Source organism: Neodiprion pinetum, chromosome 3 (genome assembly GCF_021155775.2).
Source record: "Neodiprion pinetum isolate iyNeoPine1 chromosome 3, iyNeoPine1.2, whole genome shotgun sequence".
In the NCBI taxonomy this organism is placed as follows: Eukaryota; Metazoa; Arthropoda; class Insecta; order Hymenoptera; family Diprionidae; genus Neodiprion; species Neodiprion pinetum.
Window position 1 is genome coordinate 7,404,722 of NC_060234.1, and position 72,089 is coordinate 7,476,810.

The window sequence follows — 72,089 nt, forward strand, 5'->3', positions numbered from 1 at the left end:
CGGGTTATAACTGTTAAAACCCAGGTATACATGTTATACCTATCCGACGATCGTACATAGCGAAACCGTTTTGCCTTTACTGCGTCGTAAAATTTAACGTTCAAAAGTTTGATAGCTCGCTGGGCACTTGAATTGATGACAATATCTATTGTGTTCTTCGGTCGAAAGTTATCCCGGAGTTTGTATACTCGAAGAAGAAAGAACCTTCGCAAGTACTGGTTCAAAGAATTCGGAGATTAGATGCTTCTAAGAAAGCGTCGTTTGCAGCTGTGCTCTTGAGAAAGAGAGCTTGCGCAGCCTCTGGGGTGGTGATATTAACCCGTTCATATAACCGTACGTGGATAAGATCAGAAACATCGCTGACTATCACCATCCAAATCCAAGTCCCAAGGAAGAGACCGAAACGTCTCAAATCTCTTTCATACCTAAACTCGTCGTCGTTGACTGACGGAGGTGCCTTTTGCCTGAGGATGAAACCGACCCAGTAAAGAAGAAATGTGACGAATTCATGCAACGTCTTTGACAATGAAATATATTCAGTACACTGTGAAAGAACTTGGAAAAAAACTCAAATGAACTCGATTTTAACCAATGTGAACCGTTTTCAACTCTTTGTTCTCTCACTTTCAGGAAATCCCGCCGTTGTCATAGTGGATGGATTTCGAAAGGCTGTTGCAACATGCAAACTATCAGTCTGATTTAAACGAAAAAATATGAAATATACTTTAAACATTCTGTAATAAGAATCTATTGTTATTATTTCAAAAATAAAATGTCGACACGGTTAAAAAAAGAGACAATCGAAGTTGGTCACACTGCTTCGCGAACAGCCGTCACCCTGACACTGACGGTTCTAGTCATTCATGTGTCTACCAACTAGGGATAGTCCAAACTACTGGTAGATGACAGAAGAAGACCCATTCGTACCCTTTCAGTTACAGATATTTAGCTCTAAAGTCAGATCATGGTTCCATTTGACCCAGTCTGGCAGCGGAGGTTTAACGCGAAAGAGTTTTAACCCACGCGTAGCATTGGTGTCATAAGTGGGATCTCAGAAATTCAAAACCGATGTTTAAATTTAGCCACTAGATTGCACAACATGATGAATTATGAAAGCGATAATCAGCATCTTTTATCAAATTCAGTAACACCTGCAGCATGAATAATAACAACGATTATATTAAAAGGAAAGAAATTGAGCTTTGAATGTATGTAAAATTTAGAGCTGTGGGATCAATTTATTAATTTGAAACTTCGATTGATCGCTTCTCCAACCAACGGAATAATCGATTTATTGACAAAATCGATTAAATCAAATGATCGGTGAAACGATCAACCGGAAAAATGATTGCTTCAGGCTTACGATCAATCGACTGATCACGCAGCCCCAATTTTATTATCATTCTACTCTTGTCGCAAGCTTTTGGCTGCTAATCGATAGTTGTAAAAACGTAAGTTTCCGTACGAGTTTATTTCATGATTACAGTGTGTAATGGTTAGCGATTATTGCGACATCGGGTAAGACGTTACAGGATACTTGTCTGGAAACAATTAGTTTTTCCCATTTCCTGTTAAAGTACCCGACTCCAACAGAAGCAGCACAAAGCGTCAGAGTAACCTCGTTATAAAACTACAAATGCCCAGGGTACCAACATCGGTGTAGGTATCGAATTGCCATCTGTAGAATGTCGCAATTACTGGCTTTAATTGCTGTCGAATAAAATCGGAGTGGCATTTTGAGAAACGAAAAAAATAACTACCGAAGTGAAAGGAAAACAGTTGAGTGTCTCCGGCATCGAAGGGAGTGAAACAATCGTAGCAAGAAGCAACAACTTATTAGAATGATCAATCTGCTGCCCATCCTCTGGCAGACTGCTGGATTATGATACACAAGCCGTAGGATGTAAATGCATTTCGTTCGAATAAAAATATGCAAGCCCCGCTCCTCGTCACGTCTCGTCTCTCATCTCGTACCACTTTTAATGGGCACTCATATTGGATTGGAGATTAAGATGCCGTGAGACGCCCCGAAGACGCGGGTAATGCATACTATGAACATGACGTAAAGTTTAATCCAATGAATTAATTATAAACTACGGTTGGCGGGCCGCGCCGCGTCTCGGGGGTGGCAAATCACCATGAATATGAATTACGCGTTCCTCGTTGCTGAAGAGAAGGCTCACTTTACCGGCACCATAATATTTGTAATTTAATTTTCGCCCAGACTGCAGTTCCCTGCAGAAACACCGTTCAGATTATTGCCCGCATCGGAGTTAGTAAACCAAATTCCGTCATGCATTGCTTTAGTTGGAACCGAATCCACCATTCGCGAATATACATGTACCATATATAATATACATATAATATATATGCATGTCTCCTTCTGTTTCTGCTGCTGCACACGCATCGCATCCTCAATTAGAAGAGCGACGGTTCACAGGAACGGGTGAAACTTTAGTGCATGCAGTCAAGGTAGGTACACATAACAAGCAGAAACCCGTGACAGGCATTCGATTTTCAAATTGGCTATGAGAATTCTGATATTCCCGCAATATCCATAAACTATACACCGTAAACATTATTAATTTATCTGTGAAAAATTTTTGGGCAACTTTTGATACTTGACTATTTTTCATTTTTATTCATTTATAATTACCAAAAGTTTTGTTTGCCATAGTTGGAGTATTATTGCTGTCGTTAATCGAATATTTTCAATTTTAATGATTCAAATATAACCGCGCAATGAGCACGACATGAGCGGATGAGATTAGATCCACGGAGTGGTACACCTGGTCAAAAATTTGAAATTTAAGACGAAGAAGGAGAGCTCTTGGTCAACGTCTTTCTAGGAGAAAGGAGGTGCGGAAGTTTCCAACTTTGAAATTGTGTATTAAAAAACCGAAAATCGACGAACTTATGATAAAAGTAAATTTTACCACGACGAAGAACATTTAAAACTGATTAGTATAAACTCCGAAAGTTAAATAAAATTCAAAGAGAGACGATTTAAAACGAAGTAACAATTAAAACACTGTGCGATCCACGAATATAGTGCCTCAACGAAAGACAATTATTTAGACTTATTTGTAATTTTAACAATATACACACGGAATGGATGAATAAATGAATTTTAAACCAAATGGCGGCTCGTGTTTTGATATATCAAGAAATGAATTAAATTTTACTCCGCTATTCGTACCTTACAAAATACACGCAATATTTAGTAATTATAATTACACATAATTGTCAAATTTCAATATAATCCTATAGAATGTTGTTAAATCAACTGGAAAGTGTAGCATGGTTAACTATTTATTGCGATTATCATTTCAAATACCACATCTTCTGATTACTGCGACTTTAATTTTATTCTCCTTAGTTTTGTTGGAAATACCGTTGCCGACAGAGCAATCTTTTGAAAACATAGCCACAACAGTTAGACGTAGAGATGCCGCAGTTGTAAGACATGACTTGTATGTCACATGTCGTTTTAGTCTATGATCTTCATTTTTTTTTTATAGCGCCTTTTATTATTCGCAGTATGAAGCCTGGCCAAGTTTCTTCCTTCGTTACAATAAACAAAAATTAACCTCAAATGAATACGTGAGAGTTTCTTCCCTACTCCCAATCTCTCTGGCAAGTTCACTGTGTTTTCTCAGTCAAATGAAATCCTGACCTGAATTTATTTCCGCACCACCGGTATCAAATTATTGCAACAGCGTCAAAAAAAAAAAAAAAAAAATGGTAAGAGTGATCACAATGAGAAAGAATATCGACCGCAAATGATGAACTCTGTATTCACGGCTACAAAACTTGTTTTTATTTTCAAATCCGGAACGATATTTTTTCGGTTATGACATAAAACAAGAAATAGTTAGCCGTATAAAAAAACCGGCATCACTGGAACTCACTTAACTTCGAGAAATGAAATTTCTTTTCAGTATATCCAGTGTGTCGTATCGATGTTTGAAAAGAGTGATCGATTAACTCGTTTTTCCCCCACCTTACGCAGCGAACTTTCTGCCGGTTAAGAGTAATTTCATCGCCTGTTTCAGACCATTAGCCAATTATCCGTATACCGTTTACGTACGTGTGCATGCACCCACGAATGTGGAATATTATACACACCTACGCGCACAGACACTCATCCGTTGAAGGTAAGCCTAACTTTGGCGAATTTAGTCAACCAGGCGTGCCACGTGTTGCGACAACTTCCGCTGCAATTAACATTATTAACGGCCGTACCACAATACGTAAAATGTTAATTCTCTCCGCCGTATACTCTGCAGCCTCATACTGGTAATCCGAAAATAACATTGTTACGGTATCTATTGGCTGCGGAATTAGGCGTACAAACAGCTTATAGCAAACACAGAGCCGAGCATATACCTACACCGAAAGGACGTGTTGCCTCGGCTCGCATGCTGATAATGTAATCTAGTTAATTTGAATATTAATCCGTGCGTAACCGAAACGCTGCACTCGCGAATGACGCGTAATTGTTGCTGATCCGGACGGTTTTACTAGGTCCGATGAATTAAGAGCCGCTTCTCATTCAAAAACAAGAATAAATATCTACGTCTACTTATTTGAGGGGAGGGGGGTGTAAGGGTTTGCACTTTTGAAAAATCGAATTTTTTTTTTGCCTTATCTTATTGTTAAACCTTTCAAGAATATATTCCCAAAATTTTAAGTCGATCTGAGCAAACCTCTCGAAGTTATTGTCTAGTTAGTCTCCTGCCCTTTAACACTATAACTCTGACAGCATCGTATTCACTTCTATCGTTCTGGTCCATTATCCTGTTTCGAGAATATTTTATTTAGTAAAGACAAGTAAGTAAAGCCATAAAGACGTATTTCACATTTGTATGTATGTATACTGTACAATGTACAATATTTTAAAATGAGAGACGAGCGACGGTTTGTCGTTGTACGTTCGATCGTGCGCTTGTGATTTTTTCTCAAAACTACTTTTTCAAAGTCCGTGTTCACTGCCATTTAAAAACTACTCGACCGATTCATTTCAAACTTGGTACACATTTTCTAAATATAAAATACCTTCCCCCAACGTTTGGTTGGAATTTTTTTTTTTTTACATTAAGGGGGTTTCCCACCCACAAAATGGCGGAATTTTTCGTAGAAAATAGCAGTTTACACTTTAGATGGCCACCAAAAATTTTTAAATGAACAAAAAAAAAAAATATTCATGGAACGTTGGGGGGTGGATTTGATGATACTTTGACTAAATTTCAATGGTTTTTGATTTCAGATAATTTCCGACCGAGGTATAGTGAACACCGCAAATTTTTTTTTTTTCTAAGTCGTTCTGGGGCAAGCTCTGTCACCGGCTTGTTTTCCAATATTTTTGCATGAAAAAATTACAGATTATTGTTAAAAGTATACTTAATAATGTACAAAAGGTTTGGATAAATTTGCTCAATCCATACCTTAAAAAAAAATTCACAAAAAAGTGTTTTTTTTTTACGCTGAAACCCTTACCCCTCCCCCTTAAGGGATCCGGAAAATTTTTTTACGAAAATCGGCCCAACTTCACACGTTCCGCCAATTTCTTAGAAATGCATGTATTATATTATGATGATACTTAAGTAGGTTACTCGAAATTCGGTTGCTCAAGATTTTAACCCATTTGCTCTTAAATGTTAAGCTTAATCCGACATGGACATAAAATACGGAGTGAACGGAGAAAATAAAGCAACCAAAACTCGTTTGGGAAAAAAACCGAAGAGCCAGACAAAGTTTGTTATACGATTTACGAAAAGCAAATGCTTTTTTATTAACCTTACTTCGTCATTTTCTAGTAATTTCTATTTTCGATACTTATTGGACAATTTATCAGGGGATAATTTTAACGTAATTGTCCGAATGAATTTTCTTGGTCTGTTTCTTACCTCATTTTTTATCACGGCACTGACCAAAGTCGCACTGAGTTTAATAAAAGGGAATTTTTCGTCCGACAGATGCATTACGATTTTCTCCGCATTCGGGAAAAAAGTTATTGAAAAAAATGGAACCAAGCCATCTCTGTGAACATGCAAATACTGTTGAATTTTTCAGGCTCCGTTTCAATTTTGTCAGTCAGTGATTTAATGTATCATGCAAACAGCGTATAACGAATCCGTAAGTTCGTTGCACCATTTCAATCCGACCGTTTCGCCCGATGCGTCTAAATATTTCGATGTACAACAGAGTCTGTATAAATTGTACGGCATTCAACGTTCGAAAGTTCAGGCAAAAATTGTGTAGCTTGTTGTTAGAATGCAAACAAAAATCAGGTTTGCAGATACAAGGATGAAAGTAAAATCTCCAATAAATATTTACTGACGGAGTATAGAAAGCTGCGAAATTATCAGCCACAAGCTTTGTTCGAATGTTGAATTACTTCTTATATACTTTATATACCCACTTCAGCTGAGTTTAAAAGAAAAACGGTCAACAGAAAGAGTGTGAATAAGTATCCCATAAATCTTACTGCCAGACAAACCAATTCGCAAAGTGCATACTAGTTTAATTTATGAGCTGATGTTGTAGACATCGTACGTAAAGTAGTGCAGTCGAAATTCAATTGTATTTTATGTACCTAAAGCTCTGAATTTATCAAGTAAAACCCACACAAGCCAGCAATTTATACCCGTAATTCTGCATACTGAGAAAATGACGTCCTGCGCAATTTTCTTGTATTAAGCTCATGTGGTACCTACTCCTACCTTTACCGACCGAGCAAACTCACCCTTTTTCTTCTTACGTTGCATCGTTGTTTTTGGACCGTCGAAATTTCAACACTTTTCGTTGGTTTGTTTATTTGATATAAGAAGTAGAAGGGTGAGTTTGCTCGGCCGGTAAAGGTAGGAGTACTACATGACTTTAAGAGTTAAGAGCTACAAGCTTTTAAAACTTCATCAAATTCCAATTACAAGAAAATATTACCAGAAGAATAATAGACTGTTAGAATGAAAAACGATTCTTCATTTAATTTCAGAATACTTCAAATATTACGCTTCGAAAAATTTCATTATTTCTGGTTGCTAGTAAATTCTAGTAAAATAAGTATTGTTACAATAACGATTTGAATACATTGTCGAAATAAGATGAAAATTTTGTTCATTTAACCATTCAGTGTATAGCTATAGTTGTCAATGCTAATTATATTCTACTTATGTGTAACATTGAATCTGCATTTTTTTTTTTCGCCCACCATATTTTTTCAGTTCATCAGTTTACTGTTGCACCAGTAGAAAATCATCGCGATATTTATTTCTACAAAATAATATACAAGTGACGATAATAAAAAAGAATAGTACCTAAAACAAATTAAATTTTTTTGTTACAACTACAAAACTTATTTTCATTTTTTATCCAGAACCATACGTTGTCCGGTTAGTATGAAAAATGAAAATAATCGAAAACCGTACGCCTAGTGAACCCAAGTAAAAGTTTCTCTCGTTGTAAAGACTATAATTTTACAGGAACTTAAAAATTTTCAAAACTGTCATACAAAAGACCGATTTAAATTTTCTACTTACAATTTTTGTGGCTAAATTTATGTCTACAATTTTTTTTTTTTTCAAAATAGTTACATTCGAAAATAAAGATTTTATTAGTGCTTGAAAATAGTAGAAGCACTCGCAGGTCTGCGTAACTCTCGTTTAAACTGATAATACAGATATGGATATACAATGTGAGGGTCCCACGTTGACCAATTACCGTAAACTGAAGAACTCAGTGGCTGGGGATTTTGTGTAAAGCGGGTGCAGAGACAGGCATAAATGTTCGAAGTGCAGCGACGTTCCAGAATTCTTCTCGGTAAGTCGGGATGAGCGAGTGCCCCGTTTTTCTTATAATATCCATCCAATATCGTACCTTTTCTATCTGGCTTTAGAGGGACTGGTTGGAAGACGTAATTTTGAGAGGTTCAAAAAGGAACAATAAGTCAAGAATTTTCTCTCATCCGAGGCAGGGAAGTGGGATCTATAGTGGCTGCTTAGCCGTATGCAATATCAAACGTTTCCTTCCGCAGTTACTCGGTTCTTCTACGCGAGATTGAATTTTTAACATGCGAGTCGACGTGCGTTGAAAAATCTTCAAATTCCCGGCTGATCGAAACCCGAAATAATCACGTTCTAGAAACTCACCGCCAAAGTTGTCGGAGAAAAAAGTTCGAAAAATTCTCAATAAAATTATATACAATTAGCTTCAATTCTATGAAATAATATTACCTTATATCAACAATTATATAAAGTAACATTTGGACGTCGGATATTTCGTCGGAAAAAAGTTTTATTGCTTATCGTTTCAGAGAAACTGCGCACTCGATTAATTTTTGTTTTTTCGACACACAAATAGCCTGAAACTTTGTGCCCGAAATTGTTCAATTGAACGAGAAAATGTTGTATACAAATTTTACACTATAGTCGAAAAATAATAAACTTGTGCGTTTATGAAAGAAAAATTATTGAAATTATGAGAGATTGTGGCGAGGTCATCGAAAAAGCCAACATTATAAGAGTGGTACGATTTTAGTTATGAAAAATCAAAACAATAAAACATATAAAATCCGTCCAAAATTATCAGCAACTGATCTTTAGTCGTGTAAGCTTCTAGAAAGTTTAAAAATATACCGAAGTTCCACTTTCCGAAACTTTCACTTGATCAGTTTCTCGTGTGGCCAATTTTTCCAACGGACCGCAGTCTTGATCCGTTCTCAACAGCTTTTTAAAGTTTCCGTTACAACGATGCCAATATTCACATTGGTGAATTCCACCGCATAAATTTAATTCGATTGTCGACGACTAGACCCGATTTTTGAGATTCTTGCGTCGAATATACGTGTGATTCATTTTCGGTATTTTTATTCGTTGCCTTTTTTCAGTCGCTGGCCGGCAATACATAGGGATATTTGAATAATGCGAAGGGTGACCCTGTCGAGCAATCGATCAAGTACTAATAAAGCTGGTGGAAAGAGGGATTTTTATTTATTGCCGGGGATACAAGCTGAACAAGGGAATACCGCGAGTAGGTGGATATCGGGCTCGAAATTGTGCACATCGATTTTCAGGTCCGGATACTCTGGAACCAATTATTCTCCCGGTACCGATGCCGTAAACACACCATCTTCCGCTTCACGATTCATAGGAAATCGGCAAAGGCTCCGCCGTTTTGCTTATTCAAACCTCAAGGTAGTCCCGTATTTCGCACGGTGAATAGAAACTGTTGAGGAAATTTCCCTCAAATATTTACCTCCGGAGAATAAGGATGCCTTACGGTGCTTGAACCTCCTGTCGTGCGATCAAAGGACTGCACCTTCATACGCGATATCCGATGCGGTTAGAAAATATGTTGTCTTGAAGGATTACGTGCCTAAATAACACATGACAAATACAACACTCGTACAATCAACGTAATTTATATCAATACATGTATCAATCAACACACACAAACACACACACACATTTTTCATACGGGATGGTGTGTTGTGGTTTCGATTTTTCCCACGTTATGCGGAGGCCAAAGTTATTCTAACCCTACCTCTGGAAGAAAACTCACCGTAATTCTAAAAAAACTTTTGCTGAACGAATATCACGATTATACTGACTCTTTATTGACTCTATTCAATTTTTAATAGAATTTAAATCCTATCTTGAAGGAATTTTTAATGTTGAAATTTATAATGTTGAGATTTCGTGTTGATTTTTCAAATTTTTTCGTTTACTTGTGTTATTTAGACATGATACCGTCTTAAAGAATGCCTCGAGTGGCCTGGCATCGAAATACTTAGACACTGCAATAACTACGATAGTTGTTTTGGTCTGGCTTTTCATCAGTTAGGTCAAATTACACAGGTCAACACGAATTTTGACTTTAATAAGAGGGTATGAAATTTCGATAGATTTATCGATAGTTGGATGAAAAAAATATATATGCCCTGAAAAAGTTTGCTTTTCTATCCAGGAGAACGGTTGAAGGATATTTTAGAGAATCCATAGTTAAAATTTTTATTTATTCGTAACTCGAAACAAATATATTTATATGTAATTTTTATCAACTTTTACTGTCATATCAAATTACAGAATAGTGGGAAAAAATTTGAAAGTGAACCCTATTACTTTTTCTTTCATGTTCATAAGTACTTTTTTTCACTAAACCCCAAATCTAGTCACCCATCATATTTTCGTTGCATTGGCCTTGATAACGTTGTTCGAAGTTCATAATATCTTCATGAAAACGTTCTCCTTGTTCTTCTGAGTACGCCTCTGCGTTGTTTTCAAATTTATCTAAACGAGCATGCAGCATATGTACTTTTAGAGACATTCTGCAACCCATGGTTATAAAGTTTTTTAACATATTTTCAACTACATCTTGGTAATTTTCATCTTTGTTATTCCCTAAAAATCCAGAGACTGCTACTTTAAAACTGTTCCAACCTTTTTTCTTTTTTTTTTGGCTGTATTTTTAAATGTACCAGAACTATTTAATATTTCTACGTTAACTGAAAAGAATGTATTATTATCGAAAGTACTACAAAAGCAAAGTTTATATGGAATGTGGGTACTTTTCCTTTATTTTGGAGCATAATGAAAAGAAAAATCATAAAATAAATTTTAGGAAACGGACGAAAAATTTTTATGTAGAGTTGTGTTATCTGCAGGTAGAATTAAGGGGTTGGGCTACTCTAGAAGCCAAAAAAATAGGCTTTCCGGGGATTTTTTTGCAGAAAAACTACAAAATAAATCGAGATTACAAAAACGGGTGTTTATCATACATATCAGTGACTGTATACAATAATTTTTTTTGAAGCGATTAATTTCAAAATGACGGCTGTGCAGCGTTTTTGCGATGACGTCTCCGGTTTTCCAGGGTCCACGGAAATGAATTTTTTTACGATATATTCAATATTTCAAGTAAATCGGTTGATAATTGTCTGAGTTATGTTTCCGGGCAACTTGAAAAATGCAATTTCGAGATAAACGCGTTTGAAGTTTTGATTAGTAGAAAAACGAGAAAACAAGCGTTTGTCGACTAGCGTCCTTCTCAAATGCTTGGCTGTGCCCTAACTGACCTAAACAGACGTTCGACAAGTCTGAACTTGTCCAGACCAGTCAGGGAACAGATGATTTCAATAACATCTGCCGTATACCTACGTAAAAATCGAAAACCGAGTGCTTAGAGATTTTTCCCGGCCACAATCTTTTGGGACATCATTTTTGAGGTCCTCGGGGACCGTTGGAAAGGAAAAAAAAATCAGTTTTTCGAAAATTCTAGAGTGGCCCAACACCTTAGGATTATCCGGTGATGGAGCTTAACGTGAAATTGAACGATCGTGAACATTCGGCCATTCGAATATACTTGTGTTACACAAATGCACTGAGTAGCGACATTTCGGCGCCAACGTTACGAAATAAAATAGAGGGAAAAAAAAACAGGTTAGAAGCTTAAATCAGCGACGATAGAGTGCTCAGCTACTAACGGCGAAAAGCGATACTCCGCGGGGCGATGAAGGGGATTAGTGACCTAAAGATTTTTCTGCCTTTTTGTCTATCTTCTTTTCCAGTTTACGAGCTACTCGAGAGGCCTGAAATACGGCCGAGTTACCTCAGTGAACCATGAAAGGGAGGAACGATTTTATGCGGAGGACTGAACCGTGATGAAAATATTAAGGGGTTTTCCCAGGTAAGAAGATAGAGTAGAAAATGATTATTTTATTTAATGACTTATTGTGATTAGACTAATGGACGGAACAATGTGACCCAGAACTCGTTTTAATTCTGAGGATTTTCGCTTTGAAACGCTATAATGTTTTTCAAATTATCTTACAAATTGACTCGTATACTTCCGTTTGAATGCAGCTCTGTAAAAAACAATTGGCAACACGGTAATCACGTTTGTAGGTAAACGGAATATCCGAAATTCAGAAGCCGAGACTTTTTCGAATCGTCAATATATCCGCTGAGCTTCTGTGAAACGGATTTTTGATAAATTGAAATTTGGCTTAGCTGCTATTTTTTTGATCACATTTACCTAAACGTTTTTATTAATTTCTCAAAAACAACAAGTCGAATCAAAAATTCGGAGCTAATTTTAACTATAAATGAAAAAAATTTTGTTGGTTTCAACGCAAATATTTATAGCTTTCAAATGCATTTTGCATTTCTATTCCCGTCATTACATAGTTTAGCCACAATGAAAGAATGAAATGATCATTTTCTACTGCTTCTTACCTTACAATTTGACCGATACTTTTCACCGTACATTCTTCACGGAGTTCATCATGGCCCCAATTCATTGCGGTTCGGACGTTTTTGAGCAATTTTAGATCACCTGGAATCCAATAAAACTCAAATTTGCCAGTCATGTTGAAGGTGACGTGACGAACTGTGAAAGTTCACGTTCCAAATATTCCTCCCTCGTCTTGGGGCACAAAGTTTTTTCAGTGTTCTTTAAGCCCCCCGTAGCGCATAAATGACATCTGTACCCCGGAATGGTTGTTCTGGTTCATAAATGTTGGTTCAGCTGGTTGAAACAGCGTGAAAACTAGTTTTCTCATTCCACGCAGTGTAACTTTGCGTTATCTTGTTTTTATCTATTTTGACTGAATGAACTCAACGGAGTAGCTCAACTTCCTAACGGACCAAATGTGTCTAGGATTGGTCGCCTTGCTCGTGAGACAACAAACGTCCGACGTTCAAGTTTCTCGAATAATTTCGTTTCGTCGGTCAATTTTATTGCGGCTGAATAAAACTGGGAAAGATTTTCTCGCCATTCAGACTCGATGAAGTTGATGCTCTGCGACCCGCCCGGATGCTAATCTGACACAATACATCGTCGGGTCGAAGTTCTATGACTAAGAGTCACCAGAGGTGACGGTCGGACACCAGGTTCGACGATTTATCGACGGCGTGAACGGGCTTTGCGACAAGGTCCCGAGTTCTGAATACGATGGGGAGAAAAAGTTTTTTTCCCCTTTACGACATATACGTAGCCCAAACATTGATTCACGTCCTCTGCCGTAGTAATCCCTACAGTTAGCAAATACACTCCATCATTACAGTTGACGGAGAGACGGTAACATCGCGATATCAATCATTCGAAAGGCGATGACGGTTCTGTGCGTCAAATTTCCGATCGCACACTTCATCCCGACAAAGTTTCCCAACCGTCAACGTCGAATGATTGGAACGAAATCAACCGCGGCGAAAAAATATAGGTACCTACGACATCGCTGTCTCGATTGGAGCATCAATGTAGCACTACGAATTTTTCGGCAAATGTTGGTTCTTGCGAGAGTGGAAACATGTGGAAAGCGATTGTTGTCCTAGTATCGATTCGTTACAAGTTGACCGTCGTCTGCACTGGCAACTAACGTCCACTTCACTCAGCGCTTCCATAAATATTCGACGATGACATACCACGTATCCGCGGTTAGTGGTCGATCCATTACCACGCTTCTATCATAATAGCTTGTAAGTTCGTCCCATCGAGTTTAGTCAAATTTCAACGATTTCGTCGAGGAGAAAATGCTCCAAGAACCACCGAGTGTCGGGAATTTCTCAACATGAGGGAGTTGGAGTGATGTTGCGCTTAAGGTGACTATCAGGACTCGAGTACTGCCACCTTGACCAAAACACTTAATGGTCCAAAAAGAGTATCTTTTCTCATTGGATTATTGTTGGTAAGAATCTAAGAATTTTACACCTACGCTTTGTGAGCCGAGAACGTCTCTACGACTTCACTTCACACAGAAGTAACCGTTCATCGTACAGTTGAATACAAATGTGCCTCGTTTATTTTGTTCTCCAACATCAAGAGATGCTTGAATGTAGAGTGGCAAAGAATGGCTGATGAAGAAGAGGCGAGTACGTATATCCGGTTTCTACCGTAGAATACAGGACTTCCTTGAAATGCGGTGTGAAGCTGCATCGGATACCTGCAAGCTGGTTAGCGGTCCTCTGGGATTGAGTAACAAGGCCGGTTCCATAAAACGATCAATTTAATCGCCCTCCCGGGAGTTTTGGCGAGGCGGAAGAGCGGGCTTATATAGCGTAGGTGGTGTGTCGGAGGAAATCTCGACAGAGGCGTCTCGACGCCCCCTAAGAATCGCTCACGCCCCACTTTGTTTGAAATATTACCCATGCCTAGATTCGAGACGCACCCACTTTTATTTATTGCCATTTATTCCGGTAGCGAGATTCTTCGAGATTGATCCTCGATTGTTTGAACCTGCGACGACAGTGGAAGAAAGAGACTTGCAATTGGCTCGTAACGTCGAATTTCTCGAATCGCTCACTCTCTCCCTCGATTTGGGAAACTTATCGAGGCCCAGCGGTAATTCATCGGCCGTTGGTATTTCATACGAGGCAAGAATTATAACGTTTTTTATCCAGCCGAGTGTTTCATCGTGCATTAAAAATATTCACCCTGCAGGGAAGTAATTTTCACCGTCGAATTGTATAATGGTAGGTCTATATACAGAGCTGAATAATGTACGCTGATATACGTTGCTAGAAATTAAAATTCATGACAAAAAAAACAATTCCCAGAGTGAAACGGAGTACTTGTACCTAAACGTGGTCGCGGGTAGAAAAGGTAGGTATAGGTATAAGGTATGCTGCGAAAAATTATAAGGAAATTTATTCCGAGTGGAAAACTGAAATTGGGTGAAAGGTGAACGCTATACTTGTCAATCGATACATTCAATCTTCGCGAGGATTCAACCAGGCAAAGCGATGGGAGCACAATTTGAACACGTCGTGTCACATTTTTTGAAATCTAGATAACTGTGATTGTTTCATGTGGTATTCGTTCCGCTTTTTTTTTTTTATTAGTTTAACCATTCCGAGTTTCCACTATCCTGAGAATCTTGGCTATCTGCAAAGTTGGGTCGTTCGAAAATTCGGTAAGACGTATTGATCAGCTTTAGAAGTGATGATCTGAATTTTGTGCCGCATTGCACTCGATACTCGTTCCCAAAAGGACACACTTTCCGCGTGAACGGATGACCGAAGTACAATGGACGTTTGTCACACTTCGGTTATCGAGCTCTTACGAAGCATACGAGAGGATTTCGAGAATCGAAGAATATCTGACGCGCAATAACTTGATTTCCTTCTTGCCCAATTTGAACAATGAAAGGGAGAGGGCGGATGAGAGAAAAGAGAATCGACGGCGATCGAGAAATGTACGAGGATGAAATGAAGAGAAAGATCGAAGCAGTGAAAGAAAGACTAGAGAAACTGAGGGCTGCTAGGGTATATAGATCATGTTTAAGCAGGACTTAGTATTCAGGGCTTAAACATTTTTTCCCGTCATTCGTCAGGATAATGTTTTTCTTAGAAACTCGCGTGGCAGTTCCCATTCATCTTGTAGCGAGAGCGCTATACCGGCTAGCTTCTTTAGCATCGATTTAGACCTTGGACGACGGGTCGACGATATAAATACGCCGTATTATACACAACATCGCGGTGTGCTTTACATCTATCCAGGTAAACAGCTCCGCGCAGCTGGCTAACATTCAGCCCCTGAATGTACAAAACTTTGCTAGGAAAAAAACAAAAAAGAAAAACAAAAAAAAAAACAAACAAATGTCACTTCAAAGAGAAAGGAGAAGTCAATGATCGAAAATGTACTCGTTTGCTAATTCCGAATTTCAGTGTACTTTTACGAAATTATTGACGCGTCAATTCGAAACTGTTTTTACATAAATATCAGCCAACTTATAAAATGAACCGACAATTTTATTTCAGTCGAAACGCTATCATTTGTTTCATTTTCGGTTACAAACCGAAGAGGCAATTCGCGTTGCTCGAAACCTAATTGTGGGAAAATAGCTTTCAAGTTTGAGACACGTACTTGCGGTTCATAAAACGAAGAGCTTTCGCCTTACCGCTGCTGATGTAATCAATGCTTGCTTCGACGTTCACAGTAGTGCTTGCAGCGTCTTCTTTATTGGAAAACCATACCATGAGGATAAAGGTTTACGGAGGAGATTATGGTCAAGTATTCCCCTAACAGTTAGTTTCGTAAAATTTGCAGTAGCTGCGATTGAAATTCACTTAACTGCACGCCTTTACGCACCGTTACACCGGAGATTACACTGACGCCATAAATTTTACGAATACTTACTTTGTAGGGGGTTAAAAGTGTTCTACAAGACGTGAAGCTTCACCTCGTTTCTACAAACATCGCAGAATATATTCAACTTTCATTTTCAAAATATCAAGCAAGCAGACTCGAAAATTGAACCACGGACTTTTTTTTTTTTTTTTGTTTTTTAGTTTACAGATGATTATTTGCCGACTATGATGACTAACGGTCAACTTCGTGCGACGGAAATTATTTTTGCATAATAACGCGAGCTCGTGACGTAGTTACCCAAGCCGAAGCAGGCCAGTGAAATAGAATTCGGTTGTACGTGCCGGCGGAACGATTCGAAGATGATATCAGTGAAGAAAAAATGCGTATATTCGAGGCTGGGCGTCAGCCGAAAACGAAACTTAACACGTGGTAGTAAAGCTCCTCCGACCAACTTGATTCAAGACAGCAACACGCGTCGCGCATAAAAGAGCGGACCCATTTCCTCGCAAAAAACCTCAGAGCACACTAGCCGAATATTTGTTACTTCGGTGGAAAGAAGAAGAAGAAGAAGAAGGGAAAGAAAAAGAAAAGAAAAAAAAGTGAAAAGAAACAAAACAACGACAAAATATTCCGTAAAAAAAAAAAAAAAAAAAAGACAAGGGAAAAAAAATTCCTGCGTAAATTACGGAGCCAACGTGTGTTTTCGACCCTGACGAGGAATTTTTTTTTCCAAGGAGAAAGACATGCTGCGACTTCTCGATAAAAGATGCAAGACATTTGCAAGCGGAGGGGGTGAAGATCCGCTTTTTCGCCTGCCTCGTGAAACGTGACGCAGAAGAACGTTTCGGATTTTTGTCAACGTTATTAGACACGCTAGTAATAATTTTATCGCATGTTTCTTATTTCTCGTCGGTTTAGACGAGGAAACTCGTCGAATTCTTCTTCGTTGGATCATTTTCATCATCAAGTCGAATCAATATATTATTTTAATAGATTAGGGGACACTTTTTCAGAATATTAATATCTGCAGACGTAGGGCATTCCACGCCATATGAGCAGCATTCATCCCCTTAGATTTTAATAATTTTTTAGTATGATGATCATACCGACTGAAAAAAGTCTCGGGTTTTTTTTTTTGAAATTTGTTTAGCCACCGGTGTAATTTGAAAAATATCGAAAAACCAATTCCGAAAACGTCATTTTGAAACATCTCGAAAAATTCACACAGATTCTTTGATTTGAAATGTGATTTCAGAGCACCGCGCGATAATGGGATCTTAATATTTACTATTTTTTTTCATAAGGTTTCAGTTTATACCGTGTTGGAGTTATAGTTCCATTTTTTTTTTTTTTTTTTTTTTATTTCATCATCCGAACTAAACAGATTACCGAATCATGAAAATAATTTGATTCAGCAAAAAATAGTCAATATTGAGATCCTATTATCGTGTGTTTCTCAAAAATCACATTTTAAATCAAAAAATGAGCACGTTTTTTGTAAGATTTTTAAAAATAGCGTTTTCTTCATTGATTTTTTCGATATTTACAAATTTCACCAGCGGCTAAAGGAAGTCTAAAAAAATTCCGAGACCTTTTCGGGTTGGTAAAAACGTCATACTAAAAAATGATTCAAATCTAACGGGGTGAGGTGATTCATACGTCTAATCGCGTGGTTTCAAGAATAATCCTATGGAGTCCGTAAAAAAAAAAGAAGAAGAAGAAAAAAAAAATAAAAAAATTCCGTAGACCTGTGTAATCGTTCTATCGTCATTATTCTTCTGTAATTGACAAAAGCTAACTGGAAACACCAACTTGTACATGGTTCTGAACTAAGAATCCGTGATTCAACGAAATTTCCGGCCGTCGAGTGAATTAGCTCATTAGTTCGTAACGCTGCCGATAATCGTGGAAATTAATTCGCGCTGGGATTGTTTTTCTTTGCGGAAAATGAACTCGTCAAACAGCGAGTCGAGTTTCGCATCTCTGTCGGTTGTCCTAGGATTAACGCAGCTTTTACCCGGTTTACCTAACGCCCTGGCAGTTTTCCTCAAGCTTTCTCAAATATTTACTTTATTCCGGGGGAAATTTGATTCCACGGTCTTACCGCGGCCTGTATAGGAACAGCGTAAGAATGCGAGAAATAAGCTCGGTCCTTTTGCTAGGCTATAAGAATCAGATTCTCCCCTGGGAATACAATTCGCTTGGTAAACATGTAAATTTCGTTACCACCATCGAAAGGCAAAAGTGTTTGTGATACCTAATGGCCTGCGCAAACAGCGGTCGCGATAAACAAGACCTTCCGGCTCTTCGCAACGCCGCTAAATTTTTATTTTTTTTGCCGATATATATTCACCCGACCCACTTGGACGCAGCTGTAAGCTTTACAAATAAATCCAGTATCCTTAAATTCCGTTGAATTTACAGGCATAATATGCAGATCAGATCAGTGGGTATAAAAATTCCAGTATTCCCTACCTCTGTTTTGCTACTACTTTCAGACTGTATTGAAAGATTTCAATGTTTCAGTTTTCGAAAGATGTCGTTCTTACTGAGTATTTTGATTCGTCTTGTTTGTTTGTTGGTAACTTCAAAAAATTATGGACCATTGAATACACAACTGCGTTGAATAGTTCCATTTTTTTACAGACGTTTCTTGATCATAGCTGAAATTTTCCGATCCTCTGGTGTTTTTGAAAATGGTAAAAGAGTTTCATTTCACGACCGTTGATACTCGAAACATTTTATATATAAAAACATACTCGTCAAAAACTTTACAGCGCAGCTGTATTTGACCGGGGTTTTGTATGATTCTTTAAACGATTTTCGAATATTTGAAGAATTTTAACGAACTGAAAAAATCTTCCATCTTGTATTTCATCCAAGCAGGAAAAAAAAGCAGCGTTCCATCGTGTCTGGAGTTTTCAGGCTCCTTGGTCTGGATCCGTTCGGTAAACCAACGTCATCGATGGAAAACTCTTTTATCCACCCTAATAACTATAATCGAGGTCCTTCGACCTTTATCCGAGGATTATCCACCCGACCGAGGTCAAGAGCTTTCGTCCGTATATTGCGGGGATTTTCTTTACGGCTGAATAAAAATTAATCTTCCCTGTCTGAGTACACCGAGGTTCAGATATTCAGCTGACTTCAAGTCCAACCTTATTTCATCCCGCCGGTGTAACTGATTATCCAAAAGCAATCAGAACCCGCCTGCTCATCTGCGAATCGTTGTTCTATTTATCATTATCGGTGGTCATGTAATATCGGAAATTGAATTGACGAATGGCGGCCCACGCTGTGTTGTAACAATCACGACACGCACGATGCGGATTGAAATGGTATTGGTGGTACATTTCCTGGTGTCCAAATCATCACCGAGAACACGCACGCGTTGCGCGATAGAGGTTTTAAATGAATCTGTGATGCTCGATAAATTATTGTAATGTGTTGGTATCGTCAACGCGTATGGGGCAAATCGACATTCATCCATGATAAATGAGAGTATGATGCAAATTGTAAAAATACAGAGCATGAGATCGGTCATTTGCAGCGTTGGTGTCGAATTTGGTATTGAATTTATTTTTGATGGACAATGCTTCTGATCTTTTGATGATAATAATAATTGAAAAAAAAAACGAGCGAAAAGACCTGCCTTGAGGGAAATTTTTAATTCCGGTTACCGCTCAGTCCTTGACTATTTTCATTTCTTACCATAATCGAAAAATATAGTTTCAGGTAGAAAATGAAAATTAGTTTTGTAGCTGTTACCGGAAAGTCTGGTATCCGTTACTATTCTTTCTCATTACGATCACTGTTGCTAGATTCTCTTGTAACTGTTGCGAAAATTTAATGCTTGTGCAACGATAAATTGATGTTGAAGCCTTGTTTAACTAAAAAAGTACGGTAAACCGAAGAAACTGATTTTTCGTTACAATTACCAAAAAAGGATCGACAATATCGCAAAATGGTTACGCGTACCTCGTTTTTCGTAATTTCAACAATATTCGAACAGTTTTTTTAACGATACCTGTTTTACTCAATTTTTCTAGTTACCATGACAAATGAAATTTTTCTCAGTGTGTCTTTTACAAATTTACACAAGCTATACAGCCGTCGAAATACGTTGCAATTGACAAAAGTTAACCATTGCTGTAATCTAATAATACAGACTTTTGACTCGTACAATCTTTGTTGTCTTTTGTAATTTCGTATAATCTTTGTAATGATTGTAATCCGTTGCAATCTCTTTATATCCTTGATGTTATCTTCGTCATCCTTTACATTCTGTAATCATTATAATCATTTGTACCCCTTGGGATACTTTGTGATCTTTTCTGATCGCTCTGTATTCTCCGTGATATCATTGTAATCTCTGCAATCTTTATATTATTTGTAATCCTTCAAAAGCTCGTGTAATTTCTCGTAATATTTAGTAATCCGCAGTAAAGTTTTCTCATCCCATTCGTATTCTGCAAGTTATCTTTGTGGTTTCTTTTATCACCTTCATCTTTCATGGAATTCCTTGTAATTTTTGTAATCTCTGTAACATGTGCAATCTCTTCGTAATTTGTTCAATCTTCTTGTGATCTCATCAATCGTCTTGCTATCCCTGTGATTTTCGTAATCACTAGTGATCGTTGCAGTCTTTGTAATAATTTTGTATTCCGCATAATCTTACTGTAATCTTTGTAATCTCTGTTTAATCCTTCCAATCTCTGTTATCAACTTGTAACCCTTGTAATCGTAGTCAGTATTCGCCACTTTTGCAAAGTGGTTGGACTTGTCAAGGAATCTTTAACTTATCCATCGCATCATTTTTATGTAACGCTACTCTCGTGAGGCGATTCGAGACGCTTTGGTCACATCGCGACTTCGTCAGAAATCGCTGTACGCTCTTTAAAATACAAGCAACCAATTTCTTCGACGTCGTATCACGTCCTGACTGTTTGCCTTCGTATCCCGTTCGAATTACTTGATAGCAAGCCTTGTGCACAACTCGCGTGTAGACACAAGCTATCTGTACGTATTTACGTAATACTACACGTATGCCAATATTCAAATAGATCTTTAGCTCACAGAGCGTGGGACCGAATTCTTGATTTTTAGTGGCGGATCGATAACTCTTCCAAAAACATGTACAAAAATTCTTTAAATGCAATGGTATCTCTCTATTCGAAGGATGATTGCGAGTGAACCGGAATGTTAATTTCACTGTAGTTAGACTCCGAGAGCAGGTATCAAGCACCGTGAATTTGCAATGCAAATTCGTATGTTATCCGCCAGCTCATCATATCAATTCAGCCAAAGTCATTGCAGATCCGACGACACGAAATAGATTATTTTCATCTGTCATCGATTGTTCTTTGCCGAAGGATTACCGAGGTAGAAGTTAGGCGAACCATCCATGCTGATGATGTTTCAGTGCTTAACTCCAAGCGGGACGCAGACTCTCGCTGTGCGTGACTGTAAGGTCGTGACGTGTTATGCTTACAAAAGCTCTCCGGGGAGTCTGGCTTCAAGGGACGAAGACGTTCGCGAGATGTTCGGCAACCTGAATAACTTTATGATACCGAAAACGAGTTCTCTGGATTTTGGTATCTTCGATACGAATTTGAATCTTTGGTTTTTAAAATGCTGATCACAGTGCGTCTGTCACAAGTTATACGGTCAACGATCAAACCTGGTTACTTCGAAGATGAATTGCGACTTACACGAAAGATAAGCCATTGAAAATTTCATCGTGACCATGCAAATGGTCAAAACCACTATACTTGGACAAGTCCAATCGTTATTGTTTCGATGTAAATTGGAAGAATAACACGGATCGAATTAATTTTAATCGTTGCAATGAACTCGGGAAACTTGCTCTCAGACTTTCTGGAAATCACGAAGGTGAAACTTTCAATTCCCAGTTCAGCTTTCGACGATAAGTGAAATACAAAATTATACCGGAGTGATTGGACGAGGCGATGCCAATTTTTGAAACGTGTTGAAGTAGCTTTAAATCGTACGAATGGAAATCACAGGAAAAAAATACCTACGATTTTTATGATGATTATTACTGCCTGTACGATAAGCTCTTTGGAACTGGTTATGCATTATATTATAGGGTGGATGACAAATGATTGTGAGTCTATCCTCATTCGTAAGCTTTACCTAATTTCGAAGCATTATAGACCGGTAGCTGACAGTTGTAGAAGTTGCAGAAAAAGGTTACAAGAGCGGTTTATCAATTTGTCAAACGTTGAAATGTTACGACATTCACGACCTTCGGGTGCAGTGAAAATATTTTACCGCGTGCACGGGAACGTTTGAATTGAATGAAAGATTCAAATTACATGTGACATGAATTTTGGTCTTCCTTTTACATCTAGGGTCTACCTAAGGAGCAATATATTTCTCTAAATGTTCCAACGAGACGTCGGCAACTTGTGATCAGCTTTGTTGGCGGTACTGTAGTAAAGAATTTCCTTCTTCCCGTCATATTGCTAGAAATGATATGTTGCAAATCTTGGCGGCAAGTCGCAGCGTATAATGTTATAGGTACGCGAGTGAAAAATGAAATGTTATAAAGTAAACATGTTGGTAAAAAATAACTTGTTGCGTAATACATCGATTAGTTATCTTTATATTGTTAATTGCGGTACGAAAAGCTTGACTACTGATTTTTACGAAAACGATGCCATGAAACATTACTACGAATAAACCCTGAAAATTTTCAGGCAGTATTTTTGTTTTAAAAATCATTTGAATAATTACAGAGGTCGTGTGAATAATAATTCCACACATGTGATTCGAATTTGAAGTGATAAAATATCACTGTGTATAATAACAAATAAAAGGAAATCTCAAACACAAAATTGAATGAAACTTGTGAGTATGTAAATTACAACATATTCCAGCACATGGTGACAATTTTGCTGTCGGCGGATGTTTTTACTGAATAATATTTAACGATAGAAGTTTGAATATCTTTTCTCGTTTAGTTCACAATAAATGTAAATAATTTCTTTGAACTAGTACATGCATCCCTTGAAAATTTTCATTTCCTTTCAACATAAAATAAAGTAGTTAGTCACTGCAGGAACAAGAAAGATTTCTTTTTAAAACGGTTCTACACTAATTGTTCCGCAATATTTTTTGCGTTTCACTTCACTTCTGATTTATTATGACACTGTAATCACGTTTTAAGTGTACGAAGGGGTTAGAAACGTTGGAGGCTGAACGCTGTAAAATTCACCAAAGTGACTGATGCTCGAAATGATTGCTGAAATACAGCGGCCACTCTTTGTGAATTAATCAATCTTCGTAAGACTTTGGTACAAAAATTACAATTAAATTATCAGACAGATTGTAAGGAAAAATTGTAAAATGATCAGAATTTAGAAAATTCCAGCAAGAAATCTGATACATTAGTTGAGTTTTTTAAAATTATTGTTATACTATTCATAACGTATTTTCGTCTGTATTTTGATTTTCGAAATTTTCACTACGACAACTTCTATATTATTTTATGAATTTCAAAACATCCACATTTACACTTTGTCTTCTCTACTGATAACAGCTGGATTGTAATCATATTACAATCTCTATGACATACCAGATGTTTGCAATTTTTTAATTCACATCACTGGTCCTTCGTTATTTTACCTTTTAAATTTTTAGCCCGGGCGTAAATAAATCTCGTTGCATATGCTTATTGCAACTGTGAACAATAATCCATTGTTCAAAATCGACTCGCAATAAAGTGTACGAACGAATCTTATCTTGAACAATATTCAAAGACTATTCACATGAGTTACGCGAGTGGGTAAAAAGTTTGTTCAAACGGGACTGAAGCTTTGCAGACCCTGTGTAAACTGTGAAATTTACGTGGTAATCCAACCGTATATGGCTAATCACGCTTGACCTTTTCGGCAGCGCCGGTACAGAGACCCCTAAATTTGTAATTATTCCGTACTGGTTTTTTGGTTGTACAACTTGAGGGATAAAACTCAGACGAACCGGCTTTAAAAACATGCCTAGCTCAGAGAAATTAATCTTCAAACGACTTTCAGGTGCCCGTAAATATTCACAGTTCAGTTTTCAAATACGAAATATGTGGTAAATAAAAACACAATGTCTTAGCAGTATTTCTTAAATTTTTATCGACGATTCAGATTTTGTCTATTATGAATAAAAATTTCAACCGATGGAAGATAAATACGTTATATAAATCGAGTATTTGATACGGAAGTTGGAAGAGCTGTTACAATTATACAATGTTTCAAAACTTGTTTTCAAAATCATAGGGTTGCGTGAAAAACAAATACGAACGAAGTAATAATTCCCGTGTAAATTCTATCACGTCATTGTTAAATCTTGCGATACTTTTAAACTATGAAAATGATGGACAGCCGTAAAAGTTTAACAATGCATAACTTTGGAATAGCATAAAATAAACTGCACACCCGCGTATTGCACTTTAGTTGCATTTCTGCGCGAGTGATAAACTTGTATCAGGGGTAAAGTTTCCAATAAAGTCGTAAATTAAATCGTTAAGTTCTACAACACAGAAATTTTACTTCTCAATATCAATGGTATTTGAACCGAGGCGCCATTAGTTGCTGAAATCACTGCAGTGCGCTCAGAGTTGCAATAAACATGAAATATCGATTGAGATATTTCATACATTAATAAAAAAAAAAGTTTAAACGATGCGATTAATCGTAGACTTTCATTAACTGATTTATTAATCACGCAATAAATCGATCAATAAAAAAAAAACATCTCTCAAAAGGGACGATTCGTTAGAAGTTTGGAAAAATAATTAATGCAAAGAGACAGTTGACCATTTGATCAAAAAAATGATCAACTGAAAGAGTGAATCTATCGATTTATTAAAAAAACGATTCGTTTATATACGCTATTAGTTGAATGATTAAAAAAATGGGTCAGCTGAAGTCTAGGATTAATAGATTATTCATACAGCTCTAGATTGTAAGAAACTTGCTTAAAAGGAATGCCAAACGTCTGAATTTTCATTGAAATTGTCGAAAATCGCTCAAAATAAGGAAAGAGGAATCGAAACCGCATTCAAGACGAAAGCATCCAAGCACTCAATTTTTCCCACCCTGTTCTAAAGCCTAAACGCGGGTGAATGGCAGTCCCTCGCTTCAAAGGATCACGAAGCAAAGCTGAAGGAGAGCTTTATCACCGACACACCTTGCCGAGTTGAAGGTATTGTTGACCAGTGTCGTGGTTGAAAGATGACTCGGCTGTGTCGCTCGAGTCTCGACAAGCGTTTGTTACATTGGGTGAGAAACGGGGAAGGATCGTAAATAGTTTCAGTAACTGGTAAACAACAGAAAGGTGACCATATCAAAGATATCTAATAAGCGGAAATCTCATAGAATTTTAAACGTAATGACTTGAGTAAAAGTAAAGTCAAGACGTTAAAAGTTCAATATACCGAACATCAAATTCTGAAATCGTCGGAATGAATAAAAATACCGCAAATCGAAATATGGAATCGTCCAGGTTCTGATTTTCTATATTTTATAACGTTGATCTAAATCTTGATTTTTCTATACTTCGACTTGCTAAATCTAAAAATTCCAAGTGTTAAATTTTCACCACTGTGAAAAATCGATATTGTGGCTCTTCTGTATGCTTTGATCTTTCCAGATTTTTACCTCCACTCGGAAGTAAGTTGCGAAATTTTTCTAGCAATTCTTTATGAACCAGGCAAGATTTTCAACTGTACAAAATTCCTGGCGAATCGCTTTCTGCAGCAGGGTATTCACCTTCCTGTTTCCTAATCGCCTTCGACCTCGCCCCAAAGGCCAACACACACCGCCTTTACTCCTTCGACGTGTTTTTCTTGGCTGATTGATTAGCCGGTGCGTGGGTGTATATATACATATATATACGCGGAGAGATGTTTTTTTCCCAGTATAAGATTAAATATCCTGGTGCGAATCCATTTATTTCGCCCCTACAAATTGAACGAAACACCCTTTGCCGCCCGTCTAGAGCACTTTAGTCCTGGTAATAAGTATCGGGAAATATAATAATATGATACCTGCTTCTTAAGAAAACTTTAATGCTTGAAAATTATTCATGAATATACGTAACTGTATCTGAAATTATTCTGAAATTGATACCTGTCATTTAAGCAGCTAAGAAAAAGAGAAATTAATAATCTGCGCTGCGCAAAACAGCAAAAATTTGCGATCTGAGGAAAGTTGCGAAGGCATTTGTCGTAAAATAAATTTCATGAAAGTTTGCGAATTGAAGTTGTATATTATTATTATTATTATTATTACTATCATTTTGATAATAGGTATGCAAGATTCTCATACCGACACTTACCGATACTTAGCCAGGACACAAACCTGTTTCTAGGATGTACGGTAAAATCAATCAGAGTGGGGATAAGCCCCACGCTCGAACATTCAAGAAAAAGGTTTGTATCTTGGCTACGTGCTGGTAAATGTTGGTATGGGAATCTATATCCAGAACTTTCCTTGTATAGCTACTTTCGATACCAGTGAATCGGTAACCACAGTAACCTGTAAAACCGCTGAAATTGAAGTATAAAGTAAGTAGGTTTATAAATTAGAGTGACTGAACTTTGTGAAAGTTCAGATCTGATCAATTTTTTACTAATCGTGAATTTTTGAGTAACGGAAATTTCATAAATTTCTTTCACCCGTATTTGTAAATCGGCATCGTGGATCTTCTATTATTTTACTATTCTAGCCCTCATATCGGTCAGTTCATACAACCACGAGAAATTTTCCAAAGTTTCGTAGAAAAAAAAAATGACCAGTATTTATCGATATTCTGTAATATACAAAGGTGTCACAGAAACAGTCTGCAACTTCGGCAGCAATACGATATTGCAATTATCCGAGGAACGTAACTGCGACGAGAAATCAGAGACTCATTTCAAAAACAAAACCTCGAGTCTTTGTGCACCGACAGAGTGGCATGCATGCGACCCTTCCACCGGTAAAGTAGTTAATTAAACTAGATCCGCAAGTTCGCCGCATCCGCCGTTGAATTCACTCTCATTCCGTGCTGCAAGGTTTTGCATCGTTACAAAATTATCGAGTTCACATTCGTCGCTGCGACTGGCTCACGATACACGTCGATTTAAAGACCGAACAAAGGCTACAAATTTTTCGCAGTTCAACTAATCATCAGTGTTGAAACCATCAAGTGTTTGAGAAATTCACGTTTGTTCTAAAAAATTATTCACGATTTAGCAAAGAATTTTTTGCGAAAGATGTAACGATCCATTTTCGAGAAAGTTTCGATCGCAATTCGATTCGGTGTACCCGACATAAATTTTGGTGATTCATGCTTCGTGTATAAATTGTTATTGATTATTAATAATTAGTTGTTGTCAGCAAGCTCGTCGATTCGAGAAAAATAAAAATTCACAATTTTTGAAGTAGTTGATTGTTAAAAGACCTGTAAACACATTTGCGTGGTGTTAATCAGTCCGTGCAGAGCAAAAGTTGTGGTCAAAGTTGTTCAAAGCGTTGAACCAAAGTTCAAGTTTCGTGGAGCATAGTTCAGTGGAACCCGATTGCTTGTCAAAGCCAGTGAAATTATAGAAAAGCTTGTCGATGGTGTTCGTTGAGCCGGCTACAATGTTAAAAAAAAAAATACCGGTTCATTAAAGCAAAGCTCGGTGCATAGTTTCTGCTGCCGACCTGAACTTTTACGCGTTTCAATTACTCAAAGAGTAATCGGACCGGTTTATAATTTTCGCATTCTCAATTCGATGAAAAACATGACGACAGTATTAATGAGTAGTATCGGAATTTCGACACACATATTGGAATGCACTTACGTTGTGAATTGAATACCAACTTTTTCCCGCATATTCCTTTCATTCGGGTCATAAGAAAAATTCGTATACGGATTCTCGTCTGTTGCGCTCTAAACGTGGTTTCGGGTGAACTGGAAAGCTCCATAACAGTGCTATAATTATCCATATCTTCCGACACGATTCCGATGATATTCATTGAAGTCGAGTTTTCAATTCTGCGAACTAATCATCATCAATTTCACTCCTTATGGCTCATTGAACTGCAGGATTGATTAAAAACGCTGTCTGGTCGCGCACAATGGAAGCGTGTTATTGGTTTGCGTGTGACCGTTGCACTTACAGACCCATCAGCGCCACCTTTGCGTGATTCGAAGGCATAACTCGGGTGTCCGTCGCATGCATGTACACAATAACACAAGGTTCGCTGTTATGCCTGAAATGGTTCCAATCCATATAACCGTATTGATTGGCCGCAGATAGTGATACTTAATTTTGATGGGAACGAAACCTCCATTTCGGCTCCGTTAAACAATATTTATGAATCCATAGCCGATGCTTAAATATTTTCGTTATCTTTGACGCGGCATATTTTTGGGAAGATAACATCTTGGAGTTTCGGGTTTGTTTTGCTGGGAAATGGGGTCTTCTCAAGATATCCATTATCTGGAAAATCATTATTCACGTAAATATCGCTGCAGAATACAAAAGTTTGAATTGATACGCGAAGAGAAATTTTTATCTAACTATTTTTATTCCTACTGTTACAGAATTATTTTTTACGCAGATACAGAATGAGAACTAGTTTTATATGTGCTACGATTCTTTTTTTTTATTACGATCACTCGTAATATAATTGCGATAATTTGATATCAGTGCAAAGTATAATCAACTGAACAAGTAAATCGAATGTTAAAACAACCGGAAAATTTCGTATATTTGAGAACTAATGTTACACTGGATGGTTGGCTGTATCAAATTTTCATGTTATAACAACAGAATTTATACCTTCACTGTAACGCTGCTAATCTGACTTCATTTATCTATTAACTACAACAAATGAAATCTTCATGAGTAAATCGTTCTGCACTTTGTATTTCAATAGTCGCTAAGAATCAAAGCTGTCAGTTTCTCCAAAAAATCAACGCGGATATATTTTCAAATTCTCAGAACTTTGAACAAGCTTTTTAAAGTTTTTGGTAATCAATTATTCGTCATTTGCACGACGTTATTAGAGCTGAATTGATTTTGCTGACTGAAACCTGTCTAATCGGTGTTACAAAACTGGCATCTTCTCGCGTAATTAGATTTCAACTATGAAAATTACTCTGCAAGGCCTAAGCTTTCTCTGAGGTTTGCATAGCTAATTAAATTTGATATCTTCTGTGTCGGATGTAATCTTGAATTTTTTCAAGTACCCTTTTTTTGCCAAGTTCCTGTTAACATCAGTTTCTAGTCTTGAAACTATGTAACATTGTCTCATTTTGTCAGTTTTTTTTTTTTTTTTTTTTTATTTTTGTGTTGAGTTACATTTACGAGCGTCTTGGAACTCCTGTAAGTTTCACAACTCGCGTATTATGAAACGTTCGATAAATTTTGCGCTTTTCGCAACAGCGTTTAGCCCCGAATTTGACGGTCCTCCCGAACGTTATCAGTCGAATCGATCCACCCCGATCGATAGCCGTCTCATCACCCAGCAATTCTTTCGAATCCGATATCCTTCGGGCGAATATTACGAGGCTCGATCCCTTTACGTCCGCATGTCGATGTAAAGTCGCGACACTCAATCGGTGAATCAGTACTAGGACCAAAAGCCCCAGAAATGATAACCCAAACAAAAGTAACGCACAAAAAAAACGACCAACTCAAAAATAACCTACTTCAAAGTAACCCATGACAGAAGTAATTCACGCAAAAGTAACCCGCTCAAAAATAATTCATGACGGAATTTACCCATAACAAAAACAACTTACTTAAATATAATTCAGGACAGAAACAACCCACTCAAAAATACCTCACATGAAAATAACCCACGGCGCAAGTGATCCGCACAAAAATAACCCGCTCAAAAATAATTCATGACAGAAATGTCCCGCTCAAAAGTAACCCATGACGGAATTAATCCACCCAAAAATAACCCGCTCAAAAATAATTCATGACAGAATTTACCCATAGCAAAAATAACCTACTCAAAAATAACTCAGGACAGAAATAACCCATGAAAAAAAATAACGCATGACGAAAATAAGCCACTCGAAAATAACCCATGACAAAAGTAAGCCTCTCTAGAATAACCCGCATAAAAATTACACATTTGAAATTGAATTGAGTTTATAAAAAAAAAAAAATCAATTTATCATATTCAATGAAACGTAGTCGAATATTTTGTCGAATTTTGATCATAGGTTATTTTTTGTTCGAGTTTTTTCAGATGGGACATCAAGGTCGGAGACCGTGTAAAATCGTTGCTGCCCAAACTCGAATTTGAGCTTTCGCGGCCGGGCGGCCGAAGGGGTGCGGAACCTCCGCCTACGGCGACTCCGCACAAATGTTTACACATCCACACCCTCACCCTCACCCTCACAGAAACGTGGCGTGGCTCTCGGAGCGGCTGCGTGCTCGGCGAGGGAGTGGCGCTCGCGCAATGTAGTCCCTCGGCTATCTTTGACGCGGGAGGATCTTCGTTCGAAACACTCCGCCGCCTCGGCGGATGCCCGCGATATTTTCATCCCCCGGCTCGAATCGTCCCCCCGAATTCACTTTTCCGAACCAGCCTAAGAAGCTCGCCGGCCGCAGCTCCGAAAGCAGGCCGATAACGATCCGACGGCAGTGCGGCGGATGCAGCAAACGGTTACTCGGTCAATTTGTTAATCGGCAAAGCTTTTGCGTATCATGAAAATCTAGTGATACTCAGTGAAATATTACATCTTTTTCTTGGTCGGACCGATTTTTTTGTTTTTTTTTTTTTTTTTCAACCCCCGTCATCCCTTACCGGCGAGTGCTTTCTCTTATCGAAGGCTCCGAAATCGTACCGCGAGCTTTACATTGACACCGTTTGACACGATGTTTTGTTACCAGGTGTATTCGATGGATTGTGACGAGAAGTGTTTAGCCATGATTCTGAGTTCCCCGAACACGTGAACTGATCGTCGGTGATTTACGTTTGGTGGAAATTTCCTGCAAAAGCTCAGAGCTTTATCGAAATTCTAAGCCAAACAGCACGATCTCGGGTATCTCGGATCGGCGAAATGTGTAATTCGCAGTGTCGATGGAGTGGGGAAACTTGAGAAGGTGTTGAAAATTTCTCGGGGCACAAAATCGAGGGTGAGAAAAATCGCGCGTGTGTGGGTGCGGTAAGCACGATGTGTCGTGAAGGATTATCGATGCTAGGGTGATGATTAGCCGAGAGGATAAACGGGGATTGAAATCATGTGTACAAGATAGTGACAATATGTGAAGAAATTTCGCCCCCCTTCGGTAGCGATGTCAACTTCTCTTCCTACGCTCATCTTTTTTATGTTTTCTTTTGGTGAGTCGTAAAGCTTACACTTTCGGTCCTTCGCTATATACATGTTTTGCCAATGAAAGGGGGAAAAATGAAAGAAGTAAAAGAAGAGGGACGGAAGGACAGGAAAGGGAGAGAAAATCGAAAAAGATTACATTCTGTACCACTACAGGTAGGGGAGGATGTCTGTCCCTTGCCATCAAAATGGATTGAAAAATTATTTCAACCAGCGACAACTTTTCTCATCTCTTCCTTTACGGCCTTGACCCTCATCGGCAGTAAACTTTTTTTCATTAAAAACGTTATAACGCTTGACGTCCCGGACTCGGCAATAAATGAGGGACGATAAATAACCCTGAAAATTGTCACACGTATGAATTTCTTCTCTACAAGTATTCGAGAGTTATCGAATTACATACGCCAGTTTCATTTCAACGAAATGAGCTTTCAGTCTCCACTGCTATTTCAATATGCATCCATATCGGTTCTCACGTTTCGTCGAATATTCACACGCGTGCTATGAAATAGGGGTGAATACTTTCATTTCTATGACAAGCAGTTACGGAGCCGGTTTCTCGTGTCTCGGCAAGCTTATCAGAAGATGTATTTCAAATTCTTATATATTGTACGCCGCACTTTCATCCAACCGTCGCATCGTATTTCTCATAAATCCTGGTTGTAAATATGCATCGTGCATTCGGTATTGAATTTTATGGAAGGTAGCCGAGGAGAATCGACGTGAAAAAACGAAAAATCTGAGTCTTCAAAAAAAAAAAAATAAATAAAAAGTCTCCTTTTCACTGACAGTACAAAGCTCTGTAAGTACTCGCCGGTTCTGCGTGAAATTTTAATGCTTCTACGTTTTTCCGCTGCCTGCCGTTTATGTTTAAATATGGAATGGGTCGAGGGAGTGGCGAATAAATTGACGATTTCAAAGAGGTAGAAGAAATGCGAATAAAAAATGAAGGAAACTGGAGTAGTTTGCTATTTCTTATCCGCGAAGCTCAACAACTGTAGAACTAATTTAGGGGAAACTCAGCGAACAGGAGTTCCCCCCGCATCAAAAGTTTCTGTTTTAGAGGAAAATTTTTGTTGAACATTTCATCTCGGAATGTATGAGAATAACTTTCGGCAAATATTTATGTAAGACAATAATAATACACCTGCAGTAGAATGGTGTGCTCAACTATCGGAACGCGTACAGTAAAACTACGAGGAGATTTAAATTGACTTTAATTTATTTAGAAGATTCCGGAATATTCGGCAAATCGATCTTTCGATTGTCACTCATTCTGTGATAATTCTGATCTCATTGGTTATATCCGATAAATAAATGATTTAAATTCTACCATTGGTTTTGTGAATAGCGAATTAGTTTTAATTGTAGCACTTTTTACGGGCAGTAATTAAATATTCTTATTCAAGCAGATAGACGCAATCATGAAGATGAGTATAACTGTTGGAGTTTCCAAGGGATGAGAAAACCGTCAGCAAATTTCCCCTTCAACAAATATAACAGTATATTTTTCGCAATATCTCCCACCTGCTCCACGCGGCCATTTGCAACACTTGACAAAGAAGCACATTGTGCCGATGCTGTATCATTATGTTTATATCTATAACGACGATTAAGAGAAAATTGGACACGGCAAAAACTGAACGTAATATTAAACTCTCAATGTTGTACTGCAGGTAAAATACGTTGTATGCGTGCATCTGTGAGAGGAATGAAGATGCCCTAATAATGTTTTCGACGAAAAAGCAAAAAAAAGAAACTGCGGGAAAAATTAGCGAAATTTATAAGCTTATATTAATATTACGTGATTGGTAAACTGGTTCAAAAAAATCGACCGTTTCTTTTTTTTTTCAAAATCCTCTCTGAAATACTTTAGAGGGGGTGAAAAAAGATGCCTGTCAAAAGCGAAGCTTTTAATATTAATATTCAGAGGGCACTCATCACGGATTTCTATTTTCCATTTCAGTAGCAAAGGATTTTTTTTTTTTTTTTCTAGAATTTTGTAACTCACAAACCAATTTTAATGCAATTTTTGATAATTTTTTTTTTTTTTTTTTTTTGAGATATGAAACGGAAAATTTTAAACTACGTTTGAAAAGAAATTTACCATTAAAAGTAGGATTGATTTCAGTGAAGTTATTTATCATTTAAAGTAGAGCTTTACGAGTTAAAACTTGTTAACCGACTTCAATCCCCATAGAAACTCACAAGCTATAGAATCTTTAAGAAAAATTTGATGATATTTAGTAGTAATAAGTTTTAATATTTTGCTTAAACTGAAAAGAAATAGTTGACTTTAATATAAATTGAAGTTTGAGCTTGAATAACTTTGGAGGGAGTCAATTTATCAAAAAATTTCAATTTCCTATAAAAATATTCGCTTGGATCTGTTTATTGGTTTGTGAGTTACAAAATTCTAAAAAAAAAAAAAAAATTCCCATGTCATTTAAATGGAAAATAGAAATCCGCGATGAGTGACCTCTAAATATTAATATTAAAAAGCTCCGCTTTTGACAGGCATCTTTTTCCACCCCCTCGAAAGTATTTCGGAGTCAAATTTGGAAAACAAAAAAAAATTAGTCAATATTTTTGTACCAGTCTAATAATTGTAGATATAATTTATATACAAGACGAAATGAACGCCTCGAAAACGTTGCCAGCCTGATGAAAAAGCCAGCAAACGTGAGTTTCAGGCGGCAGTTGTTCATAAAATTGTGGTAATGAGATTCAGGTGTAGTCGGCAGGGTCTTTGGCGACCTTTCCTCGTGTGCGAACTCGCTCGCCCTCTTTAAAATGCTCGATTAGGTTCAACGTAACGGTGCGCGAGGTCAGGGGGTGTTCATTTTGACACGTCGTCCGTTGCAAAGGTGAATTTTAAATCGTTCCAGCCTGAGCTTAAACAGAGACAATAATCGAATTAGCGGAGTGTAAATTGTTTGAAAAAAATAAGTTATCTAATGACTTGATAAAATAACATTTTCACCCGAGTCGAATTCAATATAACGAACGTGAACCCGGGTTTTTGGGTTTTGATGTTCGTGGATTAATTTAAAGTTCAATTAATCTTTAAGGGAAAGTATCAATTAGCGAAGAACAATGAGACGCTCTTCTCACGGTACGAAGAGCCAAACTTTATCGCACAACTTTTTCTTTTCGCTTTTTGTTGTACTCCGAACACGGAGAGAAAGGGGAAAAACGCGAACCTCGACTGGAACCGTTGACGCGTACATAAGCTTCATTTCACGGAACAAAGAAGCTCAAAAGCAGTTGAAGATGACCCGTGTTCTCAACATCTCGTCGAGTCGGATTCCCCGTTGATAACTCGTTGTGAGATTTCTGAAAAATTTCATAACCTTTTCGAGGACGTCGACGTTGTTTTATTTACGGGTGAAAACTCCGATGCCACAGCGGTTGTACAACTTAAAGGATTAAAATGTCCGGCGATCGATAACGCGGACACGGTGGGATTAACAAGAAAGCTGAGCTTCCGTTACACAGCTGATAAACTCCGAGCATCCGATGATTATTAAAAAATATCAGCCGATTTTTACACTAGTTAGTATTATGCAATCCTACAAATTTCTACTTCAGAATGCGGTGGGATTTGTAAAATTGCAAAAAAAATTTTAAAGAATTCGCAATAATTCGATACAATAATTGTAATAAATCGTACATTCTTACTCATCTTCGAGGCAATTGTTTTGGGAGACGATTTTTTCATTCTCGTTCTTAGATATGCTCGATTCAATGAGGACTATTAACAGTTTGATTGCACACAAAATAAAACAATGACCGAATTTACTAAATATTGTCACCAAATATTGCAACAAGACTTTCTTATTAATTCGAATAAATCTGCTTTCACTTTGCAACACGAATCATTGTTCCGTGCTACGTTTTCCTCAACTCAAACGACATATTTTCAAATTGAAGAAACATTTAATCACGATATTAATCAACTTCGAGCCGTTTTTTTCTCTCCGTGCACGATTGTCAAAAATATTGGTCATTATTATTCATTAAAACAGTTTCAACTACGTAGGTTTGACTTTCAAAAGAAAATTCACGTCGCATTAGAATGTAAATAAAATATTTCTCACCACGCGAAATCATATTCCTCGCACAGTTTTCCGTGATATTGTTTTACCCCATGCAATAACGGGTTAATTAAGGGAACGGTATCGTTAACATTCGCTGAGGTGTTTTACACGTGTACGCGTACACATCGGTTACACGTGAAATTACGAGAAAAGTTTGCTCTCTGCAGCGTGGAAATACGAGCGTGAAATATGTTCACCGCTTTTCTAATTACAGTATTTTTTTAATCGTGCCTGTTGGACAGCTCGTTAAATTTTATCGATTTATAAGCGAGTAGGTGGTGTTCAGAATTTTCACCAAATACAGTTTGCGGTGATTCTCGTCATTCGGTGGACTGGTTTCCGATTTATAGAAGCGTATGTCATTCGCTGAGTAAATCACAGTCAGATCTTATCCCTAATTGGTTTACCGAAGGCTTTCAACAATTATTATATACAAAGTAATGCTGAATGGTTTTTCCTCTTACGCCTGCACGACGTTTCATCCGAATTTCTGTGACGAGGAATTAACCGAAATTTTAATTCATTTATACCAATACCAAAATCTCTGACAACCGCCAAATTGCAGGCTTTGGTTTTTACCGCTGTCCGTATTCCGGCGCTTTGCACGTTTAAGTATATTGTTTAATTGTAGGTTTAATTCTCGTTTGCCTGACCCATTCTCAATTAAAATAAACGTCCCTGACAACCTGCACGCGAGAAGGTAAATTCCACTGTTGCAATTAGAATGTCAACGGTACGATTATGAACGAGATATTGTTGTCTATTTGCACACGGAAAATATTTGAAGCTTTTGACCGTGAAGATGCGATTTTAGTAAAATTTTACCGAACAATTCACACTTACGCCCGGATGATGAATATTTTTTCTAATTATCCTTCTTTCATTTTCTAAACTTCGATTTGAGTTTTACCTTATTGACACACAATTACTCAAACATGTTACATTCAACCTCGGATTGAAAACTACTTAATTGTCAGATCAAATTTGGGAAAGAATCGACTTTGTATTTTTTTTTTTTTAACCATATAGATAATCAATCATTCAGTAATGCGGTAATGACTGTACAGTTTACAGATTATATGGACAATCGATCGAGTTCTAAGAATGAATTTTCATGCAATGAAATTTTAATTACTGAAACTCGAAAAACTTTTTGCAAACGCTTTTGTCGACACTAAATTTGACAGGTAAATTACATTGTATTTTTAAAATACGAAAATCTCTTTAAAAAAATACGAAGTAGTGGAATTATAACTAAAAGCTTAGAAATCGATTCTTTATGTAAAATTGTTTCTAAATGGTCGGAAATTTAATAAATTTGTTCCATTGTACTCTATGATGGGTTGATTTCTTTCGAATAACATTTTTTCGTGACACGAATTCACTGAATATGTGTTTTCATTTTTTTCTCGTCGTATTGACATCTATGAATATTAACAAATTTTACAGGATCGTACCCATATTGATTATTATCAACAAACGGTAATATTAACCTGACTACTGAGAAATAGAAAATCTGTTTCAGCGACTTTGTCGGAATTAGTGTTCTGAACAAAATGAACCAGTTGAGTGAAAGTGAAAAACGAATTTTCTGAATTTCAAACAATTTCAATGCATTTCTGAATAAAACATCGATCTCGGCAAAGTTTTCATTTATAATTCTGTTATCTTCCTATTTTCTTTTTTTCATTATCAAAGAGATCTTGATAAATACTTACCGAACACCTATCCGGTAATAAAATGAATAAACGGTATAAATTTTGGTCAACCAATCTCCTCGATAAAGCTTCACTCCATCCAAGAAATTTAAATTCTTTTAAAAATATTACCGACAAGAAAACGACATTTTTCATCACGATAACCAGAAATAAGTCAAATGCCCGCAACTATCGTGATTATTTCATCATCGAAGCTGATCGAAAGGTAACTGAAAAGAAACGTTATCGATGCACATGCAGAGCGTTATGTATCCTTAGCTATTCTCGCTTCTCAGCTTTCAAAACTTGGGGTTTAAACAGCCCAGGGCTGACGGCTAAACCGGGAAAACTTCCGCCACTGGCTGATCGTTATAGATGCATTTCTAGCACGAGTATAGCCGATGCTTTTACACGTATATCGATATACGTATACGTAAACCGGATCGCGTGCTTGCGAGGAGCTTGCATATAGATTTTTTACCCCGTGAAGAGGGATGGGTGGTTGTGTAAAATTATAATTCGGGGTAGGACGTTTTTAAGGAACGATCGCAACTTCCGTTTCCAACTGCATGTGCGTACATTTCACGGTTGATTGCACATTACGGTGTTTTAGAAAAAAATAATCCGCGATTTTCCACCACGGCAACCCCTGAAAAGTTTTTTTAGGTTGAAAGAAAGGTTTTGTCAAAAGATGAGCTTTTTACCTTACGTGGAAGATCGCGCTCAGTTTATTTTTCACATTCGTACATTTTTTTGAAAACTTACAAGATATGATGAAAATTCTTTTTTTTTTTCTTTTTCTTTTATTGCTTACATCGATCGTAATATCAATTTACGTAGCAATGAAAAGCCTTACTTGTAATATATCAAGATTGGTATTATTAATTTAATCTCATAAAATTTATAATTTCATGTGAACTTTGAATTTACGAGAATAAGACTCCCGGATGATGTTTTGTTGTGTTATGGATTGCGATCTTTGGGTTGAATGTAAACGTCAGGTAAGGAATAATAACTGAAATGCTACAACGTGTTTCTTGACAAATTGAAAAAAAAACAGACGTGATCTTCCACAATACATAGAACGTTATCTTGTTACAGAATCTTTGTTTTAATCCTAAAAAACTTTCTAGGCGGCGCCACGGTGGAAAATCGTAAATTATTTTTATCCGAAACACTCTACTGTACATATATATTGTAATATGGTCGACATATTTGCTGAGGCAAAATATATACGATCGTAACTATTCTTCGTCGTGTGGTTTATACTATTGTATAAACTTTGCTTACAGCAAACAGCTATGCAGTGGAAAGTACCGGAATATGAGTAATCTTACGAGAAAAGTTGAAATGCTAAATGTAAAAGATAGCCATCTAGGAAAGTGTATTAATTCGAGGTTACCGGCTCTTCCATTTCAGAAAACTCTTTATTCATTCAAAGGTTAACGGAAGATAAATTAACGCCTTTTTTTCTCTTTACAATGACGTTACCACAATTTTTGAAACGGAAACTTTTTTCTATAATAAATTGGACTGTCGCTATCAATTCTCAGTATTATTGCAGTAACTTTAAAAGAAAACCGAAACATCCCCTCATTTTGCCGATGTTTAAGTTTTCCTTTTTCACAGAGAATTGATATTACAAATGTCTTTTAAGCCATTCGCCTTTTCTTGCACGCTATAGTTTACAATCTTGATTTTCTTTTTTTACGATTTTCTCGAGATATACGCCATATTGAATAATTTTGAAGTATCTGAAATAGGGGTAAAATTTTCTGAGAAATCAATTGCTGATATTTATTTTACGGGATTATTCTCACATTGCGAGAAGAATTCGATTTCTGAAATATTTCCAAAACATCTGAAAATCGTTCAAAAATTGTTCCTTTTAATAAGAGCATTCCGAGTCAACGTTTTCATTTTAAAGTAAACAGGTTGATAGATTTCTGAAGTCATTTTCAACCTGGAACAACGATTTTCATTTTTCCTGCGGCCTCGATTCACGTCTCTAAGAAATTGCTAATAATTAATTCTTCTACTCAATCAATGTGAGGCCACGCTGGTACGGAAAATACAAAAAATAAAAAGCCTTAGGCACTTTACAACCAGTTTTGAATCTCGCTTCTACAAATCAAATAAGGACATTTATAATTTTATTTCAAACGTTTGTTTAAAAGAATCGATTTTGTCAATTTTTTTTTATATTCAGGACGAAGACTTTCGAAATGCTGAGTTTCTTTGAGTCAATTTTCTGATAACACGGCGCTATTGCAGCAGTTTATTAAACTTTTGAAGCATAATCAGATCAGAGTCAGGATTTTTGAGCACTGACCTCTCACAGCTTGGTGTAGTTAGAGCGAAGCGATTGTATTAAATGGACGCTCTCTCGTCGTTGATAGCAAACTTTGAAATTTGCTTTCTGCAGAATACTTAAATTGCGTAGCATTAAGCCTAATCAACGTATAATCTTGACATCAATTTAAAATCACCCCTTTTTTCAACACAGAGTGAATAAAAAAGCTGACATTGTTCTTTTATACTTTAGTTTTTATATATTTAGTGGTTTTTAAAAGTAACTTTCAAATCTTTGTTCACTATTTTTTCAATTAATATCAGATACAGTTTGTTGTTTTTACCTTTTATAAAACTCTGTTCATAAAAAATCCCCATAAAACTCGTTCGCCAAGAATCGTATCCACAGAAAATTTGTCGAAGCACATAGAATTCTTGTATCTCAGCTAAAAATTCCTGATTCACTTCTACGGTAATTTTTTGAACCCCGTAAAAAATTGCTAAAATCCCATAAATATTCCGGGAACCACGTAAAAAATGTCTGCACACCGATGTAATTTCCGTAAAAGTTAGTCATCGCAATTCTCAAAATTCTATGATATTTTCTAAAACCCCATAAGAAGTCCATCTCCTAGGAAAAGCAATCTTTTTTGATCAAAATTGGGACCGAGTGAATTGGACAATTTTAAAAATATTTTTCACTCTTCATTGCGTGTAATATTATTACTGTTCGCCAGAAAGCTTAAAAATGTATCAAATAAATTCAAAGTATATGTATGGCTTTGGCGACTTTTAAAACCTGCATGATTATACTATCGCTATGATTATACGTCATGAAGTCTGCAAGCTCAGGTGATAGCGGTTCGGTTTACTCTATGAGAGGCAGAGATGCAGTGATGAGGTTTGGCGAGCACAAAATTACCTTCGTCAAAGCACACAATAATATAGCAGGTATACCTATACAGACTCTTGATTCGCGCACTATCAAAGAGGCATAAGACTCGTCAAAAAAAGCTTGGATAAAAAATCGGTATAGCCAAGCTCACGCGAGGATTTCAAATAAAAAGTGAACATATTCACGAGAATCAAGTAAAATACCTCCAATCATTGACATCGAAGAAAAATATAATCTTGAGCATACCGACTGTAGTTACAAAAATGCTAATAAAAATATAATAGGTAGTAAAGAAGGGAATTTCGAAGAGAATCCTAAAGCGAGAGAATATGTGATGATAAATTAATCGCGTACGAAATTAGATACCGAGAAAAATTATAGAAAGCCAAAGCGACAAAAAAGACACTGTTTCTGACTCGGGAAATAAATTTCGCTTGATTTATTTGATTTCTAAAATATGTCGACCACATTATCAAAAAAAAACTGTTGGAATATTGAAAAACGAGGTACGCGTAACCATTTTGCGCTACTGTCGATCTTTTTTTTGGTAATTGCAACGCAAAATCAGTTCGGTCTACTGTACTTTTTTAGCTAAACAAGGCTTTAACGTCAATTTATTGTTGGACAAGCATTAAATTTTCGCAACAGTTGCAAGAAAATATAGCAACAGTGATCGTAATGAGAAAGAATAGTAACGGATACTAGACTTTCTGTTAACAGCTACAAAACCAATTTTCATTTTGTACCTAGAACTATATTTTTCGATTCTAGTAAAAAGTGGAAATAGTCAAGGACTGAGCGGTAACCGGAACTAAAAATTTCTCTCAGTGTACATTGAATGTTGATTTATTCGTTCTATCCGGTAATAGAGGAACGAAGTTATCTTTAAAACTTGAAGAAGAAAAAAACGGGAAATATTATTCCAAACACAATTGCCGTATAACACGAGAGCATTTTACTGTTAGTTTTATTTCGTGTATGATACGGTTGTTTCGCGTTATAAAACCCGACATGGGGCTGCGAGCAAATATGATGCCAAGGAAACGACATAAGGCGAACATACTGCGCAAACATGGGGCATTATGCTTTCCATGTGTTCGCGGTTCCATCTTAAAACATTTACACCCACACGTGTATGCACTCGGTAGTATAAAATGTAACGCGATATAAAGAAATATCGATTTAATGCACGTTGAGTGTAACAGTTACAAAAAGTGCGCTTCAACGATGCGAAACTGTCTTTAAAATACAATAACGCGTTCTGTGAAAGATGAAAAGTATCTGAGTTACGAATATGACGAAACATTTGATCGCAGTTTCGTGTTAAAACTGTGAAAAATAGTTTGTCTTCCAATCCGCTATTATTAGCATTATTCGACGAAAAAAACTAACCCAATTTTTCTGAATCTCCCAGTCTGGTATACTATTTTTTTCCTTATGGAGCTTCTGTGACTTTTTCGATCACGAGTAAGTCTCGTGTGGGTTCTGCGGCCGATATTTTATCCAATGACCCCAATCAAACTTCGTCTCTTGTTTTAATCACGAGATATTGACGATCTGAACGTATAATACATACATCTATATACGTATACATACATAGACAAACAGAGTGATTTCCTAACGACTGCACGACCCGTCTTCTGCTAAAATTAAATACACACCTGAAACTGAAACATTTTGACAGTTATGAATTGAACACAACTGCCAGCGACAATTGTAAAAATTTTTGAGGTTACGTTCATTCGCCATCGGAATTCAGCGCGTGCGCATTAAATTTTATCAGACGACGGGCCGTGCAGTCGTTAGGAATTCACTTCGTTCAAAATATGTACTTTTTTGCGCGAGGAAATAGTTAAGGTATCAGGTTACGGATTACTCGGTATAATACCCTCAGAGGGCGATGGGTTCGATTGTAATCCCGACGGAAATGGAACGAGTTTCAGGTCTATCGCTTTAACAAAATCGTTGACATCCAAACACCGCCTTCCTGTCCCTTTCAAAACTGCGGTGAGTCGCCGCTATGCAGTATAAACGTATTTTATATCATATATATATACCGCGTAGCCATCCCTCGCCAATGACCCTGCACAAGGGTTCCAAAACGCCGGCGGCATTGTCGACAGGACTGAAATAATTCTTGTCACACTAATGGATCGCGGTGATTTTCCTCGCGTTCCTGACTAATAGACTGATTTCGAATCAATCTTAACGTCATACGCTTCGCGTGAGCAAAGAAAGGATATTCCTTGACTTCGCCAAATATTACGATTACAAATTTGAACATTTTTTCAGAAACTCTGGACTCGCGTCATTGGTAAATCAGATATCGCAAAACTTTGCAGCGACAATTTTACGCAATATATTCTTTGTTGGGTTTATTCGCAGGTGAACGTAATATTCTACAATATCTCATCGATTTGTGTAAGACTAATGTAACGAGGTGCAGTCTGTATATCTGAGTGAACTCGATTCGAACCCCCCTGATTTTAGCGGGTCAGAAGTAAAGTTGGCAGCACTGGCGGCTAACTAACGCCTATCGAATAACACACGCCGCATCTGATCGATGCGCTGCTGCGATTGGTTAGATGCTGCAGTAGCCAACATCATTTCTGATCCGCTAAAACTAGGGAGTTCAGAACCGACTTTACTCGCGTGTACACTTGGGGAGAATGAATCTGAGACGGTTAATTTTTTACAACAGACAGTTGTGTTGGCAACACAGAGAAACCTGCAGCGCCATAGTCGGCCGAAAGCGAAACTAAATGAATCTCAATAAACATAACATAACCCGTGACCGTCGAATCTAACCTTAAAATACCGCGGGAATAATGACTTGTTCGATTGACACGTATTCTAAGGTTAGATTCGACGGTCATGGGTTATGTTGTGTTTATTGAGATTGAGTTAGTTTTGCGCTCTGCCGACTATAGCGCTGCAGGTTTCGCTGTGTTGCCAACATAACTGTCTGGTGTAAAAAATTAGCCGTCTTAGATTCATTGTCCCCAAGTGTACATACGTTACACTGTTGAATCACCCTAGATGAGAATGCATCGATAGTGAGTTTTATTATCACTCGAGGAAGAGTCGTTTAAGCATCATCACAAGTACCGAATAATTTTGTTTTGGAATGATTTAGTAATATTTCTTTTCTTTGTGCTAAAACTTGCTTCTGAGTATCGATAAAAGTTAATTATGGTATTGAACATTTTTTTTCATTTTAGCAACTGAATTATAGTGAGAACCTTTTAGTTGATGACCACCAAAAACGCACATCTCTGACAAAATATGGAAACATTATTTACGAACGTTGCTGCAATAAGAATTTGCGAACAACGGGAGGTCTGCTACATCAGAAGCTGTAGCAATACCATAGAAATTGATTTCCATTACGTTTCAGTCGATGTCAACGGAGAATTCAGAAGTTTGTTATAAAAGATGGACGCTCTTCTGTTGTGAGTTTTGAATGTCGGACCATTATACCAGCTATTTCATTTTACTTCTTTCCGATTGCTTTTGTGGTGATGATGAACAGAGCGGGACGCCAATGCAATTTACTGTTCCAATCGGGGATCGCAGGAAAACATTAAAAACCTCGAAGGAAATTTGATACCGTGAAGAAATTCGCTAGATAAAACATCAGTCCAATATAACTATAATCATGTCATAATTTCGGTTGGGGAACGAACAAATCGATAAATCAATGGTGAAGAATATCGTGAATCTACACATTTTTACAATGTCATAGAAACGGTGGCAATTCTTAACACGTATTTAGAAGTAGACATGAGTTTTCAGTGCAGCCCATGAGAATCTCTTCGTTTAATCGAACCCATTATACACGTGTATCCTTCAAACTAGAACTCGAATCAAACAGAGCGAAATTAGATTTGAATTTATTTACAATGCGCACATCACAAGAACCGGAAGCCAGACAAAAGACAACTGATTTATTTCTCAAATAAGGATGTAACCTTACTTCTCTTTCCAGGTGGAACCGTGATCGGATTACGAAACTTTCGGACGGATTTTCTCGAGGAATGGCCGACGCCTGGGACGGGTCCTTACTTTGACACATCGATGAATTCTAACTTCACCGGACTGGTTGGAAAGACTGTTCACTTGATCTGCAAGGTCAAGAATTTGGGCAATCGAACGGTAAGGTGACACCTCCATTCTGAAGAATATATTCAGAGAGAATTTTCCAGTTTCTCCGAAAGAAACACTGTACACTATGGTAGTCTTTATTCAGGGCTTGGACGAATTTTTTATCATTCACCCCCCAAATCGATCGCAAATAATTTAAAATCGTTTCTCTAATTTTTTCAGATTTTTATCTCAACTCTAATTCCTGCCTGTCAGAAGGTGGATTTCTCCATTTAAAATAAACTTGTCTCGGTTATATTCTAAGTGCCTATTTTATTATGAGAATAATAATTTCCGAAAAATCTATAAATCTGAGATTTTGTTGGGCATTGGTGTTTCCATCTGTCAAAAACTTCACATCATCATGCTACGCAATCTAGGGAAATTGCACATCCCTTGAATTTGAATTTTTTTCCACTTAGCGCTTGTGCAATTCGTCTGGATTGTTGCGTCGCAAAACCCTCGCTAGGTTAAAAGGATAATTTATAGCCACGCATGTGCTGGTTTTTTCCAACTTTCGCTAGGTGCTTCAGTTTCTCATCTTTCCCACGATTCTCAACCTTCCAAGTAACTAGCTGCATTTTTTCCCACTGCGTCCAGGTCCTGCAAATTTACGACCCTTGTTCTGGCTTTTCTTTACCTTTTCCCACAATTTTGCCTCTCCCAAGCTTTTCTTCAATTTCAAAATTCAGTTGTCCACCTCCAATCGAGCAAGCGCGTGGATTCCACGAATTATTTCAAGCATATCAGTCCGCTCATGTAACAATTCAACAGTCCAAACTTTATTTAAAGAATCTACCCGTCGCACTTTATATTTGTTAAATATATTCGTTATTCTTTTTTAACACAATCGATATTATTCAAACCTCATCACCTGTAAATCTTCGATTAGCGTTATAGGAGTTCACGTGACATCCGATACTAACGCACACGTGAAGGTAAATTCGGTATGATGATGTCAATTTTTTATCACATAGTAGCATCAATATCCATGAAAATCTCGTAGTTGCAGATTGTTTGAAAGCTGTTAATCTTACATTAAAATGTATACTGAGAATATAACCGAAACACGTTTATTTTTAATAAGGAAATCCACCCTTTTACAGACAGGGGTTAGAATTGGGATAAAAATCTGAAAAAATTAGGAAATCGTTTTTGAATTATTTCGAGCCGATTTGGAGGGCGGATGATAAAAAATTCATCAGAGCCCTGAATAAAGACCTACCCTACCGTTATACATACATACATATATAAATTGTGTAAACGAGAATTCTGAAATATCGATTTACTATGCAGAATCAAGGATTAAACCACAGCGAACACATACATGTAAAAAAAAAAAAGAAAAACAAACCAATGAGAAAAAAATCACCTACCCACCGTTTTCTCAGCAGTCAAACGTAAGGAATTTCGTCGCGAGAAAAAGTCAGCACATAAATTTGTCGCGATGAAAAAGAAGTATGGAAAAATAGGGTGCAAAAAAAAATAGAAGAGGTAAAAAAAAAATATAAAAAAAAAAAAAAACAACACGTGGCGACAAGTCTCTGCAGTAAAATATGCGAGGAAGCCTTGCCGTTACGTGTTTCTGCAACATTTAAACACCTGCGGCTCTTCCCCCACTTTTCAGACACAGCACAAGTGCTCGGCGCCGTTTCGCCACCGTGAATTTTCACCCACGTATACCGGGAGTGAACGGCAAAATATATCGGGCTGAGGGACCGACGTCATATGCGGAAAAAAAAAAAAAAAAAAAATTGAACTTTGTTGGTCGGCAAGATGTACGTGGAGCCGTAATATTTCATCTGCAAAGCAGGAGTGCCAACTTATTAGAAATCGGGTGTAAAATGTGAAATTTAACCGCGTGCGTCAACTGTTCGATTGAAATTATATTCTTATGACGACGCGTGGCAGTAATCAACCATCAGTTAGTTGTCAAAAAAGGCTTGCCAAGACTTTCCGAATCACTACGTCGACTGTTCAAGATCTACACTGAGAAAAATTTCATTTGTCATAGTAACTAGAAAAATTGAGTAAAACAGGTATCGTTAAAAAAATTGTTTGAATATTGTTGGAATTACGAAAAACGAGGTACGCGTAACCATTTTGCGCTGTTGTCGATCCTTTTTTAGTAATTGCAACGCAAAATCAGTTTGTGAGGTTTACTGTAATTTTTTAGTTAAATAAAGCTTTAACGTGAATTTATTGTTGCACGATCATTAAATTTTCGCAACAGTTGCAAGAAAATATAGTAACAGTGAGCGTAATGAGAAAGAATAGTAACGGGTACCAGACTTTCTGGTAACAGCTAGAAAACTGATTTTCATTTTGTACCTACAACTATATTTTTCGATTCTAGTAAAAAGTGAAAATAGTCAAGGACTTAGCGGTAACCGGAGCTAAAAATTTCTCTCAGTATACTCAAACCGAAAGAATTTGCACCACCTAACCTAACTTCTGTAAGCCGCGTTTGACAGTTGAATCTTGTAGTGGCCAGCGTGCGTAAAAATCCATCGAAGCTCGCGCATGCGCAGTCGGCACTCAATCTTCCAAGTTTCACCATTTTCTCTCATTGTCAGTGTACGATATTACGACAGTTTCGGGCACAGAGACAATCATGTTCGAATTTATGTTTACGCACTGATTGGAAAGCTTCGTCTGAAATATTGCGAGATAGAAAAAATTGTCAGGTATCATTTGCGGAGAGAATTAGCGAGCGATTGCGGACCCACTTTACTAGTCACTATGCAATTTACTCTGATGTGTATTGCACTATTCGAATCTCGACAATTTTCCATTTGCCGATAAGTTGGACTTATTCCTGCAGAGCAAGTCATTGGCCGTTCAGCTGCAGCAGAGCTTCGAATGCTTTATGCAGCTATCGATACGGGGTGTTCGATTTAAAGTTGGCCTGTTTGAGACCCTGAACATTTCGAATTCATCCTTCAGGGATGTGTTAAACAGCTGATAGGCCGAAAAATTTAACGATACAACTGAAGTTAATCGAGTTGAGTCTGATTAGAACAATATCCACTCAAACCGAAACCACCAAAAATGAAAAAAAAACTTTTTAAATGAAAGCCGTCGTGAATTTCAATTACATCTGTATAATTGATGCACGTAAAGCAAGATCACCTGAATGTTACATCATTTCTCAAATACGGTCAGTGCTTCGTTTGACCAATTTTGATGGACCGGTACTAATTACTATTTTCTTCGGGAGTGAATCCTCAAAAAATACTTGATCTCAAAATCATTAGACACCTCAAAGTATTCTGTAATTAATATTCAGTTAACTTGTCCATCGTCCGCTATTTGTGATAAATTCACTAATCACATGTACGTCTGTTCAGATGAAATTCAGTTGATAATAAATTTGACGGAAAATTTGTACGGAATTCATTTACGAACAAAATAAACTTAAGGTCATTGAAATTGGTCAAACGATACGCTTTTTCTGTTCAAGAAATGATTCAATAACGATACTTCTTTGAAGTCGTTGAGAATCAGGCAATTTTCGTTGAATTTTGTACGGAGTTCTGAATTTTCGCTAGCTTAACAAGGTTCTAAAGTGCCTCAAGCAAGTAGCGCGTACCTAAAGACTTTTAGATTCTTATAACATACAATTTACCGAATAGTTCCACTCAACTCTCTTAACTCTATCGGATTTCGTACCAAGTGAGGTATATTTATCGGCTAAAGACGCTTGTCGGTATCTGCATGGTTTTAAAAAATTACTGTCGTCATATTTCGGCATGTATAATGGTCCAGGCCCGAAGCCGGTATTACATACATAATGTATATTCACCCTCCGCGAGCTGTTAAGTATTTATCCACAGATCAATAATTCATCCGGGGTCCGAGGACAATAAAACCTGGTGAAAAATACTTCGTGAATATAAAATCCCTCTCGATATATATTCCATTCGAATTCAAACCATAACTAAATCACTTCTGTTCCTGCGTATTCCCGTTTTATAACAATCGTTTAACCTTTGTTGCATTTACTTAGATCAGTTACTTATGGCGTCTGATATAAAATATTGCAAGTAATGTAGCATAATGATTCATCTAAATTAGCTACAGAACCCCTGAACATGCTGAATTCTTACGGAAAGTTATAAGCATAGTATACCTCTTTACATTGAATAACTAAGAGAACCGAGTATTAAGAAGTCTTGCGAAAAATATTATTTGTTTTCGAGTGATTATCTTCTTTTCTTAGAGGTGAAAAAATGTAGGTTTCATTGCTGACCGATATTACGTTTCGCGAAATTTCGCAAGACCTTTGATTTTGAACTAGGCTGCGAATCAGACTCTATTCACCAGACTTCATAGCAGGCTTGGTATAAATGTGCTCATCAACTAGGCCAAATAATATCGCAAGAAGATTGATGGGTTTCTTGAGCGAAGTGGAGTAGGCATCTAAACTCACCAACGCAATGCGTATACATGTATATGTATAGATGGTCCATGCATCGAGAGAGGATCCTGGCAGCGGAGCTTTGTCGAGTCTCTGACAAAAGGACTGCGTGAAAGCTGAGAATATTCAAGGAGGATCAGTTCGATCTCCATGACACTAATTTATTCTGCGTCGAATGCTAATGCCAAAGATAACAGCTGAACTTGGCTGGCTTGGTTGGCACAAGCGAGGAAATCTTCATACCAGGATAAGGAATGTACGGGAAAGAAGAAAACTCGCGAGGCTTGATGAGTCGTGAAACCGATAAACTGATACGCGTGTATATATTCACGCTCCTTGAAAATACACCGTTAAATTCAAATCGCTATGTTATTGTAATTAATGAACGGGACGTACAGTCCGATAAAAAATAACGAAGAAAAATTTCAAACGCGTCAATGAAACCGATATAGTTACGTCGATAATTAAAACAGTCCTCGTGAATTTTGAAAAGATTTAATTTTCAATGCAGAAATCTGTAATTGTGCGAACATCGACAAAGAAATCACATTTTTCAAGTAATTTCTTTACCGGCAGAACCGACATTGCGTGTCTGATTCCGATAAAAATCACTCATCGTGGTTCGATTTTATAAATTTCTCACAAAATGTCATGGTTAGATTTTAAATGATAATATTACGATGTGTTTCTTGTTGAATCGTAACTTTATCATCTACAAACTATATCAATTGTACAAAGAAAAAAAAAAATCTGCCTCGAACGATTTGCAGAAAATTCAACTGTTAATCGAATGTGCTATTTTTCATTAAAACCAAACCAACCATATCGATTTTTATACGTGAAAAAATAGTAGAATAATGGTGACTTTGCTGAAGTTGTTGAACACGAGTGTTTTCAAATTCGGTTAATGACGGACATCTTTTCAATTATATCCAACTACACGAGCTTCGGTTGTATATTTTGAACTCTCTGGTTTTGTCATGTTTTTGTTTCGACGTATTTTTGCCCTGACCGTACCTCGAATAGATCCTTAACCGAATTTCCGTTGTGAATCGGTGGCGACGTCGTAACGAGACCGAGTTTCTTTTTGGTAGGGTAAGCGTAGGATACAGCGGTGGAAAATCTTCGAAACTCGTTAAGGTTCGGGTGACCCGTTTTCGAAGAACGCGGCCCCTCCGATAATTCCATAAAGTGCGATAACGTGGGAACCTCGTTGAATTACCGAAGGTGCCTGATAATTTCTCACTGTCTAAGGCCGGAATTGCAACGGATTCTGGATAAGCCTTACATAGGTCTTCCCGCAGCAACCCTAAGACCCAAGTTCGAGTGTCTAATTTGATAATGGTTTTCGAGGTGATAAATTTTCCCGTAACCTTCCCTGCGTCCTGTATCATGGCTCGTGTTCGCGATTGTCGCCAATGACGGACGAATGACTGCAACGCGTTACGTCGCGTTATTGATGGAGCTTAATTATATCACCGGAGGTTTACTTTCCTAATTACACGGCGCCGCTATTATTCAGTTGTTTAGCATGCTGCCCTTATTGCGCGCATGTTGATCAAAGCTTGCTTATCGAGCCGGGTGTCAACATCCTTGAACTACTTCGGCGAATCGCCACCCCATCATCGCAAATGTACCGACTATGAAACCGTAATTATACTCATGCGTAAACATAATCACCGTAAGATCCTCGATATAACAATAGCAAGATAATTAAAGGTCTCATCAGGATGATCACATTGCGAGTCAAGTCCGTTCATCGTGAAAATCGACTTCGAGATACAGTTTGATGATACTTTTTTACACGGGTTATGCAAAATATTTCGTTCCTAACACGAGAAATGAGGTACCAGCGGAGTGTAATTTTTTTTCAGGAGGACTTTCAACCACGTATTATGCTGAAAAATTGCGAGTGGGACGGAGGCAAATTAAAATGCGAAATTACAGTACCCTTAAACTCTCTGTGACTCGGCTTTCCGTGTTCCCGGATAACATCGACGCTACTTTATGCTCATGTTTTAATCACACACAAGCGTCGAGTTACAGAGCTTTTTTCAACGATTGCATGTACGCGTTATTTAATTGCACGCCAGCTTTCCGCGCGGAAAGACTAACCGCTCGTTAATTTGGAACGCGGCGCAATTAGCCAACCATAACAACCAACGCGGGCCGAGGAATCGGGACCGATCGTCACTCAATCACTCTCGTCTTCCAGGTGTCCTGGGTGCGGCACAGAGACATCCACCTTCTAACCGTCGGTCGGTACACCTACACAAGCGACCAGCGATTCGAGGCCCTCCACTCACCCCACTCGGAGGAGTGGACCCTCAGAATCCGGTATCCTCAGCGAAAGGATTCCGGGGTTTATGAGTGCCAGATATCGACTACGCCGCCCATTGGTCATCCGGTCCATCTAACCATCGTTGGTGAGTTGGAACTCCAGCTTTTCCACGTCATTCACTCACTGTATGGGCAAAAACCTCCTTTTTTTCCAAATGGCTGTCTTGCTCTGTTCTTCCAAGCCCCAAGCTTCCAAGCTTCCTTGACATTCTTCTGCACGCCAGACTTTTGGAACAACGAATGAACAGGGCACTGATATCTTCTCTGTGGCGACCATTCGGACGGAAATATTGAGAGAAGTGACAGACTGTGGGTGGACAATGACGTGACATCTGACTCCAATTTGCGTACCTTACGACATAAGATCGACCTGTAATCTTATGATCGAACTTCTACATTGAAAAAGTTCCGCCACTTAGAGTTTGAGAGACAGGCTCATGCATTAAACATGAATGAAATTACGGTTGAATTGAAGAATTTACTTCCGTTTTACTGAGTTACCGTCAGTTAACTCGGTGCTCACCATTCTTTATCCATTCGTCGAAATTTCAATGATGCTTCGCAAGGCTTATGCTTGCATTTGCACACAGGATAGAACTAGTCATAGTCAATTAGAAGCTAGTCTAGAAGTCAAAGTCCGATATATCGTGCGGAGCGATCCAATTGCCCAAATGTTTGATAAATCAGAAACTTGAATATCAAAATGGAATGACGAGACTCTTGATTCAATCTTCATAGACCTTTATTTGACATCGAGAAAAACAATGCGTGTACATACATCCTCTTTTGGAACATGCATTTTAATCACAGGCTGATTCGGAGCCCATTTCTGATACATTACTTTGTCAGAAGTTTCTAGTCATGAAAAATGGAAAATTGCATGAAAATGACCGTTTGATGGAACTAGTATTTTTTGTTTTTAGTTGGACTTGAGTTCTCCACAAATTCGTCCATGCGTGTCCTTGAATGAAACGAATCGATTAGTGTCGTCTTACCGAAGCAAAGAGTAAAAAAATTAAGCTTCAACTTCATCGGACAGTGTAGTATTAAACTTGAGTGAAAATTTCAGTATTTTTCGGAGATTGGCCGTCAGGCTAAGCTCCTTGCAGCATTTCGATAGGCCTGGCTCTTCAGTCTTGCGAAGTAAAGTAATCTTGGAACTTTCGTGCAGCTGGTTATTGGGGTGAATCAATCACTCTGTGTGATGGGTCCAAAATTGGGGTTCGACCATGTGAAGTTGCAGGGTGTCATGTGTTGCTGCGCGGATACCCTTGATAATAATTGCTGTTGCAGAACCTATAACGGAAATCGTCGGCGCTCCGGATCTGTTCGTCAACAAAGGTAGCACCATCAACCTGACTTGCCTTGTCCGATTTGCCCCGGAACCACCGCCGATGATGACTTGGAGTCACAACACAGTGGTGAGTTGAGCCTTTAAAGGGTGCGTTTCCGTGGCAAGAAACTCGAGTCCCTGCAGCACCGTTGCTGACAAAGGTCCTTCATCCACTGCCAAATTCAAGCACTACGTGACCCGAAACTTGACCATAACCGCGTCCCGATTCATAGCGACGAGGGAGATGAAAGAGGCACCGCGAAAATTCAATCAATGAAGAGCCTTTCTCTCGAATGAAAAAGAAGGAGAAAATTCAACCCGAATATCTTTATCGCTGTAGAGTGTAATGGCCTAGTGTTTCACCCGGGCTTCCAAGGTTCTGGGAAGTGCCAGAAGTGCCTAATAATTCACGGTTAGGCTCTTGCCGTATCCGAGATTTTTCGCGAGGGAAGGTGTGCACCTTTTCCTATATATCTATCTACAAACAACGCGCTTTCCGAGTAAAGCGAAAAAATATTCGCAAGTTGCGCCAACCGTCCGTCTCGTCGAGACGTTTTTCACCGCCTCGTTCTCTCCTTATGGTTCCCGATTCCTTAAGTCACTCCTGTTCTTTATGTGCAGGAGATTAATTTCGACTCTCCGCGCGGCGGTGTCAGCCTCGTGACCGAAAAGGGACCCGTCACCTCTAGCCGATTAATGATCCAGAAGGCGGTAGCCACGGACTCCGGGACTTACACTTGTGGTCCGAGCAACGCGAATCCCAACAGCATACGAGTCCACGTTGTCAACGGTACGAGTGTCGAAAATCCTTCCTTCCAAATTTATACGTCTTGTGTTCGGTCGGTGAACCGGATCGGTCGCACAATCCATCCTGACACCTTTGGCGTAGCTTTCGGACTTTTCACCTTTCTAGAAATGTTTCCAACGTTTTGTTGCAGAGGAACATCCGGCGGCTATGCATCACGGAGGAGTCAGCCGAACCTTTCCTGGACTAATCGCTGTCTGTTTATCGATCTCGATTTCGGCCAAGGTGACCTTTGCTTGAATCGATCAAGCCCCTCAAGTGTCCAACGCGTGAATTACTTCGGAAACATTGAAGCAGGGATACTGTAACTAACAGGGCTGTTGATGGTACACACGTGTCTCTGTGATGAACAGTGTTTTTGTTCCGAATTCAACAGCAACGTGCAGTGTTGTAGCAGCAATCGGAATTCTTTTTCTGACCACGTGTCGTTACGGACTGCTGCTAATTGCGATAATTAGACGGATTATATGTGCGGAAGGAAGAAAAAGATTTACTTTTAATTAACGATAAATTCAGATCGACGAAATGAAGCGAATCTTGTAAATAAATTTATGTATGTACATATCAATAAAAGAATTGACTTTGAACAATCTTCGCCAGCTTGTTATCCTGCAATCGGAAAGAAAGTAGCAATACTCGATAATTTGCCCATATCCGCTTCGGTTATGGAAGCCGGTTTACAGCCGTCGGCTCTCGTTGTCTCAACTGTAAACCGCGAGAAATTGGCGATGTAGTTTAAACGGACACAGAAGGCTAGGTGAAACCCGAAAGAAGCCTTATCGGGGTAATCGTCACCCAGTCGTCGTAAAACGTTTCCAGGTTCTCCGGGAAGGCAGGTAATCTTGGAGCATTCATCCCCGAGTACACAAACCTCGCCTTATTTAGCGCGATTCACCCCGACGGAACCCTGAACAGCCTAATCTCGTAATACGTAAGGCAGGGGCGGACAAACTTGGCTCTTTTGGCTCCGCTGGCTTTGAGTGGTTCGTTACATGACCCGAATTGCCCGGCTCGAGTGTCGTTATTACTCAATTAGAAGAAGGAACCAAAGTGAGGTTCAATGCATGTTTGTAACTACTTTCCAATCGTTGTGAGGCCCATTTTTCCAGAATTAAGCCTTTTAGTAATATCTAAATACTACGTACATGCCATCGAGTAAATAAAACCAATCATTGGTAATCCAACCGATTTTCAATCGGATTGGAACAGGTTTAAAAAAAGTCATAATAACAAAGTGTCTGAACTGTAATGTAGCATTTAATACTTGAAAAAATTTATCCTCTTTCCAAAGATTCAAAATAAGTCCGAGTTATTTAAGCTGATGTCGCAGTAATGCCTTCAGTTTTCAATTTTCCCTGGTGTTGGAAATCTAATTGTTTGATTGTACGCGACAATGTAATATTCATTTGCGTATTCCCATTGAGAAGGTTAGAATTTCCCCAAACAAACACAAAAGCTAGTCTGGCTCGCCTTCGTTAAAGGATTGTAGATAACCCTTAAGTAAAGACCTATTAAGTGAGACAATAGGTAATTCTAAGCCGTAAAAGTTTGTCAGACCACGGTGAAAGGAACGATAGTTAAGTATAAGGTCCTGGGTGTTTCGCGGAATACGATAACTATCATGGGATCACATTGTGAATGCAACGAAAACGAGTTCACAGTTATTACCAGGGATAATAATTTTTCCCAGTTTTTAATCAAACTGAGTCTAATCAAGATGGAGGTAAAAAAAAAACTCCAACCACGACAAAGAAAATATCTTTGATTCCATTGTTCAGTCATCTCATGGCTTCGCAGGTTTTTTGCATTGTGATACGAAATGAAAGTTCAATTATGAAATGAAGGACGCAAAATACCGAAAATCAATACATTCTTATTGATTGATTTATCAAATTATTATATTGATTAGCTACGAATATCTCTTGAAAAAGAAAAAAAACCAAAATAGAAAATACTGGGATTATCGTGAAAAGCTTAGATATCAATGCTCTGTTTCAAAACGCTTTAAAATCGTTAACAATCATAACAACTCGTTCAAGTTTACTCTACGATAATTAATTTCATTCCCGAAACTATCTTCTACAAAATCACTGAAACAGTTGTTTTTCAGCATAGTCAATTCGATATTACCATTCGTTAATCATGATCAATATTGGTGCAACATTGTAAAGATTAAATGTCTAACGATGCTGACATGATAAAAAAATTGATCCAGTGTATCTGTAGAAAGGTCTTCTGAAAACAACAAAGCACCAAAGAGTGAAATCGAAAGAATCTATCAGATTTTTTTAACCATTTTCCAACAATTTGAAGGGAAGTATCAAAATAGTTTCCCGTAATAAAGCTTTCTTTTAGACTGAATACTTTGAACATGCGATCTTCGTTCCCTCGAAGTACAATAATTTGATAAATACCCAATGCGCAACTATTTTATGATCAGATTGTTAAAAACAGTTGATCTTTGGTCAACGAACTTCTTCAATACACGATTCGATACGAAACTAGGCGTAACATGTTTTCTTTCAGCACATTTTGCAGTGAGAAATAATTGTTTAAATATAAATTGTCGTTGTATCTTTATTCGATTAGTTCATTAACTCACAGGGTTACGGTCTACTAAAGGACAAACGATGTCAGAGCAGCGTTAAAATAATGTCAGGTTGGAGGGGAAGATGAGAAAAAAAAGAGGAAGACACGACGGCCACATCATTTGTCGACTGCTTTCATCAGCCATTGTCACGTCCAGGCAATCGGGGTGTATCGAAACCCCGCTTGGGTACGTAGTCAGGAAGAGACGTCAGGCCGCAGAACGTGATCGCGGATGGAAATCGCGAGGCATCAGCGTATAGTTCCACGGGTGGATTTCAAAAAGTCGATCAAATCCACGACACCAGGGTCGCGGGCACGCGGCATCGACGGAGGCGCGGTCCAGGCTCGATGCTGTTTTCCCCAGGGGTTACAGGACTTCTTCCCTCGGGACTTTTTCTCTTCCTCCTTCGAGAAGGGCGTGTCCTGCAGATTCATCGCTTTCCCAAAGACGAACATACACGAGCCGAGGTACGGCTGGAACTCCGATATGTTCTGCTTGTAAGCGAGGGTGAAACCGCCCGTATCCGCGCTGGGATTCAGCGGCAAATCGAACACCACTGAAAATTTATACATCTCGGTTACTCGATTAGCCACCTTATCCTTATACCCAGCATTAGAAGAGATTGCGGTGCGAAGGTTTGCCGAAAAAAGAATTCGAATTCGCGGTCGAATTGATCTTCAGAAAAGTGGTAATGATGTTGTTTTTATTGTTTTTTTTTATTTTTCTACTACTAAGGAAAGAAAACATCATCCGTAACAAAAACGAGGACACACCAGTTTTTGGATTTTTGAATTTTTTTATGGGCTGGTCCCAAGAACAGCGGCATTTTTCTATCAAAAATCGATTTCCTACTATTTGTAACAATATCACGAATGACGAATAGAATTAAAATCATTGGCATCATCCGTGGGAAATTATTTCAAGAAATCTAATCGAACTTTGCTGAAGTCATTTGGCCCATTGCCTTACGAGTTACTCGACTGCCTAGATTTTTGCAGGCAAATTTCAAATTCAGCTGCAACGTATCCTTTTTGCTGGCAAAGACAAAAAAAGACGGTCAAACAAAATTTATCCAAAAGACTCATGATATAGTTTGCGGATGAAAACTTAACATTCTGAACTTAGTTTCAACTTTGTAGATTATTCTAATCCTAACTTTCAGCATGTCATCAGTGCACATTTTTTCCGTTACTTCACATCAAAAATCATTAATACACTGATCATTTTTTATTTCCAGCAGGATATATAGCAAGATTAATTACTGAGATTATGCCAGGAATACAAAAGATTACAAACGATTAGAGATTGCATGGATCACGAAAAATTGCAAATATTGCAAATGATTAAAGGGATTACAGGATGATTACCAAGATTGTAACAGGATTTCCAAATATTACAAACGATTATAGAGATTACAAGGATTACAAAAATTGCAGAGATTGCAAAAGATTAAAGAGATTACAGACGGATTAAAAGGATTACAGTTAAGATAGCAAAAGATTACAAACGATTACAGACATTGTTGGAATTAAAAAAAAAGTGCAATGATTACGAAAGATTACAGGAATTAAATAAAGGTTACAAAGATTACGACAAGACTGCGAAAGATTACATACGACTACCTACAGAGATCGCAAGGATTATAAAAATTTACAAAAATTGTATGGATTGCAAATGATGACAGGTATTATGGGAAGATTACAACGATTTCCCGGGGATTACAGACATCACCTGAGATTAGATAGAGATTGCAAGAAGATAACACGGACCACACAAGATTACAAAGAACATATGAGATTACAGTACACCAGATTACAACAGCGATTAACCTCTCGCCTATACCTTGCTATTCTAAATTTTAACATTTCTATATTTCGAATTTCTACATTCAAAAATCGTACAAAACAGCTTTGGACATTTTCGTAAATTTCGATATTGCGACTTTCCTATCCTCCGATTCCTCCACATTTTACTCACATTCTGCATGAAGGAAGTTCGAACTAAATTTTAATTTTGCAATGTGTGCGAGAAAGAAAGAGTGTGAATATGAAAATGAACGAAGGCTTGAAGCATGAGAATTTTCACAAGTGGATGCGGGGGCGGTTCCGATGCGTGCTTTATGACTTGCACTCGCCGTTATTACCCGGTTCAGTAGACACAACAATAAAACGTTACGACGCGCTTATTCAATGCTATGCCAGGAATCCCAGGAGGGAAGACAACGTTACAGAACACAAACTCCGTGGTACTTCAGGACCATATAACAGAAATAGAGCTTTAGATTATCAACCGCAACGGCAATACGTGGAATCCTACTGATTGTTAAATGCGATTCTGATAGCTGAAACATCACCTTGGCAAGCCGAGAACCAATGGGACATCAACTTGCATATTCTTCGGAGTAAAGTGGTCCTTATTTGGTTTTCAGTTTTTAGTTTTGTTTTCAACGGACATGTCAACTCAATATTGGACGCAATTTTACAATACTACAGGTTTTCGCGTTCGAAGTATCGCGAAATTTGCAAGTTGAAACAATAATTATGTTGGTGAACTTTGGGATTGCACGAATGACATACTGCAATTATTTGTCCTATAATTATTTATCATTTCAATCATTCTTTTCATCGTCGGTTGGAAAACAAAATTGAAACTGCACGAGAATTCTAATAACGATCATGATGTTCATTCATAGGATCAAAAATTTATGAATATCGAGACTGATTAAAAATTGTCGTTAAAACAATCCTCGTCAGCAAACAGTATGCAATCATAATTCACCGCTGCTTTTGCACATTACATAATTATGGAAGAGCTTCCGGTACTCATTTTCGATGTAGCATAGGTGAAAATGGAATCGACTTTGATGTGCGACGTGAGTCGTCAACGAATCGGAAGTATCGGATTCGAGTAGAATTCGATGGTAAGTAAACTGTCAATTTTTTGTACACGCACCGTCTCAGTTTCGAAAACAATCTAATTACTTTCCTTCTTGTTTTTTCCGTTAAATATGACAATATACTGCGGATAACTGGTGACTACGAATTATTCAGTGAGAATTACAGCAAAAACTTGCTTTTCATTAGAACAATGCAGTCATCTTTTCTTTTTGTTTTTTAATTGGTTGATGTTCTCAACTGCATATGGAGATCATTTTGATATCAACAGACAAGAATCGTAATCGAAAAAATTCTGTCTCGAATCCGTTTACAAAAATCCCAGAACCACGTGCAGAAATTTTCCACAAAAGTAATTTCACCATTCAATCATTTTTGCATGTATCAAATAACGAATAAATACCGAGTCGTCGATTTGCCATTAATTTTCCAACGAGTGAATACTGTTATGGTATAACGTTATAATAACTCGAATGGTAAATTCGAACGAGGTTCAAGTTGACAGTAATAGTAACGTGAAGAAAAGATTGAAAGAAGAATCACTATTTTTCAACCTTAGATTAACTTCGAGCGGATTAAATCCGTAAAATATCAGTTTTTCAATGTTGCATTACACGTTTGCAGGATCTCAGACAATTCCAACGCTGCGAAGCAACTGACTTTTTCCAAAAATCCGTCGTTACAATCACGTTACGAATTTCAATATCACGGATTTTACCTGTAACCTGTCGTTCGAAGAACTACCGATGCGTGTGAGCTGAAGCTTAAGTGTCGGGAATCGAATCATCAAACCTTTGACCAAGCTTTCCAGCACAGCCGGATATAGACGCTCGGTTATCTTGAGGCCAGGCGGATGCATTCGAGGGTTGGTATTTATCTCAATAAGCCAAACGACCAGATCTTCCGTGACCATAAAATCAGCCCCATAAAGCTCAAAGCTGCACCTTCGTTTGTCCATGTATTCCTGCGAAGCGAGCATCGTCAAGACAATAGCCTCGGTCATTTTGGGATATATCGTGTCGAAGTAAGGCTCCCCATTGTGGCCAACGTTCCTGTAAAAATGTCCACGACCCGAAATCCGTTAGCTTATTTCATTTGTTGATTAGTATAAGAAATAGGATTCGCGATATCTTCAGCTGAAGTTACGACGAGTAATCGAAAAGGTGAAGAACACCGGATTGTACGACACAAAAAAAAAAAATGGTATAAATTCCCGATACGATGTATTACTTTAAGTAATCGTTCAGCCTCTCGCAATTCCAATTCTCATCGGGAAAAGACTCCTCTAAATCATCCGTCTTATCAATTTTACATCTTTTCTTTCGCCTGTCGATGTATTTCTCTTGGACGGCCGTGTTACAGATGTGAATCGCCTCGTGGTAGTTCTCGAATGTAAATGGCTTCGAACTGAACCGCAGCAACGCTTCGCTGGGATCATCATTTTACAGAAAATGAAAATCAACGTTTAGAACAATGTATAAATACACCTGGTTCTACTTTTAACACGTTAAAGTCCTGAATGTAGTCTTTTTAGTATGGGAATTGGAATTACTCGAACATCCATATCGTCAGTGGAAAGGTGTTGGTCACAAGGTACCACTGCCGAATGTCAAACTTTGTTTGATTAACCAGCAACGGATGCTCTGAAAACAGTTGAAAGAACGGTGTAAACATGGTTTTTTTGTCTCGCCCATTCAAAAATCTCAAACTTTGTACGACGAAGAGATACTGATGGACTTGCACATGACTTGCCAAACAGATGTCCCAGAATCCAATTCCTACTTTCCGCCAATGCTATCGAAATCAATGATGGCCTTTGGTTTGAATACTGCGAAATCGTCGTTACGGTATAAAATAATGAGAGAATGCTTATAACTCATATTAATCATCATATTCTCATCACGGTTGTATTTCGCAACTTTAAATCTTGGATTGCGATCGAATTATTAGTATGGAAAAAATAGATTTGAGCCGAGTAACGAAACTCTCTCTTCCAAATCGAACAAGAAAAGAAACTTCTCACGACCAGTTTCTATCTAACTGTATAATACTTACCACCATCAACATCGAAAGCCTTGAAATTTCCGCTGGTCATTGAACATCTTGGCATGGTTCCATGACCAGAAATATGGACAAAGACTGATTAGCATACCCCATTTCGCAAATCCATCATCAGCCTATCGTAGGTATAATTCTAAAGTACCGACCTATGTACTTTTGCACTATGTAATAATCCTTCGGCCTGTTGTTGACCTTGTGAAGGATGTCTTCGAGCTTGTGCGATATGCTTATACCGGTGCCACAGCAGAGGTCGCTGGGTTTAACGATCCAAATATTCCTCGCTCCGCTGAGTTCGTACTGCGGATCGACTTCCTTCAGATTCTTCAGAACAGCGAGTGCTTTCACATAGTACTCCTGTCATGCGGTATCGCAATAAATCAAGTCTCTGACAATGATCTCTTCGTGAAAAAAAAAAAAAAAAAAAACCACAGACATTCCGATAATTAGAATTACCTCGAGTACTCGTTGAGGATCCGATGCTGTGATACGTAGGCCATTTTTTCCGTGCAACACCTTGTCGTAATCGCTCAAAAACTGTTCCCACTCAACACCACTGGGATTAACTGCGTCTCCGACGTCGAGTTTCTCGTTCCTCTCAACGGCCAAGAAGTCCTCGCACTTTTTCAGCGCGAAGTCGAGACTCGTTACGGCGACCGGCGTCTTTCCCTGGTCAATGACCTCCCGGCCGTTCTGAATCTCGCTGACCAACCATTTCAGAATTCCCGCAGCCGCTGTTCTCCTAAAGTCCTCGACGAAAGCGTTCGCATCGCGGGTCAAGTTGTAGCTTCTCGGATAGTTGACGGTTGCCACTCCGTCCTCGCAAAACCAGTGCGCACTTTGCAGAAGGTGAGCCATTCCGAGCTGTCGGCAGAAAAGCGCAAGCTTTGCGCTTGAGGAACCAACGAAGTAGGACTTGGAATACAAATGAATGATTCCAATTCATTACGAGTTATACCTATACACGGCAGAAAAAACCGATGGATTTTGGAAATTTGTCACTCCGCATCCGAATATTCAGTTTGATTGGGGTTTGTCTTATTCAAAATTACGTTGATCGAACTTTATTTACACACTTTTTAAGGTTCTGTGCCTCAGAAGGTAAAAACGGAACCCTCGTAGGGTGACTTCATTGTCCGTCTGTCTGTCAAGACCCTTTTTCTCAGGAACAGTTAGAAGTATCGAGTTGAAATTAATATCACATACTAGGATATACGGTCCCTTGGCAGTGTAAAAAATTCAAGCTTCTAGGCTAACGCCATCAAAAGATACGGCCATTTATGTCACATATTTTGATCAAATCAAAACCTATAGGGTACCTAATCTGACGAAAAAATTATGGCAAAGATGGTCAACTATCCGAAGATACTGTCTCCAAATTTCAAGTAAATCGTTTGAACACTTTTTAAAATATCACGAGAGCCGCAAAACTTATGTTACTGGGTGGAATAGTTGATGTTACTGTCAATAAAAAAGCTTACTATTGATTTATAACGACGAAAAAATGTGTTAATGAAGCTGGATCTGCCTACTTTTGAATAACATAATTCTCGATCTAAAATTCCCGAAAGTAGCCAATTTTTTCAGCCATCTTATATCAGTATAATATAACCCATAATATTGATTTTAAGTGATTTCCACTAATTTATATCCGGTTCATTGATTTCCATTGTACTAAGCGATTTCCATTAAGGGGTTGTACATACACCTGGGTAGGTAAAAAAATGGACTTTTAAAAAAGACGCCCATTCGAAAGTACTATCCTTTGAGTGTCTACCCTGGAAACTTCATGAAGATATTCGCAGTAATGACGAAGTTATAGCGTTTTGTAGCCGGCCGGGTGAGCAGCGACAAAGGCATCAAAAGAAGGAAGAATAAGGTCGACACAGCAGAAAAAAGATCTAACGGAAGCGTCGACGTCTCAGGAAGATCCGTCATATGGCCCCGGAATCGACGATTTCATGTAAGTTTAAAATAAACCAGTTATTTCATTGTCAGTGTAAGCTGTACTCAAAATTTTCAATGCGTTTTTCTCTAAATGGTGTTTTCAAAATCGGTACTAGAAATATCTCCGCGATTACTGGACCGATCGGGATCTAGTTTTGCACAGTTATGTTTCACAGAATAATCTAGTACTTGTCGAGCCGTTTTTTCGATACTTGCTATAATATTTTTCTTTTTTTTTTTTTTCTCTCATCGTAAGTAGTGATCAATTTTGAGGCACAAAAATTGCCTGTTTTTTCGCACGAAATTGAATTTTTAAATTCCCACTCGACAAGTACTTGTTTTATTTATCTACTTGAGGAAATTTTTGTTTCTTTTTTTTTTATTTTTTCCAGGCATAAAATGGCGGACGCATGCCTGATACCGCAAAACGCTATCAACAAAAACACGATCCAGAAAAACGACTGTAACTTTTTCATCGTTCGAAATTTTTCAACCAAATTTTTACAGCATGTATACAAAATGTCACACTTTGAAATATGTATAATGGTTGTTCAATAAAATTGTGTTTTATTTACTAAAAAAATTGTAACACATAACCCTAGTTTTAGTCGTCCCTGGTATATGTAAACCCTGAATTTTCAGTGTCACGCCTGATTTTCAACAATGTCCCAGAGTCCTGAAAAATCTTCAGTGATTACCGGAGCGAACAGAATGACGGAAAATGACAACGGATAACTGGAATTCAGTAAAAATCACCCTGATCACTGGGTAATGATCGAAAACCAATGGAAATAATTCGGTCAACTAGAAATCAATGAAAGTATAAGGTGATAAGATCGAAGCCAACAGAACGTTGACGAATCAAGTCCATTTGTAATATCGAGTGACGTGCGATGATTTTTGATTATTTCACTAACCCCAATCGATTTCTTGTTATTTCAAATACGTATCAGTTTTTTTGATTCAGGAACAATTCGATTTCCAACTTTCAAAATCATGACTTCTTAATTGAACGAATGGACCCTCGCTCCGCGCTTTGAGCGACCGCGAGTCCGCACTTTCGGCCACAATTACCAACGAATTATTGAAGCTTTCGCGCGGCTTGACACTTCGTTTGCTTTATCATTCACCCCTGATTGGAATTGGGTCCCCCGGGGATTCGCGCCGAGATACCCATCGGCCTAGCAAATCGTGTGACCATACGTTGGACCTTGATTTATACCGAGTGTGATTTGAAACTCGCGGTATCAACAGCTGAGGGGCGTTTATTTTTCACCCCAACAATCGCTGACGCATCGGTATTATTTGCATTAGGGTTTTCCGTTGGGAAGCATCATCATTATTTTTTTTTTTCCTTCCCTTATGAAAAACATGCTGTACACAGCAAACAAGAAACCCTTGTTAATCCAATTTATTTCTTCATCAATCTGATTTTAAAAGGCCACTCTTGGAATTAGAAGTTTTCAGATTTGAATAACGGGGAGAAAAAGTTTGTTTTTTTTTCAAGAACTTTTACTACACCAACGTATTTGATGACACTGGCTTGATCTTGGAAGCATCGTGATTGAGTTCTCCGTAAAATTGTGAGGTTAGTAAAACCCGTAACTCGAACGGTTAAAAAGTCATAAACCTTTGCTCAAAAGGCAATTCTATATAAGAATTCGACTTTATTGGCCAAACTATTGACTCTGGAAAAGAATTCAATGGGCACTCCTGCAGGCAATTTGATTTTCTGTCAAAAATAACTACAAGTTGAATCTTGAGATTGTATCTTTAGAATCAAGTGAAAAATTATCAGTCTTAAAAACCAATTATTTGTACAGATTAAACTTGGAATATCTTTACTGGCTGAACTATTGACACTGTGACAAAAATTCAAGTGACACTTTTCCATTTACAGAGTCAAATTTTTCAAAAAATTCTTTCCGCATCAAGTCCGTACTGTTAAATACAGCTGAGTGGTAATAATGAAACAAAAAACTGACGCCTTTGCCATACTATTTAAATGTGAAAGCTTTGAATTCCAAGAGCGACCATTTGAAATTGTATTCAAAAGACATCTTTTGATCACGGCGAAAACGAGGAGTGAACTTTCAATTTGAGCAGGAAAACTTTTCCGTTCGTGCGAATAATAAGCCCGAATCGTGAAAACTTCGAATGGTTAGAATTTCCGAATCGTTAAAACTTTGTCCGATCTAGTTCAAGCTTTCAAATGTTTCCAAGTCCCAGGCAGACAGTCGCTGGGATTTTAAAAATTTTCCGTAATTTCTATCCGTACCCAAAATCTTGTTGCAATGTTAGAAAACATCGAAGCAAAATAATCATGCGAGGGAAATCAATCAGCTTCACGAAATGTATTCACGAAAAATCACCGTGTATCTATTTTATTTTATCGAGCTGCTGCTGCTTAGATTCCATGCTCAGAAAAATCACTCTACTCCACACGACCGTTTCGCCTGAATCTTTCTTTGCGTCTTTTCACCGTCTTCCGTACGACTTTTCACCTCAATGTTGTCTGAGATGTTGCGAAAGATTGATCGCCTGTACTTTGAGCTATTGTTAAATGTAAAACCGAATCTTCGATCGGCACGCTTTTTCCAACTATCGTAACTTGGGGTTCCGTGAAATCGTTCGACGAAATCCCGGCTTCAAAATTCAAGCTCTGAACTCAAAATTCTGCTCACCTCTACAAAAATGCTACATTTTTTGTTATCTTACACAGTTTTCAGAACGATATTGTTGCTATCAATTATTCTTGAATAGTCACGTGCCGATCACACGTTTCGAATACCTTGACAATAACTCGGAAAGTGATCATATCTATGGGATAAAAATCAATTACACGCGTATGAAAAATAGAGATAGAGGAAGAAAGCTGGAGAGACGTAATTTTTTATCACCTTGGACGTGTAGATAAAGGATTTTTGAAATCTGTTGAGAAGCGTGTCATTTCGTAAAGTGCAATCCCAGTCGACGAAGTTGTTCCTACAATCCCAAATGAAATCTGGCGCCCGGTGGCGCAGCAGACGGAAAATCAGCGCTTTCTCGTTCACAGTGCCGTCCGCTTCTCTGAGATTGCCCAAGGAATTCGTATCTAAGCTTGCGACGCTTCCTAGATAGACGTTAAAATCATTTTCTAGTCGCGTCGTAACGATTCTCATGGTAAATACACACACACACATGTATATTCGCATAAGGCTTGTAAACGCGCGCACAATTCGCGCTTTGTAAGTGCGACTTTCGCCACACCGGGATATAAAACGAAATGGAATTGTCCAGTCCTCGTGAAACTGGGTTACAGTCTACGAATGAAAAACAATGTTATTTATACCGTTGCAAATAAAAGAAATTCGTCGAGGCAACTGGCAAAAGAAAAAGAAAACAATAAAAAAAAAAAAAAACAAGAATCGTTCCGTTTCATTTACAGAAAGAAGGAGAAAAAATATAAATTGATCATCAGTTCAGTAATTTGTACCGATTACGAGACGAAAAAGTCGCATCGTTGAAAAAAAATGGTGCAAAATTATAAGTGTTTCTATTCGGACTTGATATTTCTTGCAATAATTCTGAAAAAAGTTAAAGATTTATCGTGCACTAATTCTACACAAGGGTGCAAAATTTTCATTATCGAAAGAACAAAATTACTGGTCTTCACTACAGAAAAAATTCTTCTGAATATTTCGCGCGAATTTCTACCACATTGACTACTAAATCTAATGGTCAAGTATTCGAAGCAGTTAAATTACTATGTTTTCAAAAATTATTCATTTTTTTGAATTATTATTAACTAATGTCAGGAATAGTGTTTCACATTTTCACCATTTGTCCTTGCTGAAAAATAGAACTTAAAGCGAAAGAGTTTTCACAAAAACTTGCGTCCGGTAAATTGGCAGGATACGTTCATGTGTTTTTGCATTTTCAGTTTCGCCTAAGCTTGGAAAACAATTCTGCACAAGAGTTTTAACTTGAACATAAACGATGTAGAAATTGGCGCTAGGAAGACACGCGATGCTTTTACTAACCGTAGGGAACTGTCCTGGTTTTGGTAGCTTCGTATTTTTGCACCCAGCCTCTCTCCTCCAACGCTTCCTGGAGTTTTGGGAGCTCTCCTCGCAGTAGAAATATTTTATGCCTCTGCGGTGAAATTGGTTCGTGCAAGTCAAAACAGTGAATCAAAGGCGTGTGCAAAATCTACGTGATACAATACATCTCACACGATATGTGGGGTTTATTGCTCATCTATCAAGTATTGGTTGTATGTAGGATAAAGAAAGATTCGTCGAGTGTCGGTAAAAAATGTTTCACCAAGTGAGAACGTTTCGACCAACTTCAGACTACGATCAAAATTAAGACAATATGCTTAACTAGACATTCGCTTGTAATAGACATATCTGTTTTGTCAACCAGATACGTGTCTTGATATGTTAAAGGATTATCCTTAATGAAAAAGATACGAAAATCTTTTCACTTTGCTTCTTTCTTCGCAGTACAAATGTGCAATTCACCCAGATATAAAATATAACCTCAAAATTTGTTTCCATTATCTATATAAGTAAATGTAAATCCGAAGTAAAAGTGTATCTAAAAAAATTGATGAGTTGTGAAAATTCTTTGAAATCTCTTGTACATCAATTTCTAGAACGTGGGCTATAACTGGACTGAGGTTTTATATGTAAAAGTTTATGAATTCTAACGATAAGTTTGAAGACACATTTATTGCTCGTATATTACATTCACACGCGAAAGTGAATTTTATCGAATGCACGATAAAGTATCATTAAAAAACTATCATCGTATAAAAATTGCAATGAATTTATTCCTGCAGTTAAGAAGGAACATGCGTATTGGCAAGTAAAAATACTTCATAACGGTGCTAGATTTCTGTAGTTAGATTGAAAACAAAGAATTTCCACAAAGATACGTCGGAATTTTAGATACATGCAATGATGTTTGAAAAATGTTGAACACCACAATTAGCGTGAAAAAAATTGACGTGAAAATGAGAATTGAGAACACATTTTCAGAATTCCTGTCAAGACATTCCAAACTAGATACACTGAACTTTATACATACCAAAAGATAAGTGACAATGCAAGGATCGTCTGGTTCCTGGTATTTTACCAGTTACGTTACAATGACGAAGTAGTTTCGTTCATCGAGAATAAACGGACTCACCATAATCGCCTTTTCGACCTTCGACTTGATCTTGTAGTAAAATTCCTTCCTCATCCACTCGGTAACGCAGCATCCTTTCTCGGTGCGTATCATCTTGGCACAGCAATCATGAGGGTCCTTGTCGTTCGGACAGCAAGAACAATGGTCGAGCGGGGATTTAGGGAAAAAGCCGCACTCCAATGAAGCGACGCTGTTAACAACCCCGACTCTCGGTTCTTCGTGGTCAGGAAGAGGCCACTGCGCGATCATCTTAGGGTACTTGAATCTGTTGTAAGGATTCGGTGGACTAGTCGGCCTCTCGAAACACTTTCCGGAATTGCACTCGAGGAATGCAGACACCTTTCCGCTTCCAGATTCGCGAGTCGACATCGCGGACCGAACGCTGCTTTCCGGTGTCTCGGTAATCGTCTTTTCCGATTTCCCTTCCAATTTATCAGCGACTCGTTCCTCCTTCTTCTTCGGATCGGTAAACCGCGCAGCGTCCGAAGTCGAAGAGGTTTTACTGGAGGAACTTCGTCTCCTATTCGAGCTGCCGGAAGTCTGAGAGGCACGCTTCGGATCCACATCCAGTTTCGAGCTTTTCTTCCGTTTTACGGAAGCTGAGGTTGATCGCCTATCGGGCCTTCCTTTAACGCTTTCGTTCTCGGAATACTCCCGTTCGGAAAATTCGCCCTCGCGGATTGTCTTCCTTGATGCTTCCTTGATCGACTTCCTCCGGTCCTCCGATAATGATTTCTCCGAACGAGACGTCGGTTCTTCACCCGGCGAAACGGTCTCGTCGACTTTAGTGACAGGTGAGGGCTTAATTTCGGTCTCTGGTTTGATCTTGGATTGAGATCGCTTGATTGACAGGCTTGATTCATTCTCGGACATGTTTGTTTCTATTTCTTCTCTTCCTTACCTTATCCCTTCTCTTTTCGAAATATATGCAATGCTTACAATACCTCGCGTGTCCTGCTTGTCCCCGGAATTTAGCTTTAACCGAATATTTTATACGTAAATAATATGTGACAGTTTCATTTTCGCTGAATTTGGTTATGGACCAGACATGTTTGGACTGAAACCAGACAGCCCTATTTTTCGTCGCTCAGTTCCCACCGTTCGACGTTACTTCAGCCACCGTGTTCGGCTCAGTCACGTACGAAATCGATGATAAATTCACACTTGTCTCGCCGACTGATAAATGACGGTGTGGCTCTGCAGAGATCGCTGCATGCGAGGCGAGACGAGGAGAGGAGAGGAGAGATTTTAACAACCCTTCGACAATGCGAACTTTTTCGGAAGACGAACAGCGATGTTTTCACCTCGCCTAAAACTCTCTGCATACACAATCTGTAATACACCGCATAAAGCTAACGATAAATTTTCCATAAGTAAATCGTATTCTGCTTTACCCTGTTCATCGATGTGTTTCGGTTACGAATGCATAAATATTCACCTAACTTTTGTATATTTGATATACCTACGCGATACATTCTTATATCGTCGCGCGGTTACAGATTTATCAAACTACTTCATAAATTTCTCCATATACTTTGATACACGTACCGAACGGAAATATTTCAACTCCCCCCTCTTGCGATCTTTTTGAAATACGATACACGTACAATATTTCACCTCACGATACACCTATCTCTATGGAGGAATCGATTCATAACAAATTTCCTCACTTTTCCGATACGCAGTTTGTACACCGTGCGTCTATTCTTTACTACAATACTTGGATAAAAACACACGTGAAACTCTTGCGCGTAAATATGAATGCAATATAATAGTCAAAATCCAGCTAGTATCGCTTCGCAGATTAATACCTACAACCAGTTTACAAAACTTTAGTTCGATCACTTTGAATGTGGTTAGCTCCGAATTAAAAAATCACTCGCTATTTTCCACGTCCGTCATTTTTTCATTTAGCACGTATTCGAACTCACGTAGACGGTATTTACGAACGTAAATTCAGGGAAAAATCAAAGTGCTCGTCAGAATTGGGTAACGAAACATAATGATGAGATCATGAGGTCGTAGAAAATTTTTTATGAGCTTTTTGATGCCGCTTGCGGAGCCAAATAAAAGTTGCGATTCTTTTCACGGAATACCGAGACATGCCAAATACGTTGCGTGTCCCAATTGCGTTCAAAGTCAAACGAAAACGTGATTTACCGAGTTTACTTTTGGCTTCTTGCAAAAAAAAAGCACTTCAATCCTTGTCCCAGACAGACAGGCAAAACAAGAAGAAGAAGAAAATGAACAACAAATACGATAAAAGTTTTGCTTATGTGGGTCTTATTTCGTGTCTGTCTGATAACTCGATGTAAATGATGTTGTGGAAGAAGCTGTTCAATCGTCACGTAAGTTTCATAGTATCGTTGCGACGGCGAGAATACGCTGCTTTTATCTAACGCGCTTACTCTAATTCGAAAATCTACTTAAGCCGAGTGAAACTAATGAAAACAAACAAGATTTCAGCAGCGATACGCCGTATGACTTGTAGAACTCTGTAGACGTCACGTGAAAACATCCCGATAATATGAAAAGGATTTTGTGGTACCATCTAATACATTATCGAAGAATGACGAATGGTAAAGGCACGGCATCAAGATTGCGTTAGAGTTCTTTAGCTCAGCCCTCGCGGAGGGTACATCTTATCATAAGGGTTAATGCTCCATTAATATAACCAAACGAGCATCAAGAACGTCGAATATCACGACGAGATGGATTGGATCGACCATGAGAGTTTGCAGGTCGGGTATATATGAGATTGATACGCACCCTTTCTCCTTTCCGTCCCTCAACGTAAGATAAATGATGGACTGCCGAAAACCCGTAAATAGAAGACAGTGAGTAGAGAATAAAAAGGAAAAAATCAATGCTCCAAATTCAGGGTTCGTTTTTCCTCCCCTTTCCTTTCTCTATAAGTCAGAGTTGGAATGAACTGCGGCTTTGTAGCTGTGACACCATGAATTAGATACTGCAGTATCCCGATTCAACGATTCGAATTGAAGTATATTTCACAGGTGACTGTTCCGCGTATGGACGGAACGTGCTGGCCTTTGTCGAGTGTCGGGTGACGGGGGTGAAATTCCTGTCGCCACATTATTGCAGTCGACTGACAACGGTGCGGTGCTAGGCGAAGGACGAGGGGATGAAACTAGGACATTTCCCTGCCGAGTGTCCAATTTCGATACCATATAATTGAATACAATGCTCAAGGGGAATCTGACGGAGTATCACTCGGGTCAAATGCCAAAGACCGTGCAGCGTCAAATTGCACCAAGTCGTTATTCAGCTGCATGGAGGTGCGTTACCATTCGGTCCCGCCAAGTCTTTTTTGGAACTTCTCGACTCCGGAAACGGCCCACTGATCTACTTTCGGATTGAGCCGGATTATTTATTATTGAGGAATTTATCGGAGCAGAAAAATTGCCGGGAAAAAACTTTGACGCAGATATTGAAGGGGAAAATTAATTTCGAGGCCGCCGTCTGGGCTGAGAAACTTCAAAGCCGAGAATTCCCGTTGAAAAAGAAGGCTAGCAGAGTCCCGCAATTAACCACCACGTTTAATTTCCCGGTTAAACTAAGGCGTACCGGAAAACTGAACGCTGAAGGGCCACCCGCATACCAGAAGACTGTAAAGATTAATCGCCCATAAAACGTGATGGTCCTGCAGCCTGCAAATCACGCGCGACCGAGCCCCACGGACAGAAAGACTTACAAATTGACCCTGACAGAACATTTTGACTACCTTGCATCACTAGAACTGATTCACGGAACGAGTTTGCACCATCAGGACCAAAAATCGCAAGTGTATGTATAGATTGCGTGAAGCAGCATCTGCCATTTGAGACACAAAAGACTCGCATCAATTTGACACAATGACGACCATTGATACTAAATCACATTATAAAATATGTGCTGATTCAATTAGTTGGCGTGGACCATTATTGAGCAATTTTTGCGGTCATTTTAGTTTAC

The 72,089-nt window shown here is 38.2% G+C and overlaps 2 protein-coding genes across 2 annotated transcripts; one reads left to right on the forward strand and one right to left on the reverse strand.

Annotated features, from left to right (window-relative positions):
- The first annotated feature begins 30,574 nt into the window (after positions 1 to 30,574).
- Positions 30,575 to 54,008, forward strand: LOC124214714 (neurotrimin). Its single transcript, XM_046617280.2, has 6 exons — positions 30,575 to 31,436; positions 44,401 to 44,567; positions 51,191 to 51,401; positions 52,609 to 52,736; positions 53,270 to 53,438; positions 53,587 to 54,008. Exons 1-6 carry the CDS (start codon positions 31,391 to 31,393, stop codon positions 53,691 to 53,693), a joined length of 828 nt encoding a protein of 275 aa, XP_046473236.1. The 5' UTR covers positions 30,575 to 31,390; the 3' UTR covers positions 53,694 to 54,008.
- Positions 54,009 to 56,291: 2,283 nt separating this feature from the next.
- Positions 56,292 to 68,990, reverse strand: LOC124215712 (tubulin glycylase 3A). Its single transcript, XM_046619418.1, has 9 exons — positions 68,118 to 68,990; positions 66,965 to 67,076; positions 65,843 to 66,054; positions 61,452 to 61,859; positions 61,145 to 61,349; positions 60,490 to 60,580; positions 60,168 to 60,365; positions 59,730 to 59,989; positions 56,292 to 56,599 (listed from the first exon to the last, which is right to left on the reverse strand). The coding sequence occupies exons 1-9, from the start codon at positions 68,988 to 68,990 to the stop codon at positions 56,292 to 56,294; spliced, it is 2,667 nt and encodes an 888-aa protein (XP_046475374.1).
- Between the last annotated feature and the right edge of the window lie 3,099 nt (positions 68,991 to 72,089).

Coding starts and splice junctions, on each gene's coding strand:
- LOC124214714 (XM_046617280.2), top strand. CDS start 31,391: ATGTCAACTTCTCTTCCTACGCTCATCTTTTTTATGTTTTCTTTTG. Junction 51,402..52,608: donor GGTCCATCTAACCATCGTTG/GTGAGTTGGAAC, acceptor TTGCTGTTGCAG/AACCTATAACGGAAATCGTC. Junction 52,737..53,269: donor CTTGGAGTCACAACACAGTG/GTGAGTTGAGCC, acceptor CTTTATGTGCAG/GAGATTAATTTCGACTCTCC.
- LOC124215712 (XM_046619418.1), bottom strand. CDS start 68,990: ATGTCCGAGAATGAATCAAGCCTGTCAATCAAGCGATCTCAATCCAAG. Junction 67,077..68,117: donor AGGTCGAAAAGGCGATTATG/GTGAGTCCGTTT, acceptor ATTTCACCGCAG/AGGCATAAAATATTTCTACT. Junction 61,860..65,842: donor CCTTTATCTACACGTCCAAG/GTGATAAAAAAT, acceptor TTCTGCCGACAG/CTCGGAATGGCTCACCTTCT.